At 37.2% G+C, this 50,640-nt stretch overlaps 1 protein-coding gene across 5 annotated transcripts; it reads right to left on the minus strand.

Annotated features, from left to right (window-relative positions):
• Window positions 1-1,488: 1,488 nt before the first annotated feature.
• On the minus strand, window positions 1,489-17,887 carry LOC120002379 (putative hydrolase C777.06c). Of its 5 annotated transcripts, none has more exons than XM_038851120.1 (13): window positions 17,593-17,887; window positions 14,277-14,339; window positions 13,391-13,509; window positions 13,092-13,204; window positions 7,163-7,204; window positions 6,798-6,847; window positions 6,590-6,666; window positions 5,282-5,401; window positions 3,363-3,439; window positions 3,177-3,240; window positions 3,029-3,079; window positions 2,907-2,955; window positions 1,489-1,920 (listed from the first exon to the last, which is right to left on the minus strand). In XM_038851120.1, the coding sequence occupies exons 1-13, from the start codon at window positions 17,750-17,752 to the stop codon at window positions 1,802-1,804; spliced, it is 1,104 nt and encodes a 367-aa protein (XP_038707048.1). In that variant the 5' UTR covers window positions 17,753-17,887; the 3' UTR covers window positions 1,489-1,801. The 5 variants fall into 5 exon arrangements, with proteins under 5 accessions (XP_038707048.1, XP_038707047.1, XP_038707051.1 ...); XM_038851119.1 differs by having other exon boundaries at window positions 6,798-6,853; window positions 17,593-17,886; XM_038851123.1 differs by having other exon boundaries at window positions 6,798-6,853; window positions 14,277-14,323; window positions 17,593-17,728.
• Between the last annotated feature and the right edge of the window lie 32,753 nt (window positions 17,888-50,640).

Here is a 50,640-nt window from a genome sequence, read left to right on the forward strand (position 1 = left end):
AAACTCCGATATCTCCCTAACCAAAACTCCGATCGACGTGATTCAAGTTGGGTTATACTCGTCTCGTCAATACGCTTCTTTTGATACCGATGGTGTCACTCACCGTCGCCGGAATCGAAAAATCGCCGGTAACCGTGAAGGAGAGAGAAAAATGTGGGAGAGAGAGAAAAAGAAGGAAAAAAAACGCGTGAAATGTTTTTTTTTTTATAATATTTTTCACTTACAAAAACACCCACCTGTCCAAAAACACCCCTAACTAAATTGTTACAATTAACTTCAAAAATTCATAATAAATCCAATTTAAATCCGATTTAAGTAATTGTTGCACCAAAAATTATCTTTTAAAATTCCCCATTTATTAAAAATATTTTTATAGTTTTATCTCAATTTAATTTTTATTCTCTTCAAATACCGGTTCACCATCACCGAGATTCACTCCACCTCGATCTCCACGACAAGATACTATAAATAGTGTAAAATTGTATCAGGATATTACAATATTTGTGTTACTATTTAAAGTACAACAAATAAAATAAATTACAAGATACACTTTGTGGTATCCTCCCATCAGCTGCTAAACACTCGAGCCAGGTATGATAGAAATGACTCGCAAGTCTTTATTGATAAAACAATCAAGACATTGTCACATTAGTAAAAACGTCACCCTTTTGATTATGATACCTAACTTTATTCTTTATTGATAACCTTAATTTGACGTGTACCACATCCAAAGCACTAAGATAATTCTAAAATTTAAGGATCATTTTTCTGTTTTATAAATGTAAAAATACTTGCATCGAAATCTTAACAAAGTCTGTAATTATTTAGCTGAGAACATGTGATTGAAATGGTACAAAGAATTATCAGTATGACTACTTTCCTAGTTTCCAATTAGCAAACTGGTATGCCAATTAAACAAAGCAAACCAATTTCATCTAACCAGACCTACGAAGAACAGAGAACTCCATTTGTTGAATACCTATAATTACGAAAACTCAAATCCAAAAGGAAACCAAATAAACCGAATAACATCTTCAAAAAGCCAAAGCCAGACATGGTCATAAGAGAATAGAACCTCCATAAACATGACCATGACCCTCATGATAGCATGCACACAGAGGATTGAATGGAAGCATCAAAAGAAGGTAGAAGCGGATTAGAACAAGCCATAACACAAAAATGACAACTTGTGACCCCCAAACCCACAGAAGCAAGAATATTACAAAGGCAACAGACATAATCCAACAAAAGAATCAACCCAAACCTCTAATGTATGAGCCGTCAGTTAATTGGGCATTTTCTTTTCTTTTTTTTATTTCTAAAAACAGTTAATTGGTCTTTTTAATACATAAATGAGTGTGGCTTTCGAGTATACTGCCGGAGTATAAAGCCCAGGCTCTTGTAGTGAATTTTTTCAATAAATTCGAAATGAGATTCAATCACACAAAAGAAAACATAGCATGCCGTGAGGATGATGGAGAGACCTAATAAGAAAACTTTCACTACAGCATTTGTGATTAAACATTTTACCAAGTACCAATAGCATTTGTTGAAGTACATGTGGCCTTTCAGTCCCAATAACCATATAAAAGGAAGGTGGGAGATGGCACCCATCCTAGTTTAATTCCAATAAAACCTCTTACATTGCATGTTAAACGCCCACTAATCACATGTGGACAAAAAATTAATTCCAGAAAGAACAGTCATATGACAGAATGCCGTGCCGTGAAAAACCGATTGGCATTTTGTCATTCAAAATTAAACAAATGAAGGTCATCAGGAAATATTGAAAATGGAAGGACTAGATCATTACTGGCACATGAAGCCCATCATAGCTCAGTTGTACATCGAGGCGCTCCGTCTCCATCAACTTTGCAAGATCTTCATTCACTTTTTCATGATCCATCAAATGCATCATACCTTGATCATATGCAAGCACAGAAATAGAAGCCTATGTTAATTCAATCCAACCTGCTGAAAAGAACAGACCATGGTCTCCATTTAACAACAATTAACAATAATAATAATACTATTTTCAACCCTTCAAACTTCAAACATATATTACCGCAAGCTGGAGGCTCTAGTGACGCATACATCATGGTGATGATGGACAATAGGGAAAAGAAAAAAAAAAGCAGTGACAGGAGGCATTGGCTTGTGTGATTCCGAACAACCACCACCTACGATAACAAGTGACTATTGGGGCGCTACCCCAGCTGAGATGGTAGCCCATCCCCCATGACCATGAGGTCATAGGTTCCACACACCCTCCCAGTTGTACAAAATACCACCACCACACATTGCCGGGTACCAGCCTAGACAGTCTGGAACCACAGCACAAATAGAACAACTACAACGTACATCCCCAAGCTCACCCACCAATTGTCTGTCAAAATCCATCACTGTAGCACTTTAAGGTCAGATGAGTTTCCTTTTGAATTCTTTATTACATTCTTTTCTTCAATTCTAAATTCTTTATTACATTCTGATGGAAGTATTTCGGGAGATCAGATGAGTTTCCTTTTGAATGCATTGTAAACTTCAAAATCTTCTTTTATTAAAAGCTTTAAGGTCAAACACTGGAAAGAGTTTCATCAAGAAACTGCAAAACTGAGGAAACTAGAAATTCAGATAAGTGTGTCAGTGAATGAGTTTTATGCATGATTTATGGGTGCTATTGCATTTTGATCTTCCATACTTTTGTAATTGAGTAAATCCAATTACGAAAAACTTCAGCACGATGAAGAGGAGGCCTAATGATGCCAGTAACAAACACTCTCAGGGAAAAATCAGTTTATAGCTTCAAGGAGGGAGGAGAATCATATGAAACGAGAAACTACAAAGTATGAACCAGTTAAATTATTCTTATGCCAAATAAAAAGCTACATGAGGGGGCTTAAACATACCAGTGAAAAGTGTTCTCCTTGGCTGGATTTTCCGTACTTCTTCCAAAGCCTAAGCAAAAAGCACTGTCTAAATGTCACATAGTAGAGGATACCCAAAACCAGAAGAAGCCTAAGAAGCTCACCCTAGGAAGTCCAAAATGAGTTGATGATGATCGATCTGGCCTTAAGGCATCCTGAGAAACATTCAAAACATAAACATAAAAGAACAAAGATTCGGATACTGGAATAACTCAGAGAAAGAGATAAAGAGGAACAGAGATTGGGGCACACCAGGATCAGGATATCACAGTCCCTCAGGAGGGGATAAGTTTCTTCAGGTATTTCACTGACATCACTGCACAAGTGAAGGAAAACTCAGCTCCAACATCTCTCATTAGAAGGAAATCCATTAAAATTTACAAAAATAAAAAATAAAAGAAAAGGTTGGTCTTAATTTCAAAAGCTTTTGAGCATTACCTAATATAACAAACATTGCCAAAACGAAAACCAAGGGAGCGATAACCACGGCCATGCCACACAGGTAATGGCGTAAACTGAAGCATAGTATCAGAAGAGAGTAAAATGGTATTAGAGTCAAATTATAACATTCATTTGACAATCCTACTTTACTTCAAGAAAATATGACAATAATAACGCGGGTAAGTTATCTAAATGCCTTCAAAGATAAGATTGCATTTCAAGCTCAAGGTTCTCCTTTTTCTTAGTAGTATACGCTCATGAATATTATTTCATAAAACATGTCTTAAAAGGGAAGCTGAAACATATTGCATTTTCCTATAACTATTGAAACATGTTTGGAAAATCCTAAGCTCTCCACATGTACCTAAATCACAGTAAAAAATTATGACAAACTGAAGATCAAATCAAATGACCAGAAAATGTGCAACTCATGTGTAAGATTTAATGATGCGAATATTATCTCAGATCAGCATGTCCCTGTATCAAATTGTTTCTGTTTTATCAGCAGGATTGCGTTGATTGAGGCGTTACACGCATCCAGGAAAGAGTGGGTCAAAATCCTCTATCTTCATTTCTTCTATTATGCTTCTCTATTTGAGGAAAAACATAAGACGGCTCAAATGGACCTGGTCACACATTAGCTAAAATAATTTTTTGATTCAACTGAATTATTTTTTCTTGGCTAGAGCAGTGTTTCCATAATGTAAGTCGGAGAATATATATGTATTGCACTTAGCCATATTTTCCAAAATTATTGGAAACACAAGTAATAGAGGCGAGGAGGACACTCTTCACTTATTCTGGTCCCTAATTCTTCTACTTCCACAATCTTCTTACAAAATCACTAATATACCAACTTGGTATGGGAGAGAGGGAACCTTCTGACTACTTTTCTTCCTTCATAATCATCCATACACAAAGCATCACCTGCATGTGAGAACGATTGTCTGGTAGCAATCTGTGAAAATCCTCGACTCCAGCCATTTCTGATCATCAAACAAACAAGACAACACCGATAGGCCCTTAGAACTTCTACATCTCACCTCAGATATTCTTAAATGTACTCTTACGCGTGGCAGCTCTAGCAATGACCCAACCCAACACACCCCATTAGATGACTTCCCAGACAACGTTCGAGAAACGGAATAGTAAATAATATACATCACCTCAAAAAAAATTACATTCCAATCTGGTTTGTTTCGCTGATAATATAATTGAAAGATTTTCGTGAACTCAGACTTCATTTATCAAAGACATCATCAACTTCACCACCAATACCAGCTCTTGAACCTCTGATCCCTAAACCTCTTTGTAATGGTTAAAACACCTGAGATACAGAGAGGGCTCGTGGTTAAAGAGACAAATAGAAACTTAAACTTACCAAATGATTGAAGATCCTTTCACCATCAAGGATATTCCGCAGGAGGTTAACAAGACAAATAGAAACTTGCCTCCCATAAGCACTATGCTGCTAATAAATTCTTCAATTTACCTCCACCATGAAAAGGATTGTTAGACAGTCTGTTTCCAGTAAGGTAAAGGAGGGGCATATATCTAATTTGCTTCTCCGATTTCCCACATCAACAATTCAACATACGTCCAGTACTTGTACCGAAAACAGACAACCAGTAGTTTAGGAGAGTAAATTGTTCTTCCATTAACTCTGGCTTAAAACTCCTTTTCCTTTCTCAATCATCTCACACGAAATCCTGAACACACCAGTATGTTCTAACTATTCAATTATTATTTGTCTTTTATTTTCCTTCAGAATGGCATGTCCCTAATTTCACAACTGTGACTCCTGAATCACAACCCCACAAAGGTTTCAGTCCCTCAAAATTTCAAAACAAGTATGGAAATACATGAATGGCTGAAATGTAAATATGAAATCAAGGAAAGAACCAATCAATTCTGACCTTTAAATTATGTACAACAAATGGCTCCTCATTTATAACATTAAACTGCAACTCTGAAACTGCAGCACCAGGTGTAATAACACTTGTGTCCACCAAATAATAGTGAGTTTTCTTCATCACCTGCCGCATAATAAGCTTTACTGATGGGAAAAAGCTGAACTACCAGATATAGAAAATCCAAAAATTTATTCAGTGCAAATATATATTGGAAGTGATTGACTGGATGACAGATGAGTCATTGCTACAAAACATTGTAACACATCACAAATCCAATTTAGGGCACACTAAAAGGACCAAGAACAGAAGCTAGAATTTTACACATTTCCCAAATAGAAAGTTTAGGCTGTTTTGAGTTTAGCATCCACTCCACTTGTCCGATCAGTAACATCATTTTATACATTCAGAATTACTAAAGCATGGAATTTAAATGGGTAAAATTGTTATCATTTTCCTCATGGTGGTTTGCCCCTGTAGATTTTTCCTCCTCCCTTCCCCTTTTTATTTGAAATTACTTATTTTCTTGTTCTTTACTCTTTCATTTTCCCACAATGCTTCATGATATAGGATGTTAGTCTGTTAATACAACATACTCAAATTAATACAACATGCTCAAAAACAAAACAAAACAAAAAAGAGAAGCTAACAAAGATCAGAGAATGTTGTGTGGCTGTGTCATGCACAAGGAAAGATAGGATAAGAAACAAAGTCAAGTGATGTGATGTGATGAGGTAACTCCTACATAAGATAAGATGAGTCTATGATACATGGGTGAGAAAAAACATAAATATGTCAGATCTCATGTGCAAAAACTAAAGAAAATTCAAATAGGAGATGAAAAGAAGGATATGGATTGGATAGGATTAGCAGATATGGTAGCTACATAATAAATTAAAAGAAGAGAAATCTGTGCAGTGACTCCACATACTTTTTTAATAATATGGACTCATCTTATCAACTGCAAATAATTGGGATTGAAAGGCTTAGATGATAATGATGTATATGATGAAAGCCCTATGTCATTCTATGTGTCTGATACACTGCCACCAACCCAAGAGATATGTAAAGGTGCACATCAAAAGTTCCAAGGAAAGATTTAGGGAACTTCAAGTAGTATAGGTTGATAAGCAATTATAATGTTTACCAGAATATATAGATCATATTTGCACATGCGTAGCATTTTGGTCCAATTATTCTCTAGGCCCATGATGGCACATTTCCAAGCAAAAATACAGCATTACCCATGAAGTTAGCATTATTACTTATCAAAAAAATTATGTTTGATTCACAAAAGCAGATTTAGAATCAAACCTCAAAATCACGCCGTGCCACATAAATTGGAATGGAGGGCTGAACATTGTTTGTCCAATCGCGGAGGTCATCAAGTCCTGTGGACAACAGAAGAATATACTACTTCAGCAATGCATTGAAAGTGGCATCACGGATCTTTTGCGAGAGGATAGAGGGAGAGAGGTAAAATAACTTTTGTAGTTATTTAGGGACAACTCATGTCAGAGACCTCCAATTGCATCAGCATGAGAATGAGTAATTATAACTGCATCAATTGTTCTTATCCTGACAGAAAGAAAATTAGTCACTCAAAGGCGATAACCTCATACTATATAGATGTACCTTCATAACAGTACAAGCTTAACAACTCTGTCACAAAGATACACACAATTTTTCCATATGTAGAAATAGACAAATAGTGCAGGCAGCTATTCCAAGACTCAAAGCTGAAATTTCTATAACGCCTTCAAGTTTTTCCAAACTAAAGTCATACGGTCAAAGGTAAATTGGGTATCACCTATCAATAACTGGAATGCATTGGAAATATCAAAATAAAGTAGTTATGACATAAATCAACATGATGTTGAGACTAACCCGAAGGAAGGAAACCATCGAAGAGCACTGTGGTAAAAAAACCTGCAAATATAATACCAAAACATGAACCCCACGAAATTAATATTTCATATCAGATCACATATCTGACCAAAAAATGCTTATCAATCTCTTGGCTGATCTAGCCATGAGAAGCAAAGTCTATCCACAACAAGTTTCTTTTTCCTTTAAATAGGGAAAGACCAAGAGGAGAGACATGGTGTTGGCTAGTTGGGTCATGGTTTGAGGCTGCGCATTCGATAGGACTTGTGCAAAAATAATAGTGCTCTAGTTTTTTCGTAAACCCACACCCTGCTCCAATGGCGTCTTCTGTCAAATATAACTACTAAAAACCTGTTTGTCTTTTGTTTTCCACAGACGTTAAAGGAATTTGGAAGGATAAGGCATTAAAATGCATAACCAACAATCACAAATAAAAACAGAACAACCTCAATCTCTCTATGAAAGGCATCAAAACCAACTCCTAAAACCGCTATGTTAATATTAGACTTTTTTAATACATATATAAATCATTGGGGCTGGATTTGCATTGCTAGAGACCCCTCAATATCAGCTGAAAATGATATTTTTGATGAAGGTACGAGCATCATCTTCCAATTGAGAATCATCTAGAATATGGGATGAGATTGCTAGAGTTAAGGAATGTAATATGTTAGCTATAATTAAGGTGATTGAGAATCATCTAGAAGATGGGATGAGATTGCTAGAGTTAAGGGATGTAATTTGTCATCTATAATTAAGGAATTCTAATCTCCTTAATTATAGATGATTAGATATTGATTGATTCCTAGAAAGCTACATTAGGGGATTAGCCTTATTTATATTAGATTCAAATTCTGTTGTAGAGAGTATAAATATAACACCTTGTAACCAAGAATGTATGTAATACAATTACACCTTTACAATTCAAGTTGGTATCGAAGCCTCTATTCTGTCACATCTCAACTGTCCAAAACAAACCTTCCATTCCCAAAATTGATCATTCACAAGCCCTCAATGGCTGACACCAAGAACACATCTGAAAATGCCGCTCAATCCACAACCAACAATGGTGATTTTCACAATCTGCCCATGGTCTTCGAGAAACTTAGCTCTCACAACTATGTAAGTTGGTCTCAATCTGTGAAACTCACACTTAGAGGCAGAGGAAAATTTGGGCATTTAGATGGTTCAAAGAAGCAACCAGAGGAAAGTGTTGCTGCCACCAAATGGGAGGAGGAAAACGCACTAGTGATAATAAAACTTCGACTCCCTTTTCTGTGGTACACTCTGATGTTTGGGGACCATGTCGTGTGTCTAGTAGATCGGGCCATAAATATTTTGTCACCTTCATAGATGAATCCACAAGACATACTTGGCTCTACCTTTTAAGAGATAAATCTGAAGTCTCTAAAACCCTCTATAGCTTTGTTAACATGATTGAAACACTCTTCAATTCAAAAATCAGAATTTTACAAAGCGATCAAGGGGGGAGTATACTGGATATGAGTTGAAAAAATTCTTCACCTCCAAGGGAATAGTCCATCGTATGTCTTGTGCTTATACACCCTCTCAAAATGGCTTGGCTGAAAGAAAGAACAGGCATTTACTAGAGGTTACCCGGAGCCTTCTATTTACTCAAAATGTTCCAGCTTATCTTTGGGGGGATGCAGTCCTAACAGCTGCTCATATAATCAATTTACTTCCAAGTCGGATGCTGAATTTTGAGTCTCCTCATGATAAGTTAAATCATCACTTTCCTTCAGTCAAGTTTTCAATCAATCTACCCCTCAAAACTTTTGGATGTGTCTGTTTTGTACACAACCCCGCAATAGACAGAAGTAAACTAGCTCCCCAAGCCTTCAAATGTGTCTTCTTGGGTTATTCTCTAGTGCATAAGGGCTATAAATGTTACTCTCCCACTCTCAGAAAATTATTTCTTACACGAGACGTCACATTTCATGAGTTTTCACCATTCTACATCACATCTAGTCGTAAGGGGGAGTGCCTAGCAGATTCCGACCATCTGTCCTACTACCTCACATCCTATCAGCACCTTCAATAAGTCCTACTACCTCACCACCCTTGTCCAGCGCAGAAAACCAGCACCAAACACATGCAGAAAATTTCCTAGAGATAGAACCTTCATCTTTAGGGGCAAAACCTATTGACGAACAGTCTTTAATACCAATCTCTCAACCAAATCAGCCACCCATACAATATGTGTATCAAAGAAAAAAAGGACCCACAGAACAGAATGCTGCAGAACCAGTAGAAGCCACCAATTCTGTGCAACATCACTCCAATTCAAACACTGATTTGGATCCTACAAGTACACAATCTAAGCTACATACTGACTTGGACCTTCCTATAGCTGTCAGAAAGGGAGAAAGGAGTTGCACAAAGCATCCCATGGCTCGATATGTGTCATACCACAAGTTGTCTCCATCACTTAAGGCATTTACTGCACACTTAACAGAGGCCACACTACCGAGAGATATACATGAAGCACTCAAGGACAGAAAATGGCAGCAAGCAGTTCAAGAAGAATTGGATGCTTTGAATAAAAATCAGACATGGGTTCTCACAAGTTTACCTAAAGGAAAGCGGGCTGTAGGTTGCAAATGAGTATTCTCACTCAAATACAAAGCTGATGGAACCTTGGAGAGGTACAAGGCTAGACTTGTTGCAAAGGGATTTAGTCAAACACAAGGAATAGATTATTTTGAAACATTTGCACCCGTAGCCAAGCTCAATACCATCAGAATTTTGTTGTCCCTTGCTGTAAACAAGGATTGGAAGCTCTACCAATACGATGTGAAGAATGCTTTTCTGCATGGGAAACTAGAAGAAGAAGTTTACATGGAGGTGCCGCATGGTTTGAAAAACAAGGAGAATGAGAATAAGGTGTGTAGACTGAAGAAAGCTCTCTACGGATTAAAGCAATCACCAAGAGCTTGGTTTGGTAGATTTGTTAGATTTATGCTTCATATTGGCTACCATCAAAGTCAGGGAGACCACACATTATTTATCAAGCATAACAATAATGGTAAGCTGGTTATCCTAATTGTGTATGTGGATGATATTGTAGTTACAGGTGATGACAAAGATGGTATGGCATATCTTAAGGAGAAAATGGCATGCAAGTTCCACATTAAAGATTTGGGAACTCTAAAATACTTCTTGGGAATTGAGGTGGCCCAATCCAAGCAAGGTATTTTTATCTCACAACGAAAGTATGTACTTGATTTGTTGAAAGAAACAGGATTTTCAGGAGGGAAACTTGTAAATACACCAGTTGAGGTCAACAAGAAGCTTGATTTAAATCAAGATGGAGAAGTAGTGAACAAGGGCCGATATCAAAGGCTTGTGGGAAAGCTCATCTATCTAGCCCATACAAGACCAGACATTGCCTTTGCAGTGGGCTTGGTGAGTCAATTTATGCAAGATCCAAGAAAGGAACACATGAAAGCTGTGTACAGGATATTGAAGTATCTAAAGTCTTGTCCTGGCAAAGGAGCACTATATTCTAAGCAAGAAAATAGAGAAGTTGAAGCCTACACAGACTCGGATTGGGCTGGATCTGTCATTGATAGGAGGTCCACCACAGGTTATTGTGCATTCCTCTGGGGAAACCTAATCTCTTGGAGAAGTAAGAAACAAAAGGTTGTGTCTCGCTCTAGTGCGGAAGCGGAATTTAGAGCGATGGCAGTAGGGGTTTGCGAATTATTGTGGATCAAAATTATATTGAAAGATTTGAAGATTCCAGTTGAAAGGCCTATGAAGTTATACTGTGACAACAAAGCGGCTATATCCATAGCCCATAATCCAGTGCAACATGATAGGACTAAACACAAAGAGATCGACAGGCACTTTATCAAGGAGAAGATAGAATCCAGGGAGATTTGCATGCCATATGTTACTACAAAGAAACAGCTTGCCGATATATTGACAAAGGGAATTGACAGCAACTCCTATGGAATAATTCTGGACAAGTTGGGAATGATAAATATCTATTCACCAACTTGAGGGGGAGAATTGAGAATCATCTAGAATATGGGATGAGATTGCTAGAGTTGAGGAATGTAATATGTTAGCTATAATTAAGGTGATTGAGAATCATCTAGTAGATGGGATGAGACTGCTAGAGTTAAGGGATGTAATTTGTCATCTATAATTAAGGAATTCTAATCTCCTTAATTATAGATGATCAGATATTGATTGATTCCTAGAAAGCTACATTAGGGGATTAGCCTTATTTAGATTAGATTCAAATTCTGTTGTAGAGAGTATAAATATAACACCTTGTAACCAAGAACGTATGTAATACAATTACACCTTTACAATTCAAGTCTTCCAACAAAAGTGTAATTTCGTACACATTAATCTCAAACCACAGGATAAGGGAGGAGATCAAGAAGTAGTAACAGGACACACAGAGAACGGTTGTCACGCGCCACATTTCCTCAAAAATTATTTATTTCACCCACGAAGGCAACATTCTCATCCTTTCATATTACGAAAAATTTCCAAGATGATTTCCAACAGGACATGGGGGTCTAAAACATTGTTAGATTTTAATTCTAATCCCATACATACCCTTTGATCCAGAGCTCACCTTGACAAAATATGGACAAAAGAAAAACAGTAAAGGGTTCGTGGCCTATTGCATATTCCAATTATAACCAAAACAATGTTTTCATAATCACACCTACCAATACAGCCAACTCATGACCTATAGTTTCTTTCGAGTTGTCCAATCAGTAGTTTATCTGAAAATGAAATCTTGGAGGTCATCCGAGTATTGGGCTATCAAGAGAATGCATGTAGCAAAAATGCGAATGCTTCGTTAGATGTGTGGTTACACTAGAAAAGATATGATAAGAAATGAGATTATTAGATCTAAGGTAGGAGTAGCACCTATTGAATATAAAATACGAGAAAATCATTTAAGATGGTATGGACATGTCCAACGTAGAGATAGCAGTGCGGCGGTGAGAAGGAACGATAGAATTTGTATAGGAGAGACTACGAGGTGACGAGGAAGAGACATAGGTTCAAATAATAAGAAATTATATGAAGTTAATAGGAGTGGATGAATGTATGATCCATGATAGAAATGATTAGAGGCAACGAATAGACGTGGTGGATTCTCGTTGATATTCTCATATACTCATATAGAGACTTCAAACTTTTGGGATAAAGGCTTTTATGATGATGATGATGATGATGATGATGATGATGATGAATAAAAGATACCATAAGGGAGCAGCATGTACATTAAGAACCCAAACCAAGAATGACTTTTCATATGAATATTTTGAAGACTTTGAATGTATTGACTATCAACATAAAGAAGGAAACTAAGTCAACATGTTTTGATCAACATCATTACCATTTAAAGCAGGTACTAGGACCCAATGCACTTAGCATTAAGAGAGACTTGCCTTCATACATGCTTATATCAAAAGCTAATGCAAATAAAGATTAAGGGAATGGTTAATAACTTAATATAATAGTTATAGGTCCTTAAATAAATTCTGGTTAGTCCTGTGGCATTTAGTTTGAACCTCATTCATGTGTGCTCGTAATCATCCATGGAACCAAACTTCTTCAACCCACAGCCTATCTTATTCTTCTCCCAAGGGCGGGAAAAAATTGTAAATAAGTTAAGATTTTCCATTCAAAGCCATTTCCAAAGAGGAAATAGTTGTTTCCAAACAACTATTGTATCCACCCTATTTTGGGAAGATGAAATACATTGTTTATCATTGTATATGCATTAAATAATTGAGAAATATATGAATTGACAAAATAGAAGCATAAACAGTCAACCACATAAAAAAAATATATGCAATCCAAACAAGCTTGAAGGAAAAAAAAAAAAATTTGTTTCCTTAGCACAGGACATAGAGAATGATCTTTCACTCACTTGCCAGCATCTATAAGTATGTTACATTCTCCTTGGGGTGAAGGATGACGGAGAAGGATGCTTGTATTTAGTCTCCTGTTCTTATTGCCCTGCTCCACAGCTTTTGAGCAGACCTATAACAACCAAGAAAATACATTTCATCAAACAATCGTTTTGGCATATTGGAAATATTTTAATGCAATCATTCAAAACCGATTCTGGGAATAGAGAAATAGCCTCAGGATAGAATACTATTTGCAAACTTTGTTATTAAATATGTACACTCAAATATGTATTGTAGAAGAATACTATACGCATACTGGGCATGTCTTCAGAGTATTCGTCAAACAGCTCACACGTGGAATCCCTTCACTAGTTCCCGTTCCCATGAATATTATTTCAGATTCCCCCACAGGTGACTGTAATCCAGTACCACCACCTGTAGAACAGATAATCAATTCCTAGGTCATTGCACGACCAAATTGAATGATAAAAAAATTGTCTACAGCATAATAAAATTTATTTTGCAAACAATTTCACAAGCAAAACAGTTTAAGCACTAACATTGCCAATATCTTTTTCCATTTGAAAGAAGTTGCAGCAAAATATCATAAACGTATCGTTATCGAAAGCTTAGTCTATATAAGTCTGAATTCTTCACCTATTGCCAATGCTAAAAATAACATAAAGTAAGTGTTAGGTTTGAGGCGAAGGCATAGTGCCTAGAATCATCTCCCCGTTTCTTTTTCTTCCTCTACAAATAAACATAAACAACTCGCATGCAAAAGGAAAGATTGTTTCCATGGATTTTAACCCACTAACTCTAGGTTATTGTGAGACAAGTTTAACATTTAACCAATGGTTTGCCCCTTTTTTTCTTCAACTACTAGTTTTACAAAATATAGTTCATTACTGAATAGAGTCCCCTCTTATAACTAGCACCTCTGCTTCACATCTAAGTGATGTGGGACTCTATCAATTACCCTAGAACAATTACCGACAAACTTCTTTTTGGCCCACAAAAGCCACAAATTAAAACTCCTCTTCAAAACCTTTAAATCTTAAAATTATCATATATTTTTCTGAACCTTTCAAACATGAGTATTTAGTTTAACATCAAAGGCATGCATGCTGCCAATGGGACACACTACCGAAGCAATAGAAGAAAAGGATTTTCACAAGTTCGTTATTACGAGTAATTCTTACATAGGATCGGACTGTCTGCTCTCCTTCCTGCTAGTCTTCTTCTTCTTCTAAGAAAAATTGTTCCTGTTATTATTCATTCAGTACATAACACAATTTCTGGCAAAACTATTATTTTATCCAATAAAGCCATGTATTTTAAACCTTGTCCAGACAACTTTTCAAACTACAGCCATCACATGTCTTTCCAAATATTACCCTGCGATCCAGGGACAAAACACCCAACTTTAGAACTTGTCCTGCTGCCAAATCTGTTTTCTGATCCACTGGAACCAAAATTCTAGCCTTTATGTTACCTTAACAGCTTACCGAAGTGTCTTTGGAAATGATTTTGTTTTTTTGTTTCCAAAAACTGATCTTAAGTTTAGATTTTGAAGACAAATTTAAGAAATAAAACTGTTAGATGATTTTGCACGGAGAAAGAGGAAAGAGAAACAGGAAAGAATTTTACAAAACATCAAATACTAATTTTGGTTTTTGAAAACCAAAGATGGTTTTCAATTTTACAAAATAATTTCTAAAAACGCCCATCCAAACGAATTTTCAAACCCATTTTAATTTTCAAAAACAGAAAACTGTTTTGAAAACTCTTACCAAACACGCCAGATCTTCTGACATTCCCAAAACCCTAATATACTTTTTTGGTTAAACCAACTTTTATACCCTCGAAGTTGTACAAGTTTCTCGTTTCTATCCTTGAAGTTTAAATTTTGCCCCAATATCCTTGAAGTTTCAAAAAGCTAATCAATTGTGTCCCGAAATCGATTTTCCAACCAATGTTCGCCTGAACTTGAATTGCTGGCAACCAGAGGGCCCAGCTGGAAATTCCATGTCATTATGAGAATAATAATATTTTACATGTCATTTTTATTTAAAAAAAATTGCACCCAAATTAAATCCCTAACCCTAGTTCACCGACCTGCGGAGGCGCACATTGAGAGAAAAAACACAGAGAAACAGAGAAAGGAGAGAGACAAAGCTTCCTGTATCACATCCGAGAGGATTCGAGAGAGAATTGTTGTGCTGCTGATAATCTCTCAAATTTCTTTTCCCCATTGGAGAGATTGAACAGATATTCAGTTTCTATTGAGAAGATCGGTTTCTCCAAAATACTTTTTGATTTTCTTCTCCAATCTCAGTCAGAGTTTCTGATGGTAAGATATCTTCTAATTCACCTTGATCCTTTTCTTCTTTTCCTCATTGTCTCTTTCAAATACTTTGTTTAAAACTCAATCATGTTGTTTGTCTACAAAAAGAGAAAAAAATCTAAATTGTTGTTTGTCTTACTCACTTCTGGCTTCGATACAGACTGAATTTTGTTTTTGGTGGGTTTGTGTGTTGCAGAAATGGACAAGGAAGAGAAGAACCAGAGAGCATGTAGAGCGATAGAGGCTGATTTTTTATATGGGAGTGTTCTTTTTAGCAGAGGAGGGATTTCATTTGGGTGCGAATTTATTTTTATTTTTTTTAATAAAAATGACATGTAAAATGTTATTATTCTCATGATGACATGGAATTGCCAGCTAGGCCCTCCGGTTGCCAGCTATTCAAGTTCCGGCGAACATTGGTCGGAAAATCGATTTTGGGACACAAATGATTAGCTTTTTGAAACTTCAAGGACATTTGGGGAAAAATTTAAACTTCAAGGATAGAAGCAAGAAACTCGTGCAATTTCGAGGATATAAAAATTGGTTTAGCCATACTTTTTTACCATATCAACCCTTAAAAATCTCCAATTTTCCAAACCCTAATCATTAAGACACTTGTAGGACAGAAATCTCAGATCCATCCAGCATTTAATGGTGTATAGCAGATGCTCCGTGCGCATAAAATAATATGAAAAAGGAAGATTATGACCCACTAATTCAGGTACACCTTCTTGGTGTCGTCCTTTTATAATAATATTCTGATAAAAAACACACGCCCGCCTACACACAGACAAACTTTCTAAGTTTCATTTGATGCAAAAAGCAATGAGGCGGGACAATTCCTTGACCTCAAATTTTACCTAGCTTTGCATTAAAAAAAATTTTAAAAAGTAATGATCAATGAGGTTTCCAAAATCTTGCATCCTTTGCCGTTCAACTCTAGGCAACCTATTAACAATGAGTTTTGGATCTTGGGGTTATGCTACTTCACAAGTATTCACCCACTTCCTCTAGTGTAATGTGTCCCATTGATTCTTGCCTTTTGATGCATCTTTTTCACAAATAGAAAAAAAAAAAAAAAAAAAAAAGCAAAAGACACAAAAATCAACCACAAAAGCAAAAAAAAAAAAAAAAAGCCAAAACCAAAGCATTAAAAATTGTCAAATTATAGGAGAGGATAAACCTAGTTCAAAACATCACATTACAACAGCAAACACGTTTCCAATCAAAAGAGAGGGAAAAGAAAAGGAAAAAAAAAACAAATGTTAACGAAGAAAAGGAGATCAGTAGTCTACTTTTAAAGTCCCCCAAGCCGTAGCCAATACAAGTTTTCAAAAGCATATCTCCAAGCAATGTTCAGACATCATTTGAATCATGGGTAATAGGGCGGAAACCAAGACGACACAACTGATGTATTTATGCATATGACCATATTCACCTCTACAACAATAAAGCTAGCAACAATAAAAATTGCAAGATTAATTCATCCATTTTGGCTATCAGGGGAAAAACAAAAGGTAAAAAAGTAAAGAAACAATAGAAAAGAGTATATACATTGTATGCTCTAAAAGGAACATCTAGAATGACTTAAGTCCCTGGATTCAGTAGGAAATTTGACAATGCCAATAAAATATTTGATGCACAGTTAATCATATAATCACCCATGATCAATGTCTAGTTTAGAGAAATCACAAAATTTGAGTGCAAAGCTTATTGTTTCACAGGCATTCATGTTCAAAAATGATGGCACCATTAACTAAGTCAAAGGCAGGAGCTTGAAGGTTGATACCCAAATCCAATTACAAAAGAAAATGTTAAAACAGCAAAAACCAAAAAGAAAAAGGAAAACAAGTGAGCATTTAATACATAGAAAGAAAAAGGCATCTCAACAGTAATCAAAACATTCCGAAACAACAAGCATAAGATTAACCACCAGTCTGCAAATCCACCTCCCAAAGTCCAGGAGAGTGACGAGCTGACACCAGAGTCAAGAAAGTAACACCCAAAATGAAAGCAACGAAGCTCACAGACTAAAATCCAACTTAAACTTCCATTATCATTAAACAATAAAATGGACCAAGGGGGAAAAATTCCCCCGTTATACAGAATTAATCGATAAATTTAAAAGAAAAAAGACTATCGAAAAAGAATATGGCAAACGAATCACTTACTTGAAGATGAACTGAGGCAAGCGTGAAAGAAACTTTTAAAAGGAGAGCACCCATGTCTAGAAAATGATATTGCAGGGCTGTTGCGATAAACTTGGAGTCCGTAAGAGCAGAAAAGGGTGAAAGAAGGGGCAAGACGAACGGTGCCTACAAATTGCACCATCTTCAGAAAGACGGATTGTAATTGATTTGAAAAGGGCCTTTCTGATTATTGAATAAAAGACTCCCTTTTCGAAGCATTCGCTATGTTTTCGGAGGAAGATGGTAAATTGGTTTCGTGCAATAATAGCTTTTCGATCTTGTAAGCAGCTGTGGACCGTTCACTACAAAGTTATTTGATGAACGGTGGATATTTTAACAAAGTTTGTTAAAATAAACGAGTCAAACATCCATGTCTTGGAGCTCCACTTGTTGGATTGGGTAGGGGTGTCCATAATGAATCCACAATCGAGAAACCGATCTGCAATCGTAGTTATTCGATTTTTAGATATGGTTTTTTGGTTATGGTTTCGGACATGATTATGATTTTAGTAAATGTTTGGATATTTTTACGATTATAGTTTTTTCAGTTACGGCTATGGTTATAACCGAAAAAACCGAATAATATTAATATGTATTATATAAATATATATTAAATTAGATTATATATATATATATATATATATAAGTTACATATTAGAATATGAGACTATAGGAGGCAAAGTAATATTTGTAAAACTCTAATTATATCTTCATAACAAATTATAAATTTAAATACCAATTAACCTAATCATTACATAAATTATAAATTAAGATTGATTAGTTGAAACTCATGGTGGCTTTATCATTTTAAAATTCATATAAATTAAGATTGATTATTGTTAAAGCGAAAGTGGGGAGACATATTCATGTATGCTTCTTTTCTTTTGTTTTCTTTTTCTTGATCATATGATTTCTCTCGGTCTTATAAATTTATTTTTCTTTAATTGTGATGAGATAATATATTTATTATCATTATCATGAATTTTTATTGAACTTTGTTAGATGGAGTTGGAGTCGATCATGAGCTATTTTCTCACTCTATTTGAGATTTATTCATACTTTTCCCATTTCTTCAAAAACCGAAAACCGATCCGATCAGATCCGATCCGAAAAATATGGTTATTTCGGTTTTGTTATCCGAAATATATGGTTTGGTTATGGATTCTAAAATATCATAGCTGAATCGATTCGGACATTTCGGTTATGGTTAAAAACCGAACCAAAATCCGAATAGGCACCCTTAGGATTTGGGGTAGCGCCTGTGAACTACTGCACCGGTTTTTAAACCTGTTAAGGGCACTTGCAATGATAAAATGTGTTTTACTGATATGACTGTATTGAGAGACGTGTTTTGCTGATGTGGTTGTATTGAGATTGTGTGTTTTGGTATAGTTTTGTTGGAGACAACATGAAGGCATGGAATGTTGTTGGCGTCCATGTTGGGTGGGAAGGGATAACGTATAGAAATTTGTGTTTTGCTAATGTGATTGTATTGGGAGATGTGTTTTACTGATGTGGTTGTATTGGGAGACGTGTTTGGCTTGACTTTTTGTGTAATAAATGTGGGACTGAGCCAACATTTTTGTTGGCCCTGCAAATAGGGCACCATTGCAATTGCCCTAACTATAACAGTCGTTTGACATTTGAACTAGATCTAAGGGATAAGTATGGAATTGACCCCTGTACTTTATTTTTTTGTTCAAAAAAACCCTTAAACTTTGTTTTAGATCAAAAAAGCTCTTGTACTTACAAGAATGGTACACGATAGTCTTTCTGTAAAACCTCCGTTAAAAATTGTTGATTTGTCAGTTAAGTGTAATTTTTTTAATTTCTTCAGTTTTTTACATGGCGCACATGTGGATGTAACAAATCAAAAAGTGACACGTGGAAAATTTAAAAATAAAAAAATGTCAAATTAAAAAATCCTAAATTAAAATTAAAGAAAACCCTAAATATTCTCTCGCTCCCCCTCTCTCTTCTTCTTTGTTCATCTTCTCCGATGACATCTTGATTGCATATTTCCTCACACTTTACTAGAGAAATCATCCAACATCTCTAAAGCCAATTTTATAGAGATGTATTTTTTGCTTATTTTCGACAACAATACATGTGCAAAACTCCACCTTCGACGACCACACTAATTTTCAAATTTGCAAAATGAATCAATCAGACCCTCAGATTCGACTACATATTTCATCTTATGGTTTCAATCCACGACTGCCCTCACCATGCCACCGCTAGCCCTCCCACCTGCAAGTGGAACCACATTCGATGAAAAGCATTGGAAACATTACTGAGTGTTGTTGCCCTTTTTGATTTGTTTGAAAATAGTTTATAAACAAAGCCCATGATTGATCGGTTGATTCATTAATGGACCACTCTCTACTCATTGTCTGATTGTCATATGCTCAAGCAGTGGCCGGCGCAAAATTAGAACTAGGGTTGGGTTTGATTTTGGGGTTTTTAAGTTCTAATTTTTTTAGTTTTATAGGGCTTGTTGTCCTTTTTTTTTGCTTTTATCTTTAGCCATGTCATTTTTGACGCATCATTTGTATATTTCTTAAAATCAAAGGCATGTCACATATTAATTGACACATCAACTCTTTTACGATAATTTGACAGAAGGGCTAACAGAACCTAAGATTTAAATTACAAGGGTTTGTTTGACCCAAAAAAAAGTTCAAGGGTCTTTTTGATCCAAAATGCAAAGTACAAAGGCTAAATCCATACTTATCCCTAGATCTAATTGTTGTTATTTTATTTAATAAGATTTTCACATCTCCTTTATCCCAAATCCCAATTACTGTTTAAGTTTCTCTCTCTATATACTCTCTCCAAAGAGATCTGCATGTGTATCTCTCTCTCAAAATTCAGAAAATACCAAGAAGCATGAGAGTGAAATCTTCCTTCTATCCTAATTCTTACTTATCTCACCAGCTAAACATAACAACAAAGATAATCCCATAGAAAGAACTCCATAACAGGAAAGAAAAGGTGCCTACAACAACAAGGTAGTGCAAAAGAAAAAAAATTTTGATCTGAAATAGAAACAAGCCTGAAATCAAACAAAGACTTGCAGAGAACTCTATGTTCCATGGAAGAAGAAAGAAGGAAGGAGGTCAATATTGTGAACATGTCTATAGACTAAGTGCACTAGTGCACCGACCCTACTCTGAATCCCTTATCGTCTATAAAACAAAGCCAAAGAATTAATATGTTTGAACTCCGCTCTTTACTTATTAGAATGGCATAACCGAATTAAGTGGTAAATGGTATGTAAGCAAAGGTCAACTCCTCTCACACAAGTGACGCATTTTCTGGATCTAAGTACTTCGATAATGGCCCAATAGAATAAATTAGCAAGGACCTTTGACCCATAGTGAATAATATCACTTTAATGTGTTTGGATAGAATTTTCTGACAATCTGTCCAACCAATGTAAAGTTTGTAGTTTTATGGTTCTTATAGAGCCGACACGCGTTGAATATCCATCCAATTGAGCAAAGTAGACAAGTTTGAATAGTCAAACTTGAGTGTTGAAAGATATATAATTTCATGCCGAGTGATTCGGGGTTAATTAGACGTATTTAGAGTGTGTGTCGAGGCATTAAATTATTTAGAAATGGATCCGGATCGATTGAGAAATATGTTAGCCGAGGAAAAATGGCTAGTAGTGACTAGAGCCTCGAGCAGTCGGGCTCTTTTAGTGGACGCTCGAGCGCTTGATTGATGCTAGGTTACAAAACGACACGAGGCTTAGCTACTCGAGTGACCAACTCAGGTCAACAATCTTTAAACAACTTTTGTCGTAATTTTGCCTTATTTTCACCCAAAACTTTGACCCAAAATCTCAAACTCTGATTTTCTCTCAAATTTCTTTCCTACACTCTTCAAGATCATCATCAAGTGAGGTATGATTATTCAAACTTGAGTTGAATTCAAGTAGATTTAGGGATTCTCTCTTTATTATTTTCTTTCTCTCTTCTCAAACTTTCAAGGTTACAAATCTTGACTTAAGTCTTGGGGTTTGTGAATCTTTGGAGGCCTAAACGAAGATAAAATCACTTCCTTTGACCTTGTTCTTCACCCATGGCAAGTCTCCTAAACCTATAACCTTATTAATTTAGATTTGGTTGATTAAAGATTCTAAGACTACAACAAAAACACAGTATTTCTATGGTTTTTTACTTGTGGTCAAACACTGACTATAGGTCTAACTTTATAGCACCTGTGGCTTATAAAAATACAGGTGGATATATGGTGTATACCTACACTTTTTTATAGCTGTAGATATGTCATACATCAGGGTTGCGCTATGAGATTTGCAGTCAAGAATATTTTTTTTACTGAACGACGTCGCTACTTGTTAGCACAAACTCAAAAACATAGGTGTGATCCTTCTCTTTTCTTCTAACCTTGTGACTTTCTCTCTCCCTCTAAACCTAATTTTAGTACACAAGGATTTCTTCTAATCTCAGTTTCTCTCGGTATTCTGGAAGCGGTGATTTTGAAACAACAACATACGATAATTTCGCTTCTCATAATGAATCGATCTCTATTTCTTCTTTCTTCAAAGCTGAGATATTTTATGGTGAAACATGGGTTACTCTTGTGTTCGTGTGACATTTGTAGGGTGCTAGGTGTTTGAGAAATCTTATATTTGTGAAAAGCACGTATAGACTCTTTAGGTAAGATTTTACTTTTCCCTTATAAAGGTTTTGTTTTCAATTTTACATTAATTTCTTTAATTGATACCTCGATTTTGCTTTCAAGTTCTTGTACTAGTGGGTCAACCTCAATACTCTAACTACCGCAAGTTCAAGTTGTTGTATCGCTTCATTCACCTTTTTCTTCATCTTTTTTGCCTTTGATTCCAAGGCATCAACGTGGCATTCCAACCTCTGAATTTGCTCGCGGTGTCGCTTTTCCAACTCTTCCACCTGGGCTTCCCATTGCTATTCCTTTTCATTGCCCTTTGCGTATGGCATTGATAATCTGAGGCCTTTTTTTCTTAAGCTAGAACCTTGATTAGTTCATGTGATGCCAAGATCATATCATTTTGCCACTCCTTTTAGAATTGAAACATTTGCCTTATAGATATTCTTGGTCCAGAGTAGGTTTCGGTCTTCAATCTCTGTGTCTTGTGACGCAATTGCAGGGCTCATGGTTTGCATCGAGCACGCTATTATTGTGGTTAGTTCTGGGGCTTCTACTTGTCTGGGCTCCCCAATCCTTAATGGTAGTAGGGTCAAAAGACACATGTAGTCCTAGCTAGACACCTCAACTGCTCTTCTTATAAGTTCTTCTTCTGCCTTTTTGGGAGCCATTATAGGCTATTTCGACGTTGCCCTTTGTTGTTCTTCCAACTTTGCAATATTGGCTTCGAGCCTCAGTCTTTCTTTGGCCGTCCGTACTAACCTTTCTTTTGCCACCTCAAGGCTAAACACTACGTCTATTAAGAGAGACATTTGCTACTCTTTAACGCCAAGGTTTTCTTCTTCGAGCCTTAGTCTAGCTTTGATGATGGAGGAAGCCAAGGTTTTCTTGGGAGCCATGGTTTGGAAATATAAGAGTTGAGGAAACTTCATGATACTGAGAAAGACGAGTTGAGAGTATTCGAGAAGGGGATGGGGAGATTTATTAGGAGGAAAAATCTTTTATAGATGTCTAGATGTTGAGTTACCTTGGGTTGGGAGTTCATTGTGACCGTTGACGCTTCTTCTTTGTCAAGATAACTTATATAGCCTCAAAGCATGTCCCAAGGTAACTCTTCATTGACGTATGGCGGTTGTCATCTCCGAAACGTTTTATCTTCATAACTCCCCCCGCTTCTTGTGGGTGGGCTTATGGCATCTGGCTTCGTTGTTTTAGGCTTGCTGAAGTGGCCTTTGAAATGAATTTAATGAATGTGAGGTGGCGGAAGGCCCAACATATTATAAAAAAGAGGTTATCGAGAAGGACCAGAAGTTTCTATCATTGTGTCTTCATGCCAAGTTGCTAGGCGCACCTCTTCGACACACATCTTAGCTAGTATTTTGGCATGACCTCTTTTGATTCTAAAGCTTATGTGGGGCTCCATCTTTGGATATATCTGTCGTGGATGGTTGATATGGATTTAATTGCAAGCGCACAAATCGCACAAGTAATAAAATGATAAGTAAATTATTGTTCCCACGAGGATGTATTGACAATCAAAATTAATGTCGAACAAGCAACAACTATATAAATTGGGTGAAAAGGATGAGTGGTTGGTTTGTTTTTTAACTAAACTACAACAAAAAACAAAAGAGCAATTAAGTAATCACAAATGTAATCAAAGAAGGGAAGCACTAGGGTACTTAATTTCACCTTACCTATCCAATTCAACTCCCTTAGTCCCTTAATCCCTAATTTCTCTCTCATTAATGACAATCGGTCTCCCTAACCTATCCAATGCTCTATGTCTAGTCACATCGAAAGTATCTCTATCTCTAATCCCTGTTATGTCTAACAATCGGATTCAAAAGACAAAAACCCATTAAGATTTATGGATGTTACATTTAGTGATTGCATAGGTCAAGCCCTTATATTTCTATGGTTCATGTACCCTATGTCATCTATGGCTTAAGGCAAACCTTAGAAATCTCCTTCCGGTTTCAAGCTAAGTAACAAATCATCTAGATGGTGATCAAGCATCCAAAAGCATTAAGCACACCTATAGAAAATCAATAAGAGAGAGAAATCAATAAGTAAGGAAACCAAGTTTATTGAATCTTCAAGGTTTGGTTACATTAAGTCTCTAATAAATAAATCTAGCCACTCATAGAGTCAAGATACATCATCAAGCAATAAAAATCAACCATAAAAACGAAGATAAAAGAGGAGAGAGAAAACCCCCATTGTGAACCCTCTTCTTCTCCAAGCTTCAATGGTGGCCTCCAAGGTAAAGAATGAATCCCAACTCCAAGAACCCCCATGAAACCCTATTTTAAGCCCTTTTATACTTCCCCAAACTCTTAAATCGTTTCCCAGACAAATTGGGGTCGTTTTGGCTCAAAAACACGTGAACTCGGAACTTTTTCGTAAAACTGCGCGTGCTGTGAATAGTAACTCCGATCGATCGGAAATGTAATTTGGTATTCATGAATTCAAGGTTGTTTTGGCAAAGTCTGATTGAACGGGGGTCCCTTCCGATCGATCGAAATTCGCTTCTGGAATATAAATCTTCATTTTGCTGTCTTTTCCTCCATTTCTTGCCTTGACACCTACAATATGTAAATATAGCTTTCTTAGGCAATATCAACTCTTAATCGACTCAAAATGGGATGAACTTATGTGTAAAAGATGCATAAATGTATGCATATATTTGGCACATCAAACACCCCCACACTTAACCTTTTCTCGTCCTCGAGCAAATTGAGAATGAGTAAAAGAGGGAAAGAGTATTTTCCGTTAAGCTCAAATGAAAAATAAAACAACTAAGACCAACTCTAAATAAGAAACTAATCTATGTCACTTTCGTAGGGCTCACGATGACACTTAGCATGTGCCACAAGCCTTTAAACCCCTAAATGAGTTGTGTCTCCTGAGGGTTTACCAGAATGATATCCACAACATTAAACAACTTCAATGCCAAAATACATGTCATCAACAAGAGTATAAAATGGATTCTCAATTGCAACCTTATCCACACTAACAAACCAAGCATTAGGGCATTCAAACCAATAAAATCATTCCTTCAAGAATCTTATCTCATCCACTTTGCTTATAAATTCAAGAATTGATGCACAAAATGAATTTCACTTGATATTTGGCTTCAAAGTGACACAAACAACGACCATGTAGTCTTCCAAGAACAATAAGAATCAAAGAGCAAATACAATGAGCATTTATTCAAACTTCATTCTTATTCACATTTTCTTTCTTTCTTTTTCTTCTCAAAGGTGACTTGTGTAATGCTCAACCTCCTTAAGCTTTCTAAATGACCCATGTAATGAGCTTTTGACCAATGACTCCCAATCCAGTTGGCTTAGGACACTAGGTATTAAGACACCCCAACGGATCTAATTACCCGAGTCAAAAAGGCTACGAGGTTAAACTAGTCACCAAGGTACTCTAACATTCATTTCCTACATTTTTACGTGAAACTCATTGCTTGCTAGGCAAGAGGCCCAGTTACTCAGCAGAAAACTTATGAAAGAAACCATTTATAAACACAAAAAAAAATTTCTATATATTTTTTTTCATTTTTTCATTGCTCAAGTAGTGCTACTTAGAATCAAATTGATCTCAAACAATCACAAATGCCAAAGTCAAGTCATATTTCATACCCCACAATCAAGTGTTCCATATCACAAAAACACAATGGACAAAACAATTTTCAAGATAGAAAAACTCAATTGGAAAGAATGTCCATAGCAAGATCCATCAATGCTTCAAAGATCGCAAAATTCATCCAAATACACTCAAGAATGACATGGCATAAGACATTTGAAGTCAAAAATTTTTATTTCAAGCAAAAACGAAAAAAAAAAAAAACTAAATTCCCACCCCCACACTTAAAATATGCAATGCCCTCAATGCATGGAATAGGAGAAAATAGAAAAAAAGAGATAGAGATAGAACAATAAAACCTGGGTTGCCCCCTAAAAGTGCTTGGTTTAAAGTCTTCAGCCTGACTTCCCATTGTGAATTCAACTGGGATCCTTGAGGGTTGTGGTGTATACTCCCCTTGATGACTTCTTGAGATTGACATTTGATTGCTTAGGTGCCATGCAAGGAGCACAAGCCTTCATCACCACCGTTTCCTTATGAAAGACATTTTTCTTCATTTTCTTGGTCTTCCTCTTTTTCTTTTTCTTGCTCTTCTTTTTCTTCTCATTGGGATCTTCAACTTGAGACTTTTCAACTTCAATTTCTGCTTGGGAGGCTGCCTTAGGAACTTCATCTCAACCTTGGAATTTTGATTTAGAAAAACTTCCACCGGAATATATTGAGCTTCTTTCTCAAGAGTGTCGGGGATGACCATGTCAATATGCTCCACTTAGAGGCATTGTTAAGAAACCTCATCTTGCCTTCTATTTCCAAATACTTTAAAAGTGATTTGGTCACCTCCCGCGCCTCTCAAAGTAAGCTTCCCTTTTTCAACGTCAATCAAAGCTCTCCTGGTGCTCCAGAATGGCCTTCCCAAGATTATGGGAGTAGTAGGGTTGGCCTCCATATCCGAGATAAGAAAATCCACCGGGAACATGAGCTCACCCATCTTCACTAACACATCCTCTACTATGCCAAAAGGGTACTATATAGATCTATCCGCCATTTTCAACGACACCGTGGTTGGACTAATCTCCTTCATCCCAATTTGACTTGCAACCGACAATGACATCAATTTTATGCTAGCTCCAAGATCACGCAAGGATTTCTCAATCAAGGTATCTCCAATGGTGCATGGGATTGTGAAACTTCCCGGATCATCTTGCTTAATTGGGAGCTTTCTTTGCACAATGGCACTACACTCTTTGGTTAATTGTATTTTTTCATGCTCCTTCAATCTCCGCATCTTGGATAAGATCTCCTTCATGAACTTGGCATAGCTAGGAATTTGCTCTAAAGCTTCGGCAAAGGGGATGTTCACTTGAAGCTTTTTGAATACCTCGAAGAACTTAGAGAGTTGATCATCCTTTTTCTTGTTGCTCTTTAACCTTTGAGGAAATGGAATTGGAGGCACATAAGCCTTGATTGGAGGTGTAGGAAGAGAATTGTTGGGCCAATCCAGCTCCATAGCATACCGCGTCTGCACATTTTTCTCATTTTTGAACTTTTCATCATTTATTGCACCTGGCCAATCTATCGGGATGGGATCCGATCGATCAAAAATAGCCTATATTGAAGTTTCATCAAAGCTATCCTATCGATCGGGAATCCCCTCTGATCGATCAGAAATGGTCCCTGGATAGTTTTCAGCTTGATTCTACCCTGTTTTGCTACACTCCTCCTACTGCAAAATTTTTGCCTTTTCGGCATCTAGATCAAAAACATTTTTAACCACCTTACCAATCCGGAGAGTGATTGCCATGCATTGCTCCTTATCCTTCCCTTTTGAATTCACCTCCAATTGGCTTGGCAATGTACCTCTTTCTCTATACGACAAAGTGTTAGCTATTTGCCCCATTTGTACCTCAAGATTCCGGATGGAAGCTCCATAGTTTTGCATCAAATTCGCTTGAGCTTGTAGAGTGGCATCGGTTTTGCTCATGTATTGCTCCGTCATTGTCATAAATTGGGAGGTATGAGTTGTAAGTGCATCTAGACCTTTGACAAGATTTGAGAACATCTCATCAATATCTCTCTCCTTCTCTTGGGGCTACACTAGATGTTGAGGATTTTACACATTTTGAGTGTTGCTCCAAGAGAAGTTGGGGTGATTCCTAAATCCCATATTGTAGCAGTTAGAATAAGGATCATTGCGGGGTTGATTGAAATTACCTCCACCAATGGCATTCACTTGCTCACTAGAGTTAGAAGAAGAAGCAATAAGACACTCCCTCGTAGGATGACATCCACAACAATAATCACAAGAAATGTAGGAAGGTGTGCTTTGCATAGCATGTACCCCTTGAGCTTGATTTAGTGTCAATGCATCAATCTTCTTTGCCATAATAGCCAAGGTAGACACAACTTTATCATTTCTACAACTTCCCCCTTGCTTTGGATTCCCTCTCTCCGAGGACCAAGAGTTAGTGATCTTGGCCACTTTATCAAGAAATTCCCGAGCCTCATCTTGATTTTTGGTCATAAAAGAACCTCCCGCAGCTACATCAATAGTCTCCTTAGTATACATACTCAAACCATTATAAAAGGCTTGATATACCACCCATTCTGGAAGTCCGTGGTTTGGGCAACTTCTAATAATGCCTTTAAAGCGCTCCCAAGTCTCATAAAATGATTCAAGATCTTTTTGAGCAAAGGACATGATACCCGCCCTAATTAATTGCAAGCGCACAAATCGCAAAAGTAATAAAATGATGAGTAAATTATCATTCCCACGAGGATGTATTGGCAATAAAAATTAATGTCAAACAAGCAACAACTATGTAAATTGGGTGAAAATGATGAGTGGTTGGTTTGTTTTTAACTAAACTAAAACAAAGAACAAAAGAGCAATTAAGTAATCACAAATGTAATCAAAGATGGGAAGCACTAGAGTACTTAATTTCACCTCAACTATCCAATTCAACTCCCTTGATCTCTTAATCCCTAATTCCTCTCTCATTAATGACAATCGGTCTCCCTAACTTATTGATATAAACCCAGGCCTAAGCCCAGCCATAGGATGAGGCCTAACTAGCCCACTAGAAAACCGGTTGTCCAATGTTAGGTTTGCCACACCTATATACTGCAACTTGGAACCTGAAACCACCGATATGGGATTCACATCATTCTCAACCTCTACGACACGCTGCTGCTACCCCCCCGAGGGCCCCGACTGACACGTGTTTTCAAAACCTGCTCTGATGTAAACCCAGGCCCAAGCCCAGCCATAGGATGAGGCCTAAATAGCCCACTAGAAAACCGGTTGTCCAATGTTAGGTTTGCCCCACCTATATACTGCAACTTGGAACCTAAAACCACCGATGTGGGATTCACATCACCTATCCAATGCTCTATGTCTAATCAAACCAGAAGTATCTCTATCTCTAATCCCTAATATGTCTAACATTCGGATTCAAAAGACAAAGACCCATTAAGATTTATGGATTAACCATTTAACGATTACATACGTCACACCCTTATATTTCTATAGTTCATGTACCCTACGTCATCTATGGCTTGAGGCAAACCTTAGAAATATCCTTCTAGTTTCAATCTAAGCAACAAATCATCCAGATGGTGATCAAGCATCCAAAAGCATTGAGCACACCTATAGACAATCAATAAGAGAGAGAAATCAAGAAGTAAGGAAACCAAGTTTATTGAATCTTCAAGGTTTGGTTACATTAAGACCATAGTAAATAAATCTAGCCACTCATAGAGTCAAGATACATCATCAAACAATGGAAATCAACCATAAAAACTAAGATAAAAGAGGAGAGAGAAAACCCCCTTGTGAACCCTCTTCTTCTCTAAGCTCCAATGGTGGCCTCCAAGGTAAAGAATGAATCCTAGCTCCAAGAACCCCCATAAAACCCTATTTTAAGCCCTTTTATACTTCCCCAAACTCTTACGTCGTTTCTCAAACAAGTTGGAGTCGTTTTGGCTCAAAAACACGTGAATTCGAAACTTTTTCGCAAAACTACGCTTGTTGTAAATAGTAACTCCGATGGATTGGACACTGTTCCAATCGATCGGAATTGCAATCTGGTATTCATGAATTCAAGGTTGTTTTGGCAAGTCCGATCGATCGAGTGTCCCTTCCGATCGATCGAAATTCGCTTCTAGAATATAAATCTTCATTTTGCACTCTTTTCCTCCATTTCTTGCCTTGACACTTACAATATGCAAATATAGATTTCTTAGACAATATCGACTCTTAATCGACTCAAAATGGGATGAAATTATGTGTAAAGGATGCATAAATGTATGTATATATTTGGCACATCAATGGTGTTTTGGGATCCAACCTTCGGGGAGCAAGATGGTTCATTCTGACAAAGGAACTCTGGACTCTTAACAACAACCCATTTCTCCTTTAATCATTGGTTGCCTTATTGAGAATCATTCTTGGATACCAAACCTATACTGGAAAATTCATGAGCACTCTCGTTGTACTCATGTTAATTTATATAATAATAGATCAAAAGTTGCGACCATGATTTGGGTGGCATTCGAAAGGTCAAGTGGCTATGATGCTTATTGAGAGGATAGTGAGGAACCAGGCTTTTTGGCCTTTTACACAACAATGGTGTGCTAGGGGAATCCGGAGTAGGGATTTAACCGAGTGAAACGTAAGGTAAAAATGTGCATAGGATTATGCGAAATAGTTTAAACGATCAAAAGATAAGGGCAATAGCATAATTGTGATCACGGGCATGAGTAGGCTTCAAATCAAGTCTCCGAACACTGCCCCAATTTTCTTAATGCATTTACGCCAAGGAACAAACCACATCTTCGATGGCGAGATAGCTGGTGCAATCGAGCTCGCACACTTCAGGACCATCATAGAAGTCGCCTTGACCAGACACCAAGATCATGTTGTTTAGCCCTTGTTTCGAGATTTGTCGCACCGCAACATTAAATACTTTTTAGAATTAGGAATAAATCCGGCCACCGAAACCAACCAACTCACCCACCAAATTGAATAGCTCAAAGAGACGAACTCATACATACCAACATCAAGTCACACCGTAGCCGGAGTCGACCAAATCGACTGTCGAAACCCACGGTGGCCGAAAACTTCCCATGGTGGCCGATATCTCCCCAACCACAGCTTCGATCAACGTGATTCCACATGGGTTGTACTCGTCTCACTTCTGCGCTTCTTTTGGTACCAGCCACGACCGTCACCATGAGAGAGAAAATGTTCACGTGAGAGAGAGAGAACCTTGTAAGGAAGAGGGTATTTTTGAAAAGAATTAAAATATGGGTATTTAATTAACTAATTCAACTTTTCACTATAGTCCCTATAGTTTTTTTACAAAAGTACCATTCCCAAAATTTCGTATTCTTGTAAATTCATTAAACTTTGAAAATTCATAATAAATCTAATTTAAATCCGATTTGAGTAATTCTTGCATCAAAATTTCCTTTTAAAAATCCTCAATTTAAGAAAAATATTTCCCTATTTTTTCTTAATTTAATTTTTATTATCTCCAAATCCCGATTCACGGTTATCGAGGTTCTCCCCACCTCAATCAACGTTTCAAAATATCATATATAGTGTATAATCAGGTCAGGATATTACATCCTCCTCCCTTAAGAAAATTTCGTCCCCGAAATTAAAATCGTACTTAGGTAGTGAATAATTTTGGATATCTAGCTCGCATGTCAGACTTCAACTCCCAGGTCGCCTCCTCAGCTCGATAATGCTGCCATATCACCTTGACTAAGGGTATGGTTTTCGATCGTAGTCGCCTCTCCTGTCTATCCGCAATCCTGATAGGATGTGTCTCAAAAGTAGCGTCCTCACCAATCTCCAAGGTAGACCAATCTAATATATGAGAAGGATCCCTATGGTATCTTCATAACATAGACACATGAAATACATCATGTACCCCTGACAATTGTGGTGGTAATGCTAATCGATAAGCTACCGTCCCCACTCTCTCCAAAATCTCAAATGGTCCTATATACCTCAGAGCTAATTTCCCGCTTTCCAAAATCTTTGTACCCCTTGCTTCGGACAGAAACACGTGATCCCCAACCTAAAACTCTAGAGGTCTACATCTCCTATCCATGTAACTCTTTTGACGTGACTGAGCTATCAGAAGCCGTTGGAGAATCACTGTCACCACCTCAGTAGTCTGATGCACCATCTCTGGACCTAATAACGATATGTCTCCAACCTCTGACCAACACAACGGTGATCTACAAGGTCTCCCATATAATGCCTCATACGGTGCCATCTGAATATTGCTCTGGTAGCTATTATTGTACACAAACTCCACTAAAGGAATATGAGTCTCCCAATCTCCTCGAAAGTCTATCACACAAGCCCGAAGCATATCCTCCAGAATTTGAACAGTACGCTCACTCTACCCATCAGTCTGAGGATGAAAAGCTGTACTGAAGTTCAGTTTCATCCCCAGAATATCCTAAAAACTACCCCAAAACCGCAAAGTAAACCTGGGATCCCGATCAGACACAATGGTCAATGGTACTCCATGCAGTCGAACTATCTCCTGTACATATAATCTGGTCAATGACTCAATCGGTCCGTCTGACGAATAGGCATTAAATGAGCTATCTTCGCCAGTAAATCAACAACAACCCAAACTACATCATATCTCCGCTGAGTCAAAGGCAAACCCATCACAAAATCCATAGTGAGATGCTCCCACTTCCACTTGGGTAATGGAAGCGGCTGTAATAATCCTGCGGGTCGTCGATGCTCTACCTTTACCTACTGACAGGTAAGACATCGGGTCACGGTCTGTGCAACATCTCTTTTCATGCCACTCCACCAATACTGTTTCCGTAAATCTCGATACATCTTGGTAGCACCAGGATGCATCGCAAACTGTGAGTTGTGTGCCTCCCGAAGTATCTCCTCCAGTAACTCTGTATCCTCTGGAACTACTAACCTACCTCAAAATCTGACTCCACCATCAGTGCCTCTAACCCATCCCTCCATATCTTCAACGTCATCAAATAATGCGTCCCCCAACTGTGCATCAAACATTCGATGTACAAGTGCTGGACGAGCAATCAAACTCCGTAGACACAACAAGTCTTCACGCTCCTCCATATCTAGTCGGTATTGACTAAGTGTATCCACTAACTCAAACTCACAGATAGCCAACCGTGCTGCAACCAATCTCCTACTTAAGGCGTTAGCCACCACATTGGCCTTGCCTGGATGATACTGTAAAGTAAAATCAAAGTCCTCAAGGTACTTCATCCATCTGCGGTGTCTCCGGTTCAAATCCCTCTGAGTAAACAAATACTGGAGACTCCTATGATTTGAGAATACCTCGAATCTCTATCCATAAAGGTAATATCTCTACTGTTTAAGTGCGAACACTACAACAGCTAACCCCAAATCATGCACCGGATAATTCCTCTCATGCGGCTTCAGTAAACGTGAAGCATACTCAACCACTCTGTCCTGCTGCATCAACACACAACCCAATCCAACTCCTAAAGCATCACAATATACCTGATAACCAATACCTTTGTCTGGTATCACCAACACTAAAAGTGATGTGAGTCGAGTCTTCAACTCTTGAAAAGCTTGCTCACACTTGTCTGTCCATACAAACGGAACATTCTTCCGGGTCAACTGTGTCATCGGCACTGCAATCCTGGAGAATCCCTCAATAAAACATCGGTAGTAACATGCTAATGCCAGAAAACTACGACTCTCCTACATTCTTCGGTCTCCTCCACACTACTACCGCCTCTACCTTAGCGGGATCCACTGCTATACCCTCCTGGGATATCACATGTCCTAAAAATTTCACCTGAGTCATCCAAAACTCACACTTGCTCAGCTTGGCATACAGTCTATGCTCTCTAAGCGTCTGTAATACAATCTCCAAATGTCTGGCGTGCTCCTCCTCAGTGGTTGAATAAACCAATATGTCATCAATCAACACAATCACAAACTGATCCAGATACGGCCTGAACACTCTGTGCATCAAATCCATAAACGCTGCAAGTGTATTGGTTAGCCCAAAAGGCATAACCAAATACTCTTAATGACAAAATTGTGTGCGAAAAGCTGTCTTTGGAATATCCTCCTCCCGGATCCTCAACTAGTGATACCCCGATCTGAGATCAATCTCGGAGTAATAATGGCTACCCCTCAATTGATCAAATAGATCATTAATCCTCGGCAACGGATATTTGTTCTTCATTGTCACCCGATTCAGCTGTCGGTAGTCCACACACATCCGCATTGTACCATTCTTCTTAGTCACAAACAGAACAAGTGCTCCTAAGGTGAAGTGCTCGATCTGATAAAACCCAACTTCTGTAAAGCTGTCAACTGGGTGTCTAACTTATTCAGCTCTGTTGGTGCCATCCTGCCCGGTGGTATAGAAATCGGATTTGTACTCGGATATAACTCAATCACAAAGTCAATCTCCCTCTGCGGTGGCAATCTCGGTAAATCATCAGGAAATACGTCCATATAATGCTTCACAACTGGTATAGGGGTCGAAGACTCCTCCTTAGACACTGAAGTGATCAAACCCACTACTACATAATCAGTGTACTATAGATTATCTAGAAAATGTGGACATGGAAGAAGTCTTGTCCCACGAAACCTGACTCTCCTCATAGGTGTGGTCAGTGTAATCCTCCTCTCAACACACTCTATAATTGCCTCATACCCAGTCAAACAATCCAATCCGAGAATAACATCAAAATCAGTAAATGACATCACAAGCAAATCCGTGATAAACTCATGGCCACTGAAACTAAATATGTAGTCCCTACAAACACCACTAATCATAGTACCCCAGTTCTAGGGGCGAATCAATTATAAATCTCCTCGCCACTCCCGTAATCTCTAAACCCAATACCTTAGCAAATGATGCAAAAATAAATGAATGTGTAGCACCAGTGTCAAACAAAACACATGCCCATGAAGTGAATAAGAGAAACCAAAGTGTCTCGCTCTACAAGTACTACATCAAGGCCAAGTGCATACACTCCACCTCTCTAAACCTGTTGCTGCTGCTGCTGAGCTAGTGGCCTACGTCGTCCCGCACGACCTCTCAGTGCTGGAATCATTGCTAGTGCTGGAGCCCTCTATCCTCGAGGTGCTGGCAGTATAGGTCCTCCACCCTATGGGCAATCTCCCCTGGTATGTCCTGGCAAACCACACCGGAAACATAACGGGTTGTTTGCCATAGGATAATCCCAATGCATATGGCCCACATGTCCACATGCATAATGGTGTCTTGTCTAGAAGTCTGTCCCTACTGGTCCCATCTTTGCCCTTGCTGATTGTGTCTCTGCCCCTGCTGACCCTATCTAGGACCCTGTTGTCCCTACCTAGGTCCCTGGTAACTCTGTCTTCGACCCTGAGAACCCTACCTCTGACTCTGCTGCTGCCCGCGAGTATTAATCCTCTGTCTGTGCTGACTACTCTCATCAGTAGCAGATGTAGAACTCTCAAGCTTCCTCTTGTGAATCTCCCAATAATCTTTAATCTCCACTAAAGTCCTCTCAACTCCGAGTGTCTTATCAATACACTCGCGATAGGTGGTGATAGTCTGAGTCGTCAAATGGGGTGAAATATTTAGCGACAATCCTCTCCGAAATCTCAGTATCTTTTTTTCCTTTGTGGAAATATACTCCTCCCCGCATTGCCCTAACTCCTCACAGCATGCTTGATATTGAGTCACTGACATGTCCGGGGACTAAATCAACTTAAGAAACTCCTTAGCTTTAGCTACACACACTGTCTGTGGTACGTACTGTGATAGAAAAGCTGTCTCAAACTCTACCTACGACATACCCTCTCTACCACGACTAACTGTCATCACCTCTCACCATGTAAAAGCATCCCCCTTTACTAAAAACTCTGCAGCTAATAAATCCCTCCTCTCCTCAGGAATCCACAAGGAAGTCATCTTCCTGCGTAGCTGACGAAGCCACTCCTCTACTGCCACTAGGTTTATCACTCCTCTATAAATCGAAGGGTTCGTCTTTCGAAACTCGACTAGCTCCTTGATCGAAGTGTTGGTCGCCAAAGGAGCTCCTTGTGCCGCCACCATCTGTCCTGCACCCTCCTGTAATCCATTCAGAGCTGGAACCGATACTGGAACCTCAATAAGAGCCTGTATCCTCTCTGGCACCTCTGGCCTCTATAGTACAACTGGGGTTGGAGTGATGATCTGAGTCACCAATCCTGTAACAGACTGCCTAAGTGCTCGCCCGCATACTAACGGAGCTACCTTCGGCATAACATCTACTCCCTGAGGCTCATCCGCCTCGAGTCTTCCCCTATCCCGTACCCTCACCTAGGTTCTATGCGTGTCAACCATATCTATATAATGCAACACATATAAACATAAATCTAAATACAAGAAATCAAAAGATAACAAACTCACCAGGTCAATAGGAAAGCGCATGATGTGTAGCCAATGAGATACCCTAGGTAACCTAATCACTGTAAGTATCTAAACCAAAAAACCTAATACCAAACTGTCACGCCCCTCTCTCCGAAGGTATATCGAAGTGTACCAATACCCATAAACTCAGTAGGGATATAGAAGCGGAATATCGATGTCAAATATAGAATCAAAGAATAATATATGAAATAGAAGTATGATACGAGTCAACAAACAATAATCCAACCAAACAATATGGAGGCTGATAAAGCTATACAATTACAAAACCACACACCATAGTCTCCAATAATCCATAATTAAATACTCAATATGGAGTATAATAAATTCACTCATGCTCCATAAATCAAAACCCCTAATCCCAAATTCATAATCCATAATCCATAATCCACCCTTGGACCCACTCTAATCCCCGTAGAGTGTCTCCTAGTCCAGGTCCACACCGAAACTGGATGAGGATTGGGAATCCCAATAGCATAGCTACACCAGAGGACGTCCCCAATGATGCACCTTACCTTAGACGATCTATAGGTATGTACCCAGTCTATTGTATTATCCATCATAATCCAATATATTGGGCTCCTATATGGGTCCCACAGTCTACATAAACCACCCCAAATCTCCTCACTCTTGACAATAAACACATACACGTGAAGTGGAACCCACCACGAATGATGGCCCCACAGAAGACTAAGCCCACGAAGGTGTAACTAGTCCAGAGCACAAGTTAGAAAACAATACCAATAACAAAAAGCATATAAACAATACCAATAACAAATGCTACGTAGGCGTCTACAATAGTTCCCTAACTCCAAAAGTCAACCCGCTCCGAATCGCACTCAGAATCATCGACTATACCGTCTACACTGAAAAATACATCATACGAAAATACAGTGAAAATACGTCCAGTCAACTACAGTCAAAGTCAACATTAAAGTCAACCTATGAATAGTGTCAAACCGGTTCAAAAAGTGTCAAACCGGGTCAGACCGATCAACACACCAATCAACCGAGTCAACTCGGCCAAATGGTGTCACCGATAATCTGGCTACCTAAACCAGCCAACTTACACACCAAATTGAAGAGCTCGAAGAGACGAACTCATACATACCAAAATCAAGTCACACAGTCGCCGGAATCGGCCGTCGAAACCCACGGCGACTGGAAACTTGAATCGTCAATATCTCCCCAACCACAACTCCGATCAACGTGATTCCACCTAGGTTATACTCGTCTCACTTCTGCGCTTCTTCTGGTACCAACCATGACCATCACCATTGCCAAAATCACAAAGTCACCATGAGAGAGAAAATGTTCACATGAGAGAGAGAAAATCGTGTGAGGAAGAGGGTATTTTCGAAAAGAATTAAAATCTAGGTATTTAATTAACTAATTCAACTTTTCACTGTAGTCCCTATAATTTTTTTACAAAAATGCCATTCCCAAAATTTGTTATTCTTGAAAATCCACTAAACTTTGAAAATTCATAATAAATCTGATTTGAGTAATTCATTCAACAAAATTTCCTTTTAAAAATCGTATATTTAGGAAAAATATTTCTCTATTTTATGTTAATTTAATTTTTATTATCTCTAAATCCTGATTCACGAATATTGAGGTTCACCCCACCTCAATCAACGCGTCAAAATACCATATATAGTGTATGAATAGGTTAGGATATTACATGGTAGCTCCTCATCCCAACAGATAGGGTGTTCTGGATCCTGCAGATGGTTATACGTGGATACGACCATATTCAAACTCTGAGTACATTTTTCCTTATTTTTATTTATTTAACATTAATTACAAAAAATTTATGTGACTATCGTGGTATTATTTTTTAATTTCTAGTTTCAATCCTTCTAATATTACTTGAACGATCAAAACGATAATGAAAGTAAAAGTTTGTAATTTGTGAAAAACTCCACTTACTTTGCAAGGGAGTGTTCTTCCATACTTATATCAATTGTCAGTTACAATGATATCATGTAAGTGTACGTACAAGTATCAGTTACAAAATAGAAAATGCTAAATGATAGTTGTCCATTTATATGAGTACTGGCAACTGATAATTAGCCCATGATAGAGTGCTAACTACATTTGTGGAGTGCCTGCAACTGTTATGTACAACTACCTTGGCAGAGTCATGGCCTCTTCATGTGATTGCTTGAAACTGTCTTGCTGGAGATGCTAATCGTGAGCCTTTTGTTGAGGGTGTTAAACGTGTGTCTTGACATCCCCCTGCAAACGAGAGGGTGAAATGGTAACTCTGAGTTTGTCACATAAGAACTGGAAGCGAGAATGAGACAGAGCTTTCGTTAGACAACCTGCAACCTGATAATCATGTGAAAGAACATATCGTATAACAAGTTCTTTAGCCAACACTTTATCTCGTACAAAATTCACATCAATTTCAATGTGTTTTGTCCGAGCATGGAAAATGGGGTTGGCAGCGAGAGCACTGGGACTGAGATTATCACACCAAATTACAGGTGTGGCAAGTAGAGGAAATTGCAACTCTCAGCGTAACGACTGAATCCAAGTGAGTTCAGTAGCTAGATGGGCAAGGGAACAGTAGTCGGACTCAGTGCTAGAGTGAGCAACAACATGTTGTTTCTTCGAAGACTAAGAGACCAAGGAATCCTTGAAATAAACACAATGGCCAGTGACTAAACGACGATCATCTGGATAGGAGGCCCAGTAGACACTTGAGAAACCAATGAATTCCAACCTATTACAATGTTTGATATGAAGACTATGACTGATTGTACCATTTAAATAACGCAAGACTCATTTCACAGATTGTAATGAGAAGTGGTGGATGCTGAAGGAACTGACTTAGCTTGTTAATTGCGGAGACAATATCAAGTCTGGTATGAGTGGGATATTGAAGGGCACCGACAATACTAGTAGGATTACGTAAAGTATCCTCATCAATGAGAGAGAGAGTTTTCCCAACTGTAATTGGTGTTGGACATGGTTTAGCATTGTTCATCTCAAACTTTCTCAACAAGTCCTGAATGTACTTCCTTTGAGTTAAGTAAAAGCTAGTAGCATCAAGATAAACCTCAAAGCTCAAGAAATAATGCAATGAACCCAAGTCCTTTAAGGCAAACAAGCCGCTGAGCTTATCAATAAATAACTGAAGAAGCTGAATATTATTACCACTAACAAGAATATCATCCACATAGATTAATATCAGTAGAACCATGGAGGGTGTTTTGAGGAAGAAGAGAGAATGGTCACCTTTAAAATTAAGAGAACCCTAACTTAAACAAGGCCTTCAGTAGTCTGTCGAACGAGACCCGTGGTGCCTTCTTTAGACCATATAAAGCCTTGGATAACTTACAGACATGGTGTGGTCTCTTAGGATTTTTCAAACCCCTCTAGTTGACTCATATAGACAGTTTCTTGTAGGAATCCATTAAGAAGAGCATTATTGATATCGAGTTGCCGCACATCCCAATTTCTTGAAGCTGCAAGTTAACACAAGCCGAATTATAAAAGCCTTTATTATTGGACTGAAAGTTTATGAGAAATCAATACCTGAGGTCTGATGAAAACCTTTTGCGACAAGTCATGCCTTGTGCCTTTATATGCTACCATCAGCATTATACTTTGTTTTAAACACCCATTTGCACCCCACCACATTATAGTCTACTGAATAAGGAACCAAAGTCCAGGTCTTATTATATTGGAGTGCCTGAAACTCCAAGGCCATTGCTCTTCTCCACTTCTCACATTCTAAAGCATCCTTTGCTCGGGTAGGTTTAGAAATACCACTTTTGGACCTTGTTACCATACTATGTTGAGATGGTGCCACTATTGGTTTGTCTAGTATAGGAGAGGAGGCTACTTGAAGCTCTTCACTAGCTAGAATACTTTCTTGCAACTACTGAGGTTCCTTAGTAGTGACGGACGTATGGGTATCTTGGTGAGAGTCATCCTCATGAGTTAATTTTTATGGATGTAGTGAAGTGGAACCAACCAGGCATGATTCAGTCGGAGAGGAATCTATAGTCTCACCAATACAAGTTGATGCAGTAGAGAGCAGTGGGGGAACATGTACCACATATGACAAAAAGGAAATAGACTGAGGTGGTTGTTTGGTGTTAAGAAAACCACAATGGAAAAGAAACTCCTTTGGATTAAAAATAACATGACTGAAAATATAAAGTTTACCCGTGTAACTAAGACATTTGTACCCTTTGTGAGAGTTACTATACCCAAGAAAAACACATTTTGTTGTGTGAAATTGAAACTTGGGTTGATTGTAAGGTTTTAGACAAGGAAAACAACTCAACCAAAAGGTTTGAGAGAAAAATAATCAGGTTCACTACTGAAGAGTACAAGTAAAGGAGATTGACCTTTTAAGACTGATGTAGGTAAGTGATTAATCAAATAGACTACTGTTTGGAAGGATTCCCACCAGTACTTTAAGGGCATTTTGGCTTGAGCTAACAAGGTTAGACCCATCTCTACAATATGTCTATGCTTCCTCTCAGCTCTCCCATTTTGAGTCGATGTATAAGGACAAGAATGTTGAAAATGTATCCCTAAACTTTGTACTATATCAGTAAAGGCCCGAAACTCACCACCCCAATATGTTTGAATGACTTTGACTTTTCTTTCAAGTTGATTTTCCACCAAGTTTTTGAATTGAATAAAGGCTCCTATTGCATCCCCTTTAGTTTTGAGTGGATAGATCCAAGTGTACCTACTATAGTCATCCGCAAAGTGTATGTAGAATTTGAAACCATAAGAGGAATTAATTGGTGCTGGTCCTCAAAGATCAATGTGCACTAGATCCAATGGTTTGGTAGCTTGAGAATCATAATGTTTGAATGGTAAATTATGCGCTTTGCCAAATTGAAATGCATCACAAAAATTGAAACTATCATTAGATTGATATTGAACATTACACCGACTCAAGACTTGAGCTAAAACACAATTGGAAGGATGGCCTAGTTTCCTAGAGGTGTCCACAACCAATCCGTGACCGAGAAACCGATCCGTAATCGTGGTTATTCGATTTTCGGATATGGTTTTTTGGTTATGGTTTCGGATATGGTTATGATTTTACTAAATGTTTGGATATTTTTGCGGTTATGGTTTTTTCGGTTACGGTTATGGTTATAACAGAAAAAATCGAATAATATTAATATATATTAAATTAGAATATAAATATATATATATACATATATATATATATATATATATATATATATATATATATATATATATATAAAAGTTACATATTGGAATATGAGACGATAGGAGGCAAAGTAGTATTTTTAAAACTCTGATTATATATTCATAACAAATTATAAATTTAGATACCAATTAATCTAATCATTACACAAATTATAAATTAAGATTGATTAGTTGAAACTCATGGTGACTTTATCGTTTTAAAATTTATATAAATTAAAAATGATTATTGTTAAAACGAAAGTGGGGAGACACCTTCATGTATGTTTCTTTTCTTTTCTTTTCTTTTTTTTTTCTTTATCATATTATTTCTCTCGGTATTGTAAATTTATTTTTCTTTAATTGTGATGAGATAATACATTTATTATCATTATCATGAATTTTTATTAAACTTTCTTAGATGAAGTTGGAGTCAATCATGAGCTGTTTTCTCACTCTATTTGAGATTTATTCATACTTTTTCCATTTCTTCAAAAACCGATCCGATCCGAACCAAAAACCTAATGGACACCCCTTTTCCTAGGCCATTCTTCTTTGATTGAATGTAAAGATTTTTGACTGACTCTAGAAATAGGAAGGACATTGACATTATTTGACAGACTCAAGAAATAACAATTTGAGGAAGAACCAAGAACACCTGAATTGAGAGAATGAGGTGCATTAAGCTTGTAAAGACCATCTTTAAGTTTCCTTGCAGCAGGATCTTTCCCGTTGGGTTGTCCTTCAAAAAACAGCCATTAGAATGAAACTCAATATATATGGAATTATCAACAGTTAACTGAGAAATACTAAGTAAATTCTTTGTGATTTGTGGCACATGTAACACATTTTTCAACAACGGTGGCTTAACAGTTGTAGATGCTAATTGAGAGCAACCAATGTGAGCAATATTTACTTTGTTCCCATTACCAACACTCAGAAGAGTTTTACCATTGTATTTTGTCTTCTCCTCAAGCATGTTCATGTCTTTAGTAGCATGGTTACTTGCTCCACTATCAACGTACCAAGCTTGGTCAATGACACTATGTAGGCCGGGTAAGCCTGACTTCCTTGGAGAGCTTAATTGTTCCTCTTCTGGTCAGATGTTGTACTCATATATGATTGATCATACCCGAGACAGCAGTTGGCTGCTGTGTGGCCAACTTTGTTGCAAACTTGGCAGGTGGGTCCGAAACTGTTGTTGAATCATCTTCCTCTCCCGTGAGAACGACCTCCATACCCCTGTCTTGTCCTCGGTTAAAGACTTAGCTTTGAGTTTTGTTGTCACTTTTCACCGTGTTGGCTGTAGCATGGTTGAAATTGGCACCCATTGAATGATAGGTGTTGAGTTGCTCCAGTATACTTTTATAGGAAAGAAGGGTGGTTTAAAGAAGGGCGGTTTGAAGTTCGACCCAAGAGATTCCTTCCTTATCATTGAGTTGAACAACAATAGGAGTGTATTCAGCATCAAGACCAGCAAGAACTTGCATCACCAAGTCACTAAGCTGGACAAGACTCCTAGATAAGGACAGATTGTCTGAGTTGGTCTTCATTATGTTCAAGTATTCATCCATCTTCATAGGACCCTTCTTGGTTCTTTGAAGTTCTCCTTTGAAATATGTCACTCATGACCTTGTATGGGCACTTGATAGGCTCTTGGCAGTTTCCCAAAGCTCCTTGGATGTTTGCATTGAAGAATTTGTGAGCCCACCTCAAGAGACATGGTGTTGTACAGTCAACCAAGTAGTAGCTGGTCTGTGGTCATCCAATCTTCATAGTAGGGATTGACTTAAAACTGTGCACCTCCTGATGATGAGGCAGTAGTGAGAATGGGAAGATACTGGGGTGGACATGGCTTTGTCCCAAACAAAAACCATCTAGCTTGTTATTGTGCACCTCCTAATAAAAGTACGTAATTTGTGAAAAACTTCACTTACTTTGCGAGGGAGTGTTCGTCCATATTTATATCAATTGTAAGTTACAAGGATATCATATAAGTGTACGTACGAGTATCATTTACAAAATAGAAAATGCTAAATGACAGTTGTCCATTTATGTGAGTTCTGGCAATTGCTAGTCAACCCATGACATAGTGCTAATTGCCTTTGTGGAGTGCCTGCAACTGCTGTGTGCAATTGTATTGGTGGAGTCATGGCCTCTTCATGTGATTGCTTGAAACTGCCTTGCTGGAGATGCTGATCGTGGGCCTTTTGTTGAGGGTGTTGAACGTGTGTCTTGACAATGAAGAGCAAGTACGAACATGGAAGGATACGACTGTTGAGTAGAGAGGTTATTACTTTGGGGAGTTCATGGTATGTATAAAATACATTAAAAAGCTTTCTCCTTTAATATATTTGCTCATTGATGCTACATATTGTTATTGACTTTTTATTTTTTTAGAAAAATCTAAATGAGACCCTGCTAATGATGGCGAAATAGAGAGATTGTGAAGCATGAAGAGTGCAGAATTATTGCGAGTATGATGGTAAGGGTCCAAATTGGGAAGGACAAAGGTGTGTGGATCCTTCCAGAGGTCATGGATCACATTCACAGTATATTGGAGAAACCAGAGTACCAGCAGAAAAGAGAGCAGGGAAAGAAGAACCGAGCATCTAAGGTTGACGGAATTGTCCGTACTTGTGGGTCTATTCCCCACTTGGAGTATCATAAGAGAAGGATAAATTTTTAATGAAGTTAACAATTTCAATTGTTTATCTAGTTTAAAACTGAAATAACCTTGACATGTAATTTACATTATAGAGAGTGGAACTTGGCCAAGACCTCAACTAAGTAGAGGTATATTTGTTGATCAACGATCAGTTACAGTATATGTAATTATAAGTATTATTATATTTGAATATTACTGTGATATTTAAGTGATAATATTTTAAATTATAAATTTTTACTTTTGATACAATATAACTTCACCAAATTGAGGGAAGACAGGTTCACACAACCATCAGCTTATCAGAACAGTAAGCCACCTTATGTGTTGTAAGACAAGAGTTCCATATCCTTTGAGATGGCTTGGGGGTGAGCAAGAAGGATCGTGTTTACAGTCTTGGATCAGATGCTTATCTTCTGCGCAGTTTATACTCCTATAGTGAATGTTCCAGAGCGTATTCACATAAGGAGATGCAGTAGGAGGTAGAAAAGTGCATGACTCGGATGAACTCCAAGTTATGGGATCAGTTCGAGGAACAACATCGGCTTGTGTAGCATCAATAGTAGACAATCAGTACTTTATAGTCGTAGATCTTGGATCAGGGGCACATGATGCAGGAACTCTTTTTCAAAATGGGGATGCAACCCTGAGTAACAATCTTGACTATGACCATGAAGATAATGGGCACTTCAAAAATTACTAGATCAAGAATTGTCTCTTTGTATTGTATTGTATTTTATAAAAATTTTGAACACATATGTATATAATTTATTTTTATTGCATAATCTTTATTACACATTTTATATTAGAATTATAAATTACATAAATTACAAAAAAAGCATTACTCAAAAAATAAATAAAAAATAAAAAATTAACAAACTTAGCGATGGAATTTTCACAGAAAATCCGTCACTAATTGATTTTAGGAAATCGTTAAAAAAATGTCCGTTGCAAAATGTTTTTCCAAAAATATTAAATGTAATTATCTAAAAATTAAATTTAAGAAAGTAGCGACATAATTTTAACTAAATTTTCGTTGCGAAACATGAATTATAATATTATAACTACACAATAAATAATTGACAATTATCAATTAGCTGTAGGCATTCCGTCACTAAATGTCATGGCAATTAGCGAAAGGATTTTCGTCGTCAATTTGAAAGTATTTTACTTTTTTATTTATTATTTTGTGATGGGAATTCAGTTGTTAGATTTTGCCGTAAAGTTATTCTGTCGTTAACTTTTCACCTCAAATCCGATGTAAAAAATCTGTTATAAATATTCTGTCAAATTTTGCGACGAAATTTTCTTCAGATCTACAATGGAATTTACTTTTGTGTAGCAAATTAACTGTTTTCTTATAGTGCGAAAACCGATATTGTAGTGGTATATTCTACTGAGAATGTATGGCCCAGACTTGAGCACGATGTCATATGTGGCACCTTGGATTATCACCTTGGAAGACACAGTCTTTTTCCTTTTTACAGGCTTACAAGTAACAAAAACTCCTAAAAAATTTCAAGAACACATTTATTATTGGCTCACTACACCACTGCACCACAAACTAGAAACTTACAAAGACCTAGACTTCCTATTGACACCAAGGGTCAATTTTGAATTAGTCTTCAATAAGTGGAGTGTGGTTTCAAAAAAATGAGGGCTAGGTGTAGGGATGAAAGTGGGTCGGGCCACCAGCAGATGGCTAGTGGGCGGCCCTTTATAAGCCCGGCTAGAGTTCTACTCTTGCGACAAAGGGGTCGAGCTCGAGCCTATTTTGAAGCCCGTTTAACATGATGGGCCGAGCTCGAGCTTGAAGAAACCCGGCTCGTAAGCCCTAGGGCCTGCATATGCATATTATACATATATATGTATATAAGCCATAAATTAAGAAAGAAACCCAATACATATATGAATATCATATACATAAGCCCAAAGCCCCAGGATATGCAAAACACATAAAAATATCTTCTTATTGGCCCAAAATTCTCACCAACCCAAATCTGAAACCTAGTCATCTCTTTCATTCTTCTCTTCATATGTGGATACACAACGTAGTCACATAGAGACGCTGTCACTACTCACTTTCTCTCTCCACAATATCCCAATTTTCCATTTTGTCCAAGATTTCATCATGTGGAGGCACAAATATGGAAGAGAAGACACATACATGAAACTATGGATTAGGTTCCCACTCCTTCATTAATCTCAAAAATTTACACCACCAAATCATGACAAAAAAAACAACCTACCCAAACTCAAACTTAGAGACTTCAACAAAATTGAAATAAAAAACCGACACATCTATCTCAAAATTACACAAGCATCATTCATCACATAATATGTATCTTCAACTTCAAACCTCATAGATAGTTCACTCAGAATAGAAAGCACCCTGAAGTTGGCTAAATACTCTCTCAAGTGTATGTGGACGGAATAATATTAAACAAAATAGTAAAAATATTCCACATACAATCGTGAAGAACGCTTTTAAAGAAAAATAAAAGATCTCGTCGAAGGATACCACTAATCAAGAGTCGTGAACTTCATCTCAAATCACTTTACAAAATCAAACTAAACTATTCTCAAGATCAAGTTGGGCTTTTTAGGCTTGTAACGTAAGGCTAATGTATTATGTAAGTAAAAGAAGGGTAAGGGGAACATAAAATTCAAAGAGAACCATCAAATTTTTCATATAACAATGCAAACACTTCTCAAAATTTTAGATCCCAACCATCTTCTCAATACACGCACTTTTCACTTCTTAAGCTCATTCACGTTACACTAACAACAAAGGAGCAAAAGAATACTTTTTCTTTCTTTTCAATGCAAGCTCTTGTTTTTATTTTCTTTGAGTATTTTTCATTTTTTTCCATTCAATTTTTTCTTTTTTACTTTTTCGCACCACCCCACATTCAACTCCATTTTGATCATTCCCAAAACACAAATTTCATTAATCTCATCAAAACACATCCAACAACCAATTCCCAAATCAATTATTTATTCAACCCAATGCTCCTCAAAATAATGTAGAAAATTCAGTTTTCATTGAATATAAAGAATTTCAAATAAAATAGGTAATGTTGATTGGTTATGAACCAAAAGATTTTTGTTTAGGCTCGAAAAGGGTATTAACGACAAAAACACATAAGGGTAGGGTATAAAGGTAAACAAACGAATAAAAAATGCCTATTTCATCTCTCATAAAAAAGGATGAGTCAAGGTGGTTCCCCTTCCATAACTCTCCTTGTTCCATAACTCTCCCTTTATTAACTCTATTCTACTATTCATTTTTCAATCTAAGCAAAACCGTAAATTCATCTCTTTTACCCTTACACTCAACTGTTTGGAGATTTGATATCCTTCATTTGAGGATAGTGAGAGATTTGGATTTCTCGAAATAATGAGAGTATTATTCGTATTTTGCATGTGATGAAAGTATTATTCGTATTTTACATTTATAAATAATGAGAGTACATATGAATAAATTAAAGACTAATTAAAGTCTCGGTCTTTTGGTGCAACCCGGCGTTGGGTTTGACGAAAAACGTATAGCGAGGGTCACGTATTGTGGTTCCAAATAACTCATGCTTCCATTATTGTCCTTGGTCCCACTTGATTTTGAAATTATGGATTACCTGACTAGCCACGGCATTAAAAGTTTTGAACATAGATTTATAGAATTTATTTTTATTGCATATTTTTTATTATACATTTTAACAAAATTATCTAATTAATAATTATATTAGAACTATAAAAATCCATAAACTGAAAAATGAAATTGCAAAAAAAAATCATTATTCAAAAAAATAAATTAAAAAAATAAAAAATTAACAAACTTAGCAACGGAATTTTCATTAAAAATTAACAAACGTAGCACCAGAAAATCTGTTGCTAATTGATTTTAAAATATTATTAAAAATATTTATTTAAGAAAATTAAATTAAAAATTCACTAAAACTATATTAGCGACGGAATTTAACAAAAATTTGTTAGTAAATGTCTTTTAAAAAAATATTAAATAAAAAATTCAATTTGAAAAACGTAGGGACGGAATTTCACTAAATTTCCATCGCTAAACAATAATTATAATATGATAACCAAACAATAAATAATTGATAATTATTAATTAGCAATACACATTCCGTCGCTAAATGTCATTACCCAGACTTGAGCACGGTGTCATGTCATATGTGACACCTTGGTTTATCACATTGGAAGACTTGGAATTCTACCCACAAAAATATTGTTTAGCGTAAATGTTGGTGTAAATTTGTGCACCAAACACACCTGTGGTCTTTGTCGTTTTTAGAGGCTTACAAAATTTCAATAACACGTACATATTATTGGGAGTGCACTATACACTAGCAATTTACGGGATAAGAAAACAACTAACAAAGACCAGGACTTCCTATTGACACCAAAGGTCAATTTTTAATGACTTCAACAAGGGGAGGTGTGGTTACAGAAAAAGGAGGGCCGTGTGAGATAAATGGGCTTGTTTGGGAATACTGTGAGGTGTTGTGAGGTGTGGTGTGGTGCTGTGAGTTATAAAACTGTGGTGCTGTGAGGTGAGTTGAAACGCAAAAAGCTGTTTGGCGCATAACTTTTAAAACTGTGGTGCGGTGCGGTGCGTTTGACGTATCAAAATTACATTTATATTAGATGACTAATAATATTAATATAAAATCACTCAAGGTTTACCTTGTACATTAATCTAAAATACAATAATTGACCTAATTTGATTACGTAGGACAGGTCAACATATATTGTAAGCGTTTGGGAGTGTGGTGAGGTGTGGTGAGGTGTTGTGAGGTAAAAAGCTGTGGTGCTGTGAGGTGAGTTAGAACGCAAAAGCTGTTTGACGTGTCACAAAAAACTGTGATGCTGTGAGGTGTGTTGCAACTGAACACAATTACAACACACTGCCAAACACATACATTCTCTCTTTCTCAAAAGTTTTTGTGTGCTTGTTTTGCTGTATTATCGAGTCATGAGCGCACTAAAATTCACAATGCAGTCACCTAGTCAACTCGGCTGGTTTGACTTCCTGGTACATATGAATAAAGACTAATTAAAGTCTCTGTCTTTTGGTGCACCCGGAGTTGTGGCCAAGTTGGTTGACGAAAAACATATAGCCAGAGTCAAGCTCTGTGGTCCCAAATTAACTAATGCTTCCAAATTTTAATAAGCTTTTGGTCCCACTTGATCTTCAAATCATGGATTCCCTTATAGTCACGGCATTTATACTGATGTGAGTGAGTTGGAAAATTTGTATACGATTTTTTTAAAAAAAATTAGATGGTTAATGCCATAATAGTGTAAGATGAAGAGAAAACTTATGCAAATGTTAAAAATATTGTTGCTGATAATTAGGAAGTGTCTTTTATAATTTGTGCAACTTCTAAATGCAAATCGAAAGCACTATATGTCCATAAATTATGCATTCATAACATATCCATAATTAACTCGGTGGCATATGCCAACTAGACATTCCAACATCAAAAGAGTAATTAAGAATAAAAGTAATAACAACTAGAGTATCATATTAAAACTTCATCATGCCCTAGCAAACATATTTAGTTACACATCACCATAGAAGAAAGCTCAAGGAAAAACATGAAAAGTCTAAGATTGCATCAAGGTAGAACCGCCGGCTGTTGTCAAAGAAGTCCTCCAAATCTCTCCGTGTCTTTGTCTCTACAAAAAAAATTCCCCTTAAATATCTTTTCTCCCCGTTATTGACCTTCTAGGGAAATTCTTCCATCAACTTTAGTTTCCTTACTAACAACAGCTAATGGGAGATCTCAATCCTTCATTCAATGAGATTGGTAACAGCTATTTTTATTTCCAATTTTGATCATGTTTCATTAATTGGAAAAATCCCTGAAAATATGCAATTAGAAGCTTGACCTCCTGGCTTTCCAAAGCTATATCCCGTGCCCTTAACAAAAATCTGAGGTATCTTCTAGACCCAATTCTTTGCAGGCAGCACATTCTTGGTGATTTTGCACTTCAGCTCAACTTTTCTTCAAAATCTGAGTTAATTGGCTCCACGAAAATTTCTGAAAATATTCTCCAAGAAACTTCAAGGTCTTCACTTTGTTTTCCAATTGACGGTTCTTCAAAATACTCCACATTGGTTGTTTTTCACCAAAAACCATCCAATTGCTCCAAAAAGCTGAAAATGCGAAAAACAAAGTATTAAGCCCTTTTTAAAACCAATTTCCCAGCAAAGACATGTTTAAAAGGTATTAAAATGTAAGAAAATATGAGCTTATCAAGAATCGTTTAAATTTGCGTACTACCAATTATGACTAATTCTAGAGCTATTTGAACAATCGAAATATCGGCCAGATATTAAAAAGCATTAAGAACACCAATAGACACTCAATCATGAAATAATAATTGTAAATTAACATTAACCAAACTCATCGAATATTCATAGCTAAGCCACATTAG

Source organism: Tripterygium wilfordii, chromosome 7 (genome assembly GCF_013401445.1).
Source record: "Tripterygium wilfordii isolate XIE 37 chromosome 7, ASM1340144v1, whole genome shotgun sequence".
Classification (NCBI taxonomy): Eukaryota; Viridiplantae; Streptophyta; class Magnoliopsida; order Celastrales; family Celastraceae; genus Tripterygium; species Tripterygium wilfordii.

Excerpts from the sequence above, each read along its gene's own strand:
- LOC120002379 (XM_038851119.1), bottom strand. The coding sequence starts at position 17,752 with ATGGTGCAATTTGTAGGCACCGTTCGTCTTGCCCCTTCTTTCACCCTT. Across the intron at positions 13,510-14,276 it reads AGCAGACAGTCCGATCCTAT|GTGGTGGTACTGGATTACAG; the intron begins GTAAGAATTACT and ends TCTGTTCTACAG. Across the intron at positions 2,956-3,028 it reads CTCATTTTGGACTTCCTAGG|GCTTTGGAAGAAGTACGGAA; the intron begins GTGAGCTTCTTA and ends CTTTTTGCTTAG.